The sequence below is a fragment of the Arvicanthis niloticus genome, chromosome 14 (genome assembly GCF_011762505.2).
Source record: "Arvicanthis niloticus isolate mArvNil1 chromosome 14, mArvNil1.pat.X, whole genome shotgun sequence".
Lineage (NCBI taxonomy): Eukaryota > Metazoa > Chordata > Mammalia > Rodentia > Muridae > Arvicanthis > Arvicanthis niloticus.
The window spans coordinates 43980224-44052312 of NC_047671.1; the positions used below are offsets into that span (position 1 = coordinate 43980224).

General features: G+C 38.2%; 2 protein-coding genes and 1 long non-coding RNA gene across 5 annotated transcripts; 2 read left to right on the forward strand and 1 right to left on the reverse strand.

Annotated features, from left to right (window-relative positions):
* The first annotated feature begins 4849 nt into the window (after window positions 1-4849).
* On the forward strand, window positions 4850-13400 carry LOC143434320 (serine protease inhibitor Kazal-type 1-like). The gene is made up of 4 exons (XM_076912717.1): window positions 4850-5004; window positions 6715-6746; window positions 8282-8388; window positions 13277-13400. The coding sequence occupies exons 1-4, from the start codon at window positions 4950-4952 to the stop codon at window positions 13320-13322; spliced, it is 240 nt and encodes a 79-aa protein (XP_076768832.1). The 5' UTR covers window positions 4850-4949; the 3' UTR covers window positions 13323-13400.
* A 25873-nt stretch (window positions 13401-39273) lies between these two features.
* Window positions 39274-46320, reverse strand: LOC143434321 (uncharacterized). Of its 3 annotated transcripts, none has more exons than XR_013103734.1 (5): window positions 46254-46320; window positions 45710-45782; window positions 43992-44152; window positions 42889-43024; window positions 39274-40330 (listed from the first exon to the last, which is right to left on the reverse strand). It is a non-coding gene; the product is annotated as an uncharacterized LOC143434321 (long non-coding RNA). The 3 variants fall into 3 exon arrangements; XR_013103733.1 differs by having other exon boundaries at window positions 43987-44152; XR_013103735.1 differs by having other exon boundaries at window positions 43987-44152; window positions 46031-46302.
* A 130-nt stretch (window positions 46321-46450) lies between these two features.
* LOC143434319 (serine protease inhibitor Kazal-type 1-like) lies at window positions 46451-55002 on the forward strand. Its single transcript, XM_076912716.1, has 4 exons — window positions 46451-46591; window positions 48300-48331; window positions 49885-49991; window positions 54878-55002. Exons 1-4 carry the CDS (start codon window positions 46537-46539, stop codon window positions 54921-54923), a joined length of 240 nt encoding a protein of 79 aa, XP_076768831.1. The 5' UTR covers window positions 46451-46536; the 3' UTR covers window positions 54924-55002.
* The last annotated feature ends 17087 nt before the right edge of the window (window positions 55003-72089 follow it).

Genomic DNA, 72089 nt, shown 5'->3' on the forward strand with positions numbered 1-72089 from the left:
TTAATTTTAAACTATGTACTCTTCCACTCCCTGGGGCCAAAATAATGTGCACATATGTGTCTTGTGGTAATCATTTAGTGAAAGCAAGCAGCAGGTTTAAAACAAATGTGTGATAAATATCAGAACAATCTGTACATAATCACTCTCCCTCATTGTCTATCAAAAGCAAAAAAAAAAAAAAAAAAAAAAAAAAAAAAAGAGGTGGTGGTTATGGGGATTCAACTCCAGTGAAATGCTTAGAAAAGTTCAACTTCTATAAGGGATAGGTTGGTGTGTATTTCAGATAAGCTTTAGCAGCAGACTCAAAAACATACCAGCAATAGCAAAAAAACAAACAAAAAAACCAACAAACACAAAACAAAAAAGAGAGAAAGACATGATAGAAGAAAGAATAACTTCCACCTGATGTGCATGATATTAACAAAGGTGGAGCATTTCTGAGGAACAAAATGTTGAGAGAAGGGCCAGCAGGGCCAGCAGGCATTATATAAAAATCAAATCCCAGGAACATAGTAGACCCACCTGGTATCGTCATGAGGGAATAAGGGTTCATTAACAGCTTTTTAGATATGTAGAACAAGAACATTTAAAACACCCTCAGAAGGAAAGATGATGATAATTTTATCGAAGACTGAGGGAACTGTGGTTCTTGGCAGCTTCCAGGAGGAAGGGAAAATGGTGAACGGAAGGGGGGTTCTACAAATCAGCAGGCTAGCAATAGATATCCTCAAGCAACTGTTGGGTCAAGTTATCCAGGAGACAGAATACCTGGAGGAATAGGGCAAACAGACTTAGATATTCAGCCAGTATTGGGTGAAAAGAGATGGAAACAAGAGAAAGAAAGAAAAAAAGATTGCAAATTGAATAGAACACAAGTAAAAGGACATTTGCCCCGACAAGCTGGTAACAGAGACTCAGGTATTCAAAGTATTTTTTTTCTGTTTTTTGTTTGTTTGTTTTTGTTTTTGTTTTTAAGTGAAAGGAAAATTATACTCCTCCATGGATGACATGGGCCTTGGGTATGAAAATAGTATCCCACCATTTGGGACCAACCAAGGAGGATATATTTAGCTTATGTTCTGTGATCTTCTAGTTTAGTTAGCTTTAAGTCAAGAATGAATAATTAACAACATCTATTCCTGTTAAGTTTCCTTTTGGCTTGTTTAACATTGGCCTAGTTTTATGTTAGGGGCCGCAGTGAGCATGACAACATTCGCCATTACAAGATGGCGCGGGCATCCTGTGCTCCCACAAGTAAACAACTAACTGCGCAGGTGCAAAAGGCAAAAGCGCACCAAAGTCACTGCCCATCCCCGGGGCATAATATGGGGTGATGAGTGAACAGCCAATCAGAAGTGAACACGCCACTCTAGGGTACATATAGCAGTGCCTTTCCCAGGCTTTGGGTCATTCCGCTTCTGCTGATACAAGAATAAAGCCTCGTTGTAGTAACCACCCGAACACTGCCTCACATGTCTCTTTCGTGAGCAAAGGGGACTCAAAAAAGGGGCGCAAAACAGTTTTAAACTCTTACTATTGAGTCACCTATAACTTTACAATTAGTTACAGTGGCTATGGTTCCTTATAACTTTCTGTCTGGTGTTGATTTATTTCCAACTGAATTTATTCACAACAGAAGACCATCAACTTAGAAGACAGTTACCACCAGCTTAGAGATCCTCCCTTTGAAAATCTGTCTCCCTTGCAAGGACTTTCATTTCCTATATACCAGGATGTTACTGGCCCCTGATGACAACATCTGAGTCAGAGGAAGTTGGCATAGTGATGATTATGTTTTCTAGCATGGCTGTCTTCTAAGACGTTCCACCCAGAAGTCGAACCCTGACAGATGCAGACACCCACAGCCAAATGGTGGATGGAGCTTGGAGACTCTTATGCAAGAATAGGAGGAAGGAATGAGGGCCCAATGGAACTCCACAGGAAGACCAACAGAGTCAACTAACCTGGACCCCTGGGTCTCTCAGAGACTGAGCCACAAGAAAAGAACATACAGGGCTGGACCTAGGCCTCCTGGCACAAATGTAGCAGATGTGCAGGTGGTCTTCATTTGGGAACTATCCCAAAATCTGTTGCCTGTACATGGGATATGTTCTTCTACCTGGGCTGCCTTGCATCTCCTCAGTGGGAGAGGATTCATTTAGCCTCACAATCTTGATATACCAGTGTGGAAGAATACCCAGGGTGGGGCAGCTCATTCACTTAGAGATTAAGGGGATAGGGAGAAGGATTATGGGAGGGGGGTTAGTGAGCATAACTAACTGAAACTGAAATAAACTGAAGAATTCAAAAACAACTCTATATACACTTTTATAAAAGTGGGGTGTGACTACACATGCTTATTAGAGCCAGCACTGGTGTGGGGAGGTAGAGACAGGATGATTGCTGGGGTGTACTGTCCAGTCAGCCTAGATGTAAACAGTGGTGCTGCAGGCAAAGTGATAGAGCGAGGCACCTAAGTGTCTCCTTTAACTTTGCATGTGTATGCATGGGCGTTTATGCATTAGTGCACATATAGTATGAGAGAGAGGGAGAGAGAGAGAGAGAGAGAGAGAGAGAGAGAGAGAGAGAGAGAGAGGTTTGTTATTGTTGTCTATTTGTTTAATCATTCTCTCTGGCAGCCAAAGTGCAGCATCTGCAGTTTGGAAATATATGCAAACAGAACCTCTTCCCCAGATAAGCACTGGATCTGGCCCATTCCAGGTTCCAGTTAATGGGTCTTTCCAGAGGACTGTTGCAAAATTCTTTTTGGTATTAGGATGCCAGAATCTAACTGCAGCGGATTTTCCTTCAGAATTCAAAGGTAAAACATTTAAAATAAAAAGTGCACGATGAAGAGTATTTCAGGGGAATCCCTTGGTAGGATACCATTCCCCATTTTTTAATTTTTCAAATTGACATTTAATGGTTTGATGTGCCCTTTCTACCATACCTTGGCACTGTGGATTATATGGAATAACTATTTTATGTAGTATTCCTAATTTCTCACAAAATTGGTGGAAACTGGAGCTTGTATAACCTGGGCCATTGTCAGTTTTTATCTGTTTAGGCACACCCAATACAGCAATTGTAGCAAGCATATGAGCGATCACATGCTTGCTTGCTTCTCCAGTTTGTAATGTTGCATAAATGAAACTACTGTATGTATCTACACATACATGTATATATTTCTGTTTTCCAAATTGATTGTAATGAGTAACATTCATTTGCCAGATACTGTTTGGTATCAGTCCCTTTGGATTTACACCCAAATGAGAAACTGATAAAAGTTTATCACATGATTGACATTGTTTGACAATTTGTCTAGCTTGTTCTCTGGTAATTTTAAACATAACTCTTAAGGTTTTAGAATTAAGGTGATGGAACTCATGAGCCTTTATGGCCTGATCCAAATTAGATGGTAGACCAGATAAAGTCACTTCAGTGGGGAAGGCCTGAGGTCCCATTTCTGGGGTAAATACTCTGTGGGTAGCAGAACTGGGTCCAGTCCTGTGCTTCCTGGTGTTGCTTGACTGACTTCAGAAAGCGATTGGTATTTGCTGGTATGACACTGACTGCTCCATAAGCCTGTTTTGGCTTGCATCGGTTTGGGGCCTGGAGCTGGCCTCTGTTCCCATTTGTCATCTGAATATTTTTATAGTCTTTAAGTGTCATCTATTTTCTGTCTCCTCAAATAAAATGCATGCAAGCTTCATTAAACACAGACTTCCATGTTATTTATATCTACTGATACAAGTCATGACTAATATTTAACAGTTTTGAGACTTGGAAAAGATCTGAGAATTTACCTTACTTGTTAGCTAAAACTTTAGACAGCCACCATTTGGGGATATCAACAGAAGCCAGGCCCCAAATTCTGGCAAATGATTTGATTATCTTGTAACAATGGCTAACCTGTCAATATTTGTATCAAATGGCAGTTTCCCAAATATGATATAGGAAGAACCATATGACTTCTAAACACAAATTGTCTTGTGCTGTTAGAAGAGAACATCAAACTTTTTTTTATGTCCCTAGATGTTTTAGAAGACCAGTAACCCCACCTGAGTGTTGCTGGGAAATATGTGTCTTTATTGTTCTAGACAGAAAAACAAAACAACTTACCCTTTGTGCCTAATTGAGAAGTTGCTTCATTTGTCAAGACTATTTGTTATACAAACACCCTGGAAAAGATTGTCTGAAACAAAGTGACAGAATTTTTCTACAGATAAGACAGGCAGAAGCATGAAAGAAAACAGATACAGCGCTTGGTAGATACTCAGTACATATTGGTTATTAAACAAACAATGCTTTAAATTGTTGATTACCATTATTTTAATTTTCCAATTCATAAATTCAGGCAATGGGAAAGTGAACAATTTATCTAGAGACATGCAGCTAATTTGGATGTACACACAGCCCCAGGACACTGGAGACAGAACTGACCTCTCCTTATCTTTTACCCCAGCCTGGTACCAGTCTATCAGGACTTAAGGAATACACAGTGGATAAAAGAGAGAAATGGGTAAAAACAAAACCAGGAATGGAAGAATGGAAGAAAGGGAAGAATAGAAAGCATGTTTAAGATCTACATGTCTGCTCATCCATTCAGAAATACAGAAAAGACAAACAAGACCTTTGACTTAGCAGAAAGATAAGAAAACCACCCCTCAGAAAGGGAGGAGGCTTTCCCAAAACCCGAGAGGATATCAGGAATCCAACTAATTTGTTTTTCCTGACAGAATTTCAGTCCAATCTTTTCTGCCCCTTATCTACCTAGGTACATCCTCCCCAGCCTGGAGGCCACATGAGTCAATCAATAACCAAAGATACTTATTATAGGGTACAGTGGGTGGAGCCTGTACTACCATCAACCTATATGACCACTCTTCATTTTCTGAAGAGAAGCACCCTACATAGTTCTTCTGACCTTTGCATCCAGATCTGCAATCATGAAGGTGGCAATTATCTTTCTTCTCAGTGCCTTGGCCCTGCTCAATTTAGCAGGTAGATGTTTTGAATATTCTTTAAATATTAGTAAAATCATTTGACTTGTTAATCTATATGTCTTGTAAATGAAGATAGTCTAGCTAACTGATGCCAATGAGTTGAATAACAGAAATGTTTCTAGTGCAAATTATGGGAAAGAGAGGAGGTTATTGCTAATACAATCGAGGAAAGCTCCAGTAACGTGTATACATAGATAGTCATGGCCTGCTCTTAAGACAATGCTGCTACTTTATTAGGAATTTGTTGGCTAATAAAGGGTTTAATCTAAAATACCCTTTTAACTGTAGAAAGGCCTGTTAGACTATGTAAATCCAATGCCAACTTACAAAACTTAAATTCTTATAAACTTGCATAAAGTAAATAATAATGACCACCACTTAGTTTGCAGAAAAGTCATATTTTTAGTCATTAAATAGTTTATATTTGATCTCTAAAATACATCTTGTTTGAGCATAGGAAGGAATCCCTAAACTTGTGAGAATGACAGGATATGCTTCTGATTCTGAGGTCAGTTGGGTTTTTATAACTGGCATTAATTAATATTTTCACTTCTGTCACTTATTGCAGAGATTGTGACAAAAGCCAAAGCTGTGCTTCATTAATAAGTGGAAGACCACTGCTAAACATTTCAGATAAATATTTATGGAAGCAAGAACCCCTTTGTCCCACCTCATGCTCTATAATTAATACAAGTAAATACCTTTAGTGAGCTCCTGCTCATCAATTTTTTAGCCTCATTTACATTCTGGATCCAAGGGACCCCAAAAGCTGCATCTTTTTGATGAGTCCCAGATATTTTTTCCCTGAGAGATCACTGACTGAAAATTAAGTTTTGGAAACATTTCTACTTTAGGGGCTCTCAGACTGGTTTTCTTTCCCTTACAAACTCATTCACATTCACAGTTAGCATCTGTCTACTTTAAAAAAAAAAAAACAACTACATTTTACATTATAATATAATTACATCACTTTTTCTTAAAATTCTCTGCCAAATCCTCCCATGTACTTCCTTGCTCTCTTTCTAGTTCTGTTTTTTAACTTTTGTTACATATGTGTATATGTATCATACGCTTTGATGTCTGCCACACATGTTTCTGAAGAAGGAATTGACTCTTTTCTGAACTGTGTAAATACATGAAATACAAGTTTAAAATATGGTTATTTGGTGTAATGCACTTGTGGGAAAAATTCTCTTTGAGAACTGGTGGTGAGTTGTCAGAAAAGTCTTATTTTTAACATTGTTTACAGAAGGGACTTAATTACATCAGAAGACCTGATGGCTATTTCCCATACTGCCACCAATATCCTGAGGAACAGATATTTATAATTCACCAACTGTGAGATGAAAATTCTGTTGGGTACAGAAAGATCATTGAAGGACATGTCAAAGGAATCTGAATTGTTACTAGTACCTACACATTTCAAATTTTGAGTAGATAATTTCTAATCTCAAGAAAGTAGATCAAATTTCCTAAAATGCCAAATCGAACTACTCAGTAATGATCAACATTTTACTTAATTCCTTTCAAAATCTTAGCAGGCAGAGAGGGAAGAAAACTCATTTGGTATTCTTGAAGGTCAAATGTAAATAAAAGATTTGGGAAGTGCAAGCAAAGACATCATATGAAAACTATATTTTTGACACTTAAAAATAGATCTGACTTCTTTATTTGAGATCCAGGTTAATGTTTAATTTATGTTTTCTAGGTAATACTACAGCTCAGGAGTGTATAAGGAAGGTAAAGAGAATTTTACAATTTATTATAATTTATAACCTCATTGGGAAGGGTTGACAGATGATTTCTCTGTGTAGTGCTTCTTCTCCAAGAACTCACTCAGTAGACAAGGCTGCCCTCAATTTCCAAGAGATCTGTCTGCCTCTGTCTCCCAAATAATGGGATTAAAGACACACACCACTGCCAGGCATCTACTTTTATAATTTCTTAATTCTCTAATTTCCTATGCAGACTTGAAATTGCTTGATCCTGTAAAAGTACCGCTAGGATCTGAGCATGCGTGATTTTGCCAATTTGCAATCCAAAGTACTTGGGGCCTGGTTTATGAACCATGTTTGAGGTCAGGTTGGACTACACAGTTAAGACCTTGACATAAAGAGGGTTGGGGAATATATACCCTAGCAGTTACATTTTTGGTAATTCAAGTCAGGATTGGGAGATCAACTGATAGGGAACCTTGGCTGCTAAATGCAGGATTCATAGTACTTTCCCAATCTACATGGTGCTGTGTTCAAAGACGGGCCCACTGATACCCCTGTAACTGTCTACATCCTGTTGTAAAGGAGATTTTTATACAAACACTAAGGTTGGCTGGTGGGACATGTAGTTTAAGTGGAAGCTCTTGTGTTCATTCCAAGTAGCCCTTACTTCTGACTTGATCATGTTGGCTTTTCTTGCTCCTAATTCCCAAAGTAAACTCATTACATAGGAATACCTAGGAGAAAACCAGTGATGAACCTAAAGCTTATAGTGTATAAATTATTACACTTTTGGTAAGAATTACAGAACAAATCTGGCATAATTAAAGCCTAAATCTAGTTCTCCAAGTACTGATATATGAAGAGTAAAGGTTAACAAAACAGGGATGATGTCCTGTAATGAAGAGGTGTTGTGGTAATGCCCAGGAACTGAGAACCAGGATCTAAGTATCACTAGATATGTGACTTTAAGTCAGTTTGTCACTTCATGAATCTTCCCTTGAAGAAGAGTGTAATGATAACTTTACAAGGTCTTTTAAGGCTAGCTCAATAAATAGATAACTGGCACTTTTGATTAAAGGGTGAAACTTTTCCAATAGAATAATACATAAAATATAGGACAGAGACTTATAAGAAGTGTTTAATGAGAATCAGATTTTGCTGAAAAACACAAAGCAAGAACTGGAAGCACAGATGCCATCTAGGATGACTATCCTGTCAGCAGCTGTGTTATCTTGCTCCTCTCATCCCAGATTTCCACAGCATCATGCCTTAGTTGGGGAAAAGATAATTTTTTCTAACTTGCAGATGAATTGACTGAAATCAAGGAAGAAACCTGTGGACATGTGATGTCATATAACTAGGAAAGAACCATAATTTGGCTTTAACTCAGCTTTTTAAATTTCAGGGCCGATTTATTTCTATTGTGGTTGTTGTTTTCCTGTACAATAGTCAGTGTCATTATCTTAATTGCAAACAAACTTAAAACAGTCTTAATATTTTATTATAAAACCAAACATTGAAAAATGATAGAAAATAACTCTTTAATTCTGTGTTTAGCCTAATTGTGTTGGTATAACTACTCATTGTCCCATGAGATATGAACCTGTGTGTGGGAGTAATGGAATTACTTATCCCATTGAATGTGCTGTGTGCTTTGCAAACAGGTGAGGATAAAGTTTAATTTTGATTTATTTATGACTCGAATTTCACATATGTAATTAACTTAAAGGCTAGTCAATAAATGGAACTGTCTTTTCATAAACTTGGTATGATAATATGATTTAAAATTGCTTGGATGATAAAAAAACCCATTTTTTAAGGAATACATTGATATTTTAGATTTTAAAAATTCTATGTATACAAAATGTCTTAAATATTTAAAAAAAACAGATCAGTTCTTAATAATGGCAGAAATTGCATTTTCTAATGCACCCCCAAATTAGCAAGTATGATTTATATAGTATTTAGTGAACAAACATGTATTATAACATTAGTATTCATGGCTTACGAGAGTTAGCCTCAATAAACTTTAATTTTCTGAAATATTTAATGTTGGGGAACAGGAATCTGACTCAGAACACTGGGACAAACAGATATGTCACGGTAATTTTCCTCTTACAATATGACTGACTTGTTGCTATATGCCTGTCATTATGCTAAGCCTTCCTTGTTTCCCATGTGGCTGTTACAAAAGTGCAAACAAATAAACAAACAAAACACTCATGAGCACATGTAATCACTTCTGATAAGTTGTTGTGATTGTCAAAAGAGTGTAAAGTGTTACATGACCAAAACAAAAATGGTAATATCCTTGAACTGAAAGGGCCAAGAAAAGCTTATTGAAAGGAATGCCATTTAAACAAGGCTCCCAATTTCAAACAAACAACAGAGACACCAAAAGTGACAAAAAAAAAACCAAAACCAAAAAACAAAAACAAAAACAAAAACAAAAAACAACTTAGGTTTTCTAGAATTGACTCTATGCTAACAACTTCAGCTCAGGCTCAAATGACTATAAATTGTCTTTATTCCTCTGCATAAATCTCTCTTCTATGATGCAAACTCTCTTCAAAAATAGGTCTAAATAATTTCAGAAAAGTCTCTCAGTTTATCCAGGATTGTAGACATTGTAGACTCCAAACAGTAGGCATTTGGCTTTATAATGAGGGTGTGTCCAGTGTGTAAAAGTTGCCAGGCATGATAGCACAAGCCTGTTTCTCCCACACTGCAGGCTCAGGCAGAAGAAACCTGAATTCCAAGCTAGTCTGTTCAGTCACCTGTCCATCTGGGCCAATGGTTTAGGCCCTGGCTCAGGGGTTTGGGAGGAGCAGGTGAACATTTTGGAAAATGTACACTTGCAACAACTTTTTAACTTTCTCATGACCCATGTTGTTGACATTAAGGTCACGTGTCATTCTTTCCATCCACAGGGAGCAGGAGGGCACCGCGACACCCTGGGGATTTATGAAATGTCCAAGTGTGAGGTCTAAAGTTCAAAGGCCTTTGAAGTGAAGCATTCAGAAAATAATAGCAAAATGCTGAACGCTCATTCATCTGACCTATGAACCTATTGGTTATAGTTCACTCTTTGCATTCTTTCAAATATGTGTAGATATAAAGGCACATTCAACTGTCTGAGCATGCAGCATTGAACTCTTTGTTCTGTAATAATACTTAGGTCTAGAGATAAGTTTGGCTTTCTCAAACATAAGAGATATTCTAAGATTTGTATAGTTCTTTGTTTCTATTGCTCATTAAAAGTCAGAGAGAGATCCCATCCCTGATACTACCAGGAGGCCCAAGACCCAGAGGCTAGATAGTTCAGAGACCTAGGATAGAATCAAACATGATTGGGATGAAAAGTCAATAAAATGATTCCTAATGATATTCTGCTATACTTGCAAACAGAAACCTAGCATAAATGTTATCAGAGAAGCTAACACAGACCCACAACCAAATATTAGGCAGAGCTTGGGAAAAGGGATGTAGAAAGAATTGTAGGAGCCAGAAGGTTCAATGATACCACACAAAACCCCACAGAATCAACTAACCTGTGCTGGTAGGGGCTCACAGAGACTGAACCACCAACCAAGGGAGCCTGTATAGGACTGAGCTAGGCCATCTGCATATGTTACAGCTGTGTAGTTTGATCTTTTTGTAAAAGTGCTAATGGTGGGAGCAGGGGTTATCTTTGACTCTGTTTCTGGCTTCTGGGATGCTATCTCTCATACAGAGTTGCTTTGTGGAACCTCAATACTAGAAAGGTGCTTATACCTACTGCGATTTGCTATATCCCCTGTTTGTTTGGCTATTCATGGGAGGAAAGGCCTTTTTTTTCTCTTTTTTTAAAAATTAATTTAATTTAAGATCTTTACTTACTCATTTTACTTCCTGTTCACTGTTCTTCTTCCAGTCACCCCTCTCCTATAATCCTTCCCCCATTCGCTTCCTCTTCTCCTCCTAGGAAGGGGGCCTGCCTGTGGTATCCCCTGACCCTAACATTTCAAGTCTCCTTGAGGCTATGTGTGTTTTCTCCATTGAGGCAATACAAGGCAGCCCAGCTAGAAGAACATATCCCACCCACAGGGAGCAAACAGCTTTTGGGATTGCTTCTGCTTTGGTTGGTTGAGACCCACATGAAGACCAAGCTGCACATCTGCTACACATTTTCGGGGAGGCCTATGTCTAGCCCATGAAAGATTTTTGGTTGGTGGTTCAGACACAGAGCCCCAAAGATCCCTGTTAGTTGACTCTGTTGAACTTCCTGTGCTGTTCCTAACCCTTTCAGGAAGTAATCCTTCCTACTATTTTTCCATAAGAGTCCCCAAGCTCCATCCACTCTTTGGCTGTGGGTGTCTATATCTGTCTAAGTCAGCTGCTGGGTGGAGCCTCTCAGAGGACAACTTACTTCTGTCTGCAAGCATAACAGAGTATCATTAACAGTGAGAGGGATTAGTGCTTGCCAATGGGATAGGTCTCAAATTGGGCTAGTTATTGGTTGTGTATTCCCTCAGTCTCTGCTCTCTCCTTCATGCCTGTATTACTGTAGATAGGATAAATTTGGGTTGAATGTTTTGAGAGTGAATTGTTGTCTTCTCTATCACTCCACTAGGGTTCTTGACTGGCCTCTTCAGTTTCCATATCCCCAATGTAGTGAGTCACACCTACAGTCACCCCCACTGATTTTTGAGCACATCCGAGGTCACTGACTTGTCCTGGAGATGTGCCCCCACCTCCTTACCCCCATCAATTGCAGATATCCATTCATTTTTCATGTGCAGCTAGCAATCTCTCCTGTCCTTCAACACACATGATCCCAAATAACCCATTCCTCTCTCTTTCCAGTCTCTCCCAGTTCCCTCCCTCCATCTGCCTTTGATGGCTATTTTATTCCCCCTTCTAAGTACAGTTTATGCTTCTTCTCTTGGGCTGTTTTTGTTTAGCTTCTTGGGCTGTGGAGTATAACATTGTACCTGTATATTATGCCTAATGTCCACTTCTTAATAGAAATGGAAGAGTAGATAGGTCCAGAGAAGAGTATGTTGGAGGAGAGAAAGGAAGGGAAACTGCAGACAGTCTGAATCTAAAATTAATAATATTTTTTAAAGTTGCCCATACAAACATCAAAACTGGACCCAACAGGTTGTATTTATATATTTATACACTCACACATAACAATAGTAAAAAAAAAAAAAAGAAAAGAAAAGGAAGCTATCAATTTGAAAGTGAATGGGGGATGAAGAGATAGAGGGAACTTGGAGGGTGTGGAGAAAGAAAAGAGAGAAGTGGTGTGACTATATTTTAATTATAATGCAAATTTTTCTAAGTTTCACAAAAAAAAAAAATGAATTTTGTTGTCACTGTTACAAGAGTCAGAATTGGACCCTATCTATTGGGGGTTGTGATGCTCTGAAAACACCAAACAGTGCTTTCTTATGATGGGCCTTGTAATTATGAGGGTAGCCAAGTTTGTTAAATTAGGACATTATATGCCTTCTGTGCTTTGTTAGAGAAAGTGTCAATAACTCTTTTTTACAGAAAAAAAACTACTGACAGAACATTCATTGGTGCTAGAAATGTTGTCTGTTTGTTGTTATGGGCTAATACATGACTAATAGTCATTGGCTCTTAAACACAGATGTAACAGACAGTGTACTATCTATTAGATAGTACACTGAGTTACTGATGTTTAAATATTGTTAAGTTTTTAAGACAAAACAACTAAGTGTGGCTAATGCACAGAGTGTAGCAAAGTGAACAGCAGAGCTGTGGATAACAGGCTTATGTACATGACATTGAACTGGGCACTACCATAGGTTAACATTAATGAAGAAATAATGGATGCAAAAATGTATCTGTGAAAATAGATGAGTATTGCATTTTCTTCAACAATAAATAAAATAGAAAATTTGTTGCATGTCAGTATGGTCAAGATAACAATGAATAAAGAGAGAATTGTAGAAGCAGTCATGTAACTAAGGAACAATTTCAGAATTGGAAGAACATTTGGGTTTTGTGAGAGAAACTGGTTTGCTCAAGGTAACATGGGAACAGCAAAAACAGTTTTAAGTAAAGAAGTAGACCTTGGTACTGGTCGCTGTTAGGGGGAATCAAGATTGGCTGGCAAAATCAAGCTCCTGTCTTCTAAGCTGAAATGTTTAACATCTAGAAAGCCCTGCGATAGCCTGGACAACAGACCTGGTCACTAAGCACAAAGCATCAGCAGTAAAAAAGCAGAGATGAATTTGAGATTCACTTCAAGTGTTGCCAGTATCACTCCATTAGGCTTATAAAGAACAATGACCCATAGTTTTTCTACTCTGTTGTATACCTTGTGGACATAAAAAAAAAAAAGCAACAGATACTTAATGAATACATTGACTGAATAAATGGATTAGAAAAAAAGAAAAAAAATCAATAAATCATAAGCTTGTTCTTTAAAGAAAGGAAGAATTATTTTTAAGTTTCCTTGTTATTCTCACATAGTCATTGATTTGTGCCACTAAACTTCAAGCCAATTCTTAATTTATTTTCCTTAAATCTCTTCTACAGGAATCGTGACGTGCCTATCCTCATTGAAAAGGATGGGGTTTGCTAAAATTGAAGATTTTGAGTTCTGTTAAGGCTACCATAATGTTTAGCAAGTGATTTTGTTAAATAAATTCATTTGAACAAACCTTGTTCTTCTCAAAGCTTCCTGTTCAAAGGCATGGGTGAATATATTGAGGACATGGAACTGGGCAAAGACCCAGACTAGACTAAGCTTCACCAGTTAGTTCTTCATGCTGGTAATATCACACACTGCAGATGACAACAACACACAGCTGAGCATGAACATGTGTGATGAGTAGAGTTCGGATTAGGATGCAGAAGGTAGCCCATGCCATGCCCAAGATGTAGCCAGACAAAGAGAAAAGGGGGTGTTCACACGAGGAAATGAGTGTGAGTGCTTTGTGTACCTCACATTGTTTCACTTGTGAGCCACCACAACTCTGCAGAGTTACTCTTGTCCTATGAGTAAACATAGAAAAATAAACTGGATTGACTAACAGTCTAGCAGACAAGCTGCCAGAGTGCTCTTTTAGATCTGGTGACCTTCCTTTAACCACAGCAAGCACTCCTTTTAAACACAATCACCTCTTGTGGATTATGCCTTGACTTTCTTCAATGGGAATTCTAGATAATAGTCACCTACTCTAAGATTTCCCCATGTCTATATTCAATAATAGAATAAAGATGTGATATAATAGAACATAATCAAATAAATTAGAAATGAGGAAGTGTTCTCAAGGAGAAAATATCTATAATTACTTAAAAATAAAAAGGGGGAAGCATCTTGAGATTCCGAGTTTCTAAAAAAATGTAGTCTAAGATGGAAAAATGGTAGAGAGGTAACACAAGTGAGACTGTGTTAGGATCTGTAATACAGTGGAGAATGGGTCAGCCACTGAGCCAGAAATAACAAGGAAATCAGAAATACATTAGGAAAGCATACTTGCCCAGTTACCCACTTCTGGTGATATTCCAATATTCCTGCCTTGAAAAATGAACTCCTACCACTAGAGGGTGGTGTAATCTAGCAACTGACTCAGCTCAAACAGCCTGAAAGCTCTCACCAAATACCTTGCTATCTCAAGTTATCAATGCAAGATGGCTCCCAGTGTCTGATCTGTGATGCTAGAGGATACTTGAAGGGCACCAAACCTTAAGGAATTCCCTACTGGTCAAATTATTTTAATCACTGAATGTTGTAAGTTGCCCTGTCTTGTTGGACCAGTCTGCAAGTACACACACACACACACACATACACACACACACACACACACACACAGAAAGAGAGAGAGACTGAAACAGAGACAGAGAGAGACAGAGAGAGATGAGACAGAGATAGAAAGACAGACACACACAAACAGAGAGAGACAGACAGACAGGCAGACAGAGACAGAGAGACAGACCAAGACAGAGAGAGTGAAAGAGAGACAGAGATGGAGAGATAGAATGAGAAGAGACAAGGAGACAGAGATAGAAAGACACACACACAGAGTTTGGTTTTTTTAATAATAAGAAGATATATGGCCTAATCTCAAATCTACCTTTAGTGACACTGCTCCTAGCCCATCAGAACGCAGGCATGTAGAGTCCGTCTCTCCATGTGGTACTTATGTTTCAAAAGGAGTATCTAATAAACCAGACATGCTGAAAAAAGTGAAATTATCAACACTGATAAGAATATAAGCTTCAAGCTATGAAGTGTGATTCAAAGAAGGAAAATTGACTAAAAAAGAAAATCCTTCTGAACTGGGAGCGTCTTTTAAAAAGAACTTCTAGGATTAACAATATTGATATTAGCAATTCAGCTCTAAATATAGTTTCTGTATCACCTGGATTCCTTCTCTCAAACTCATTCTGAGTCCCTCTTCCCAAAGTTTCCCCTTCCTAACATAATATATTCTTTTAACAGCTTATAGAGTCCAGTTACTGCTGCTCACACAATCAGGAGTGTATCATCATCCACTGTTATTGTCAATATATGAAAGACCACATTCCTAATAAAAATTGACTCCCTCCCCAGAAACCATCAATTGTCAAGAGCTCCTCCTTAGGGGTTGGTACTTCTGTGGCCCTCCCATATTTATGCTGAAATGTTGGATGTCTTCATCTTATATAGGCAAAGTATCTTCCCATTATCTGCTGGGGGAGGGCGGTCTGTTTTCCTCAGTGAAGAGATTCTGAGTGTGTTAATCACAATCCCAGGAGAGGTCCCATGCTCAGAAGCAGTTAGCTAACACAAATAGAGCTCCATGATTTCTAGTTGTTTTTTTTTTTTTTCTTGTGATTCTTGGTTTGTTTTTTTTTTTTTTTTTTTTTTTTCAAGACAGAGGAAAAACCATGAAGATGGGTGGATAAGAGTAGGGGCACAGGATCTGGGAGGAGTTGGAGAATAGGAAAAATATAATAAAATATATTTTATGAAATTCTGAGAATAAATAAATATTTTAAAAAACCTTTTATGTTTTCTGAGCCTGGGAGAAAGAGATGTGATATTTATGCCCCAGTTATAGCAGAGAACTCCACACAAGCTTGTTCTCTGTATTTGGTTGGGAGTCTCTATATTAACTCAACAAAAATGTTTCTTTTATAGTACTGAAAAGTGCACTAATTATGAATAGAGATATGTGTTTTTAGAAAGCAATATTATACTATGTCCAGTAAATTTACTCCTAGTTCCCCGAGTATGGCTTTTTGGACAGATTTAGCATACCATGGATAAGTTTCCTCCTGTGAAACAGGCTTCAAATTTAGTCAAAAAGTAATTGATTACATCATTAACCTTCATGAGGCTATCAGCTCTCAGTGTTCAGAGCTGAGCAAGATGTTGCCTTTGATTCACAGCACTTACATAACACTTTCTGGTCCTCTGTAAGCTGGCCAATATGAAGGAAGCTTCTAGGTCAGTTTCATCTTGATTTCTCTGTGATTAAAATATTTGGTGTTTTCCTCTATAGAATCTTACCACCTAGTTATGGTGGGCAGCCAAGAACAATGGCAACAATCTGGATTATTTGGAAGATTTCTTGGATTCCCCAGACCAACAATTTTTTTAGTTTAGCAACTTTTGACTTCTGGAGAAACATTACTTCCAATGTATGGTAACTAAATTTAAACAATATATTAAGTTTATGAAGTAGTGGGTTTGTTTATGTCTTTTCAAACATCCTCAGCTGCCAAAAGCTATGCTGTAACCTCTGGGAACAGCTCATGGGTGTTTTGCAAATGGAGCTCCTTGGGCAAGGCTCTTTGGAGATTGCCCTGGCCAGGACCTGTGCAGAAGATGCTGCAGACTCCTGCTCTGATTCTAGAGAAGGACATGAGCTTCAAGCCTTTCTAGCTCATATCCTTTCTTCTTCGCTTATTCTCATGGCAATTTTTAGCTTTGTCAGTAGTGATGGCAGCTGAGGTTCCTGGGAACAAAAGCTCACTACGGTAAATGACTATTGCTTACTTAACTGTTCTAAAAGAGAGATAACTATATTCCAAGATCTTAGTAGATAATTTCTTAAAAGATGACATTAAAAACCTACAGACCTCACAAGAAAGAAATAAAAGGCATAAAAGGTCATATTTCCCTCCAATGCCAGAAAAATCAAAAAAGGAATCTAAATCTTCCAGTCTTTTTGGAGGTAAAATACAAGTAGATACTGCCAGGAAGAATAGAAACTCGGCCCCAGAAGTTAAGATTTAGATATTAATCATTATCATTGTGAGGATGTATGAAGAAGATGACCAAAAATACACAAAAGTCACATGTAGGCTATAGAAATTAGACCTATACGTGAAAAATATTATTCTAGATAGGGTATCATTCCCTCTGCTGGTTTCAAAATAAAAGCAACATACTGTTAAAGTCTAACCACACAGCTTGAATCTTTCATTTCTGAAATGGCATGTTTGCTGCTGGCCTGGGCACAGTACGGATAGGAGGTGCCTGGCTAGATATAATCACTTGGCTAACAATCCAAAATTTATGCTTAGATATGAAGTAAAGGTTATTCAATGCTTAGATACTGTAAAGGTCAATTAATGAAGACAATGGAGTAGGGAGGAGAAAAAAACTGAAATGGATAAATGTTGATGATTCTTGAAACATGATGAAAGAGAAATGAATTGAAACTGCTCATGCTTGAATGCTTTTGAGTTTGTCTAAATAAAGAGTGTTCGAGCTACTAGGGCCATCTGATTGAGAGACAACTGCTGGTAAGACTTCTCATTTTTGTGGACTCTATACATCTGTCCTGTGGTCTGGAACCTCACTGGAGCCACACTCCAGTACTCAGCAGGGGTTACTTCTCCCTCAACTTCTTTCTTTTCATTACCTTCTCATTTCTCTATCCATCTGGATGTTCATATTGGTTCTGTTTCTCTCTTCCTAACACCTGTGTTCTACTCTGTCTTCTTCCTGAACATCTTTTTTTTTTTTTTCCACTCCCACTACCTATGGCCCATTTCTGGTTTTCTGGCTTCTACAGGCCCTCTAATATAAATGCACAAACCTATAGTGTCATTCAACCATTCAATGCTAGAAGGCCAAATGCCAAATATTCTCTGTCATATGAAGTCTTAAACTTCACTTAGCTTCACTTCATCTTAGATTCCAGGGACAGTAAGTCTTACGAACAGATTGCTCTGAAACTCACCCTGACTGCAACCCATCCCCACACCCAGTGCAGGAGCCATTATCTAATATTGAAAACTGAGACTGCCTTGGAGCAACAGTGATTTATCTCTTGACGCAAATAGTTCACTAAATAAATGACAATTGTGACTATTTCTTTGAAGCTGTCCAGGATGTAAGGTTGAGTCACTGTCTTACACTACTATAACTAGCCAGGAAGACTGGATGCTCCAGTGTGGGAAATTCAAGGATGGGGAATGGGGAGTGTGTGGATGGGTAGGGGCACTCCCTCAGGATAAGGTGTTTATGGGGTGGATGGGGAAAGTGGATAACATATAAAATGTAAATAAATATAATATCCAATTAATAGCCTTCAAAGGAAAGCTCTCTAAATCATTATAATTTTAGTTTTGTAAACTTTATTATTAAACACTTGCAAATAAAATAAGTGTTATACATCAAAATTAACCAGACCTAAAGACTATACATTTAAGTCAATTTCTATATAGTTAGAATAGGCAATCTGAAACTGTAGAGATTCACAAAAGATTCACACTTTCACTATTGAGTCTATCTTGACTACTTACCTGTCACCAAAATCAAAAATTCCTTGACACAATTAGAACTAGAAAAATCAATTAGCTCTAGACTCCATTTCATATGTGTGTCTATTTTCTGCACATAGTCCTTCCTCATATTTAGCCTTTCTTGTTCTCTGCTTACATGCTATACTGTACCCATGTATCTGTTTGATTACATATGTCCATATAATCACTCTGTAGTTTCTATATATGAGGGAGAATATGTGTTTTTAATCTTTCTGAAATTGTTTGACATCACTTAATAGTGTATATCCTAAGCCTATCTATTTTTCTCCAAGTTTTATAACTTCATTTTACTTTAAAGCTTAATATTATTAATACATTATTCATATATATACATATATGTTTATATTATATTAAATTATTCATTCACCTGTGTTGGTGTGCAACTAGGCTAATATTAATTCTTTGCTATAGAGAATAAAGAAACAATAAATATAGAGTGCAAATATCTCTATGATATGATGTGGAGTTCTTAGTGTTTATGCCTAAGAATGAAGTAGCTGTGTCACATAGTAGTATCTTAAGGTTTCTATTGCTATGATGAAACACCATGATCAAAAATGTAAGTTGGAGAGGAAAAGGTTTATTTGGATTATACATCCATATCACTCAAGTTCATCATCACAGTTAGTCAGGGCAAGAATTCAAGCAGGGCAGGACCCTGGAGGCAGTAGATGATACAGAGGTTACTGAGAGGTACTGCTTACTGGATTGTTTCACATGACTTGCTCAGTCTGCTTATTTATAGAACAATAACCACCACCCCAAGTACGGCACCACCCACAATGGTTTGGACCCATTGTTGGTAATTAAGAAAGTGCTCTTCAGGCATGCCTACCACTAGATATTATGGAAGAATTTTGTTAATTGAGGTTCCCACCTCACAAATAATTTTAACTGATGTTGAGTTGACATAAAACTTTCCAACAGAGATGCATCTGTTTTTAATTTTTGAGAAATCTCCAAAATGATTTTCATGAAGGCTATATTAATTTGAATCCCCACCAACACTTTTCACTCACAGATTAATCCACTCAAACCACCTACTGGGTGCCAAATGCTAGTCACTGTTCTAATCAATGGGATTTAGTATCCATCAAGTCACAGTGGGATCTCAACTCTTTTAGAGCTCATATTTAAATGAAAGAGAGGCATTCACTATCAAGAGAAAGTAAATGCAGGGACAGATTCAGGCAATATTAAGGTCTACAGCAGAAAGAAATGTGGTGATGCAATACAAGTGATGGCAGAGCACAGAAAAGGAGCCATGGGTAGAGTAAACATAGACAAGATGCATCAGCCAGTCCATTCTTGCAAAGCCTGATTAGACAGTTTCATTGAGTCATGAGTAAATGATCAAGGATACATGACAACACATTACTGAAATTTAAACAAATCTTATAGCTTTAACTCGGCTTGTCAGGAGGTATATGAAAGGAGTTCATGTTTGAAAAAAAATATTAGCCATGCCAGTCTTACAGAGATTCATGAAACAAGTTTCAAGGCAAAGAAAAATAAATTCCTAAGACTAGAGGAAATACAAGACATGCTACAGAAACAGGAACATTATGAATGAAGCAAAAATGAGGACAAGAAAAATCAACATTGGGATAGAAGATGAGGTGGAAGAGTGAGGGAGGCTTCTCATGTAGACCTTGGTATATTCTGGTCTTTGATTTCATTCTCCACAAAACAAAAAGCTCATGGGAGATTCTACAAGTTTATAATAAAAAAATTTACAAATACATATTAGCTTGAAGTACAGGTTACACAAAAGATAAGTAAGACCAGTTAAAAGGCAGTTAGGTTATTCTAAACTACAAACAGAATATAGTGAATGTTCAGGGTGCTGACTCTGGAAATGAAAAAAAATATATTAAGAATGTATTTTGGATATAAAAGCTATAGGCATTACTGATGATCTGAATGCACTGAGTGCCTGAGGAAGGAAAGAAAATTATAATGAAAGAGGTTAGATTTGTGCCAAAATCAAATGGATGAGTCACAGAAAAATACATTGAGAGTAGGAAAGAGGCAAAAGATTACACTTTGATGTTTGATTATTTGGTATGGAGATGCAGAGGGAGTAATTGTCTATCTGACAGGATACAAGGTAGAATACATGAAATACAAGGATACATGGGAAAGTGAGTTTGGAATTCTTTAGCATGTTAATGTTATGTAAAGCCATGTATGACCATAATTATACTGACTGTGTATAAATAAAGTCCTGATCACATAGCTATGATGTAAGAGTCACCTGTTAAATTCATAGAATATAAAAACAGTATGAAGTCATAAAAAATATGCTACAGAACATCAGGTTTTAAAAAGACTGAATCTCCAGTGAAGTCTAATGATACTAAGATGTTGATAATGGGATGGAAGGAGGTCTGGTAGACATTGTTATAGAGAAAAGTCACTAGAGACAAATTCAAGAGCAATTTCAGAGAAATAATGATCAAACTAGAAGGGTACCATGGAAGGAACTGAATAATGAATGAGAAAGGAAAAGTAGAGTAAAGGTACCTATTTGAATAAATGTTGTTGATAAGAAAGAGAGAACTGGGGATGTATGTGGAGTAAAATGAACTCAATAGAGGATCAGAGGTAGTTTCAAATCTTGTCTGAGCCTAACATACTTGCTGTGGTACCCCAGCATTGATATCTTGTGCAAACAGTCAATAAAAGAAATGGAATCTTCCATTCCATGTTGGACATTGGTAATATTTTTATTTAATATATTCTTACCTGTTGATTCCTGACATGAATCAGCTCTAGGCTAGACTTCTGGCTGATGGACCTTCTGAGATCTTCCCCACTTGTGCAAAAGGTTTCATGTAATACAAATGATACTAACCTTGGACTGATTCACTGAGTTATATGAGCAACTAAAAAATATGACAGTGTTCCTTAAGAGTGAGAAATGAGAACTCATCCCCACATAGTACAAGGGTCAGGCACATCTTGAAAATTTTGGGGTAACTCAGAGAAGACTTATAATAAAGTGAACAGGCAAAATCTTCCATCAGCCTGTGCCTGTAAAAGTCTAAACAATAGATAGAGCTTGAATAAAGATACTTTACATTAATGGAAAATATACTCCTTCATAGGCGCAATGACATAAAATTAATAAAGCAAAATGACAGTACCAAGTATAGGCTACCTGTCTAGGAATTATTGGCTATAGAGGCCCTTCATCTACATCCCCCTCATACACACCAATAATAAAGATAGTTATCACTGCTTTTGGTTGCCTATCAGAACTAACTGTTAAATGCTACTGTTGAGAAACACTACATAGATCATGGAGAAATTAAGTTGAGACCAAATTTCGGTTTTCTCACTGCTTTCCAGATTACATAGTGTCAGAAGTTAATCTGATAGATGCTGGGGAAGGGGAAGCTACCAACAGTCTTACTTTCTTATGAACTGCTTTTGCTACACTGCTATTATGCTGAGCAAGATGTTCCCACTCTTGGAATGATGCAGCCAATTGCTTTCTCATTTTTTTCAATTTAAAGCCCATTTATTAAAGTGAACAAGCTTATATCTGGTACTGTAAGATGCTTAGACTCCAATGAAACTCATAGTACACTGACACAAAAATGCATACCCATTTGAGAAGATGTTTTGAGTAATAGTATAAACAAAACATATTGTTTTGATATCAAAAATCTCTTTTCCATGAAATTCTGGAGATTATCCAATGAGATAAAGTTTAAAACACCCACAACAAATAAAGAAGAAAGTTATGAACTGCTTCAAATAACATTGTTTGCCAGGCCTGATGTGGCTCTCGCCATCAATGAGTATTTCACATACAGTGCCAAAAGTGATGTATTGTGACAGCATCATACTTGATGGACCTGATTTGCTTCAACCTCTGCCATATTGGAAAGGTGAGAAAGAATCCTACTGGAAAGTGCTGTTAACATTCATGTATGCAGGAGCTTCCTGTGGTACATTAGGAACACCTAGTTTGGTGTAATAATATTCAAGATAATGCAGTTACTGTGTTAGTTTGCAGTTGTTACTATTGAAAATTCTACATGTTTAAAAGACATATCAACAGCATAAAATGAATTTCCTTAAAATTCTAGGAATGGAAAACACTAAATTGGTTTCAATTTATTGAAGTTGAAGTAGTCAAAATATCTTCAATGATGGCTTCTCTGGAGAGTCTGGGGAGAGAATTTATTCTCTATCCGGTTTCTGTTTCTGCTTTGTTTTGTTCTGTTTTTGTTCCACCTCTTTTTTTTTAGCTTGACCATCTTTCATCTCCCTTTTTTAAGAACACTCATGATTACATCACCGAGTTACCTAAAGCATCCAAGATTCACTCCCCATCTCAGGAACTTTCACTTTCTTGAGCCCATATGAAATTTCTTTCTTCACACCATATATTTAGATGCTCAGAGATTAGGAGTAGATATGTTAGGACATTATTATTTGAGCTCTTGCAACTACTGATCAATAATTTACTCCACAGAAACTAAAACATGGCAGTGACCATACACATATAAAATTTACTTGTCATCTCATAACACAGAAGCTCTCATGCCTGTGAATAAAATAATATGAACAATATGAAATATGTTGTTCTTTCTTTCCTCACTAGGATCCACACATATAAGGATCGAAAGACAGAAGCATATGCAAAAACTATGCTGGACAATTACTTTTTTCTGTCCTTCAGAATTCAAGTGTATATTTTTCAAGTTCTGAATTTTGAATAGAAAATATTTCTACCACATGGCCTGGTAGTTCTAGTGATCTTAGGGCCACTACTGTTATTCAGACATTTTGAAAGTCTCTCTGTCACCAAGGCAACTATCAATGCAAAGACAAAGTGAGGTAATTGATCACTGTTATTTGGGAAAAATAGAATGCTGGGAGACATTGAGACAGGCTAAAGTATGTTTAAAACTCAGGTAGCCCTGAGAAGTTATCAGACTATTTTTATATTCAGTAATAACTGGTGAAAAACCACAGGTACTGAACAAATATCTATATCTATATCTATATCTATATCTATATCTATACTAAGAATGTAAGATTTGAATAATTCTAACAGGTACAAAATGTCAACTAGAAGAGGTTGTACATAAGGTCAAAGGGAGTATGGAATTAGTTGCAGAAGAAGGAATTATAACTATCACCATACCATCAGGATTTATTACCAATTATTATAGAAATGTTCATTGTAGCCATGGCACTTGATTTTTCTTGCCTTTTATATTACATTTGTTTGTGTTAATCAACCATTTATTTATTTATTTTCTTTCTTTCTAGTCTATATTGTGCCAGAAATGGGACTGTAGGCAATTTTACAATTTAATATTTAAGCTGTAGAATATTTATTACTGGAACATTTTGGCTTATAGGCAAAGTTATTTACATATAAAGCATGACATCATTGTTATTGAATGAACTTTAAATAAGGATAAAAAGGAGCTGACTGAGCATTGTATCACCAAAGGATGAGCTTTGTTGATTATCTGTCAGTCCTACTAGATTCCTTCATTAATGAGGTTGGGGTCTTTTTGTTTGGTTAATCTTGCTTCTCTGTGAAGTTGGTAGGAATAGGAACCAGCAAACTGTATTTCCCAGGTTCCCTTAACAGTGGATATTAAAATGACATAGGATGCAAAGAAGAAGAATGCCATTATAGTATCAGTGGTCTGTGGTAAACCAAAACATGACAGCAGCACCAGGAGAAGTATGCCCAGTTGAAGTATTGCATATCTCATTGTAGAGAAAAATTCTCCAAATCAGCAGGAGAATTACATGCTCCTGTATCCCTGCTCAAATGCAAGGATTCAGTCTCAGTATCTACATCAGACAGTTGCCAAGAGCAGCTAGGATTCAGTCCAGGTTCAATAGGAGCTTCTAGTTCTAAGACCCAGCCTTCCCTCTTTTGTTCTTTCTGAATTCATTGTAACTGATTCTCTGCACTAAATCCTTTTTTCTTGAAGTACCAAAAATGCCCTATGAGTTTTGGTATTGACACCACCTAACAAACATATGAACATTAGTTTTACAAAATACATAAAAAAAAAACAATTTTCTGAAACTTTGAACTTTTTCTTGCATTTCTTCTCTGAGACTTGACCTGTTACTTGGGAAAGTAGGCTTCCCACCTCATCTAGGGAGAGTAGAGCATGGAAGAAAAACAATATGTGATCTTACACAAGTTAAATTATTTTTCAGAGTGAGACTTCCTATAAATTAAATTAAAAACGTAGGTTTGATGAAAGAATAAATGCAATTCTTATAACTGTAGTACACAAATAAACTGTAATACATAAAAAACTGTAATACACAAATTAATGAGATTTTTAGAACTGTAATACACAAATTATTTGGTTCTCTAAAACAGTAAATGATTTAAGCTAAGGTTAAATCAATATGACATTTGAAATTATCTGACTGTTATAAATGTTTAGAAGTTTCTCTCTGTTCTATACCTTATTCTCTAGCCTCCTTTTCCCTTTTTCCATTTCTATCTCTGTCTCTACAGCTATATTATTTATTATTTAAAAATTAGCATGAAATTACAGGTTTTATTATGACAGCTGCATATCATGTGGTTTGCTCATTCACCCTCTAATACTGACTGTTGTTCTTTCTTCTTCTATTGTATCCTTTCTCCTGCAAAATAGCATTCATCTGGAGCATGCACACACACACGTACACACACACACACACACACACACACACACACACACCATATGTTTTAAACCCTTCAGGACTGGAATTCAAATGCTACTTCATTATCTGGATTACCAGGATTGATAGTTGACAGATCAGGGGACTTTTCAAGAACATGACTAAGCAAAACCTTCTTCTGGCTAAAGATAAAGGGTCTCATATGAAGAAGAAGTTCATATAGTGATGGGCCTGAAAACAGGTAAAAGCTATTGTTCCCTCTGTTGGACCAGAATTCTTTTAAGTAATCCTGAAAGGGATGAAAATAAAAGAATATGGTGGATCTGTGAGATAGTACAGGGAGAGGAATGCAAGCCTAGGAAAGAAGAAAAATGCATATTGTACCTTCCAACTATGCAGAAAGTTCCCATTTTCACAGTCCTATGGCATATGTGTTATGTATGATAAAGATTCCGCATATGAGAGCAAACATGCAAACTTTATTTTTCTGAATCTGAAACAGGTATCCAGCCCCTTCAGTCTCTTCTAGGACAGTTACTGATAACAGCAACCAAGTAAAATAATTCAAGCACCTGCTTGAGACTGATTCTTTAAAGGGTTGAATTCTGAATTAAAAGAAAAAAAACACCACCTAGTGTTGGGCCTTGGATAAGGTAACTCCATTTAACCTGTCACCTTCAGTCACATAACACACAGGTAGAGGGCGTGATTAACAAGTCTCCACCTCCAGAGATTTAAATATTAATGAATTATTTAAAGGCCAGGGGTGTAGCAAATTAAGTTATTCCCTCCCTCTCTTCCCCCTCCCTATAAAAGGCCAGGTGAGCCTGGCTTTCAGAGGAAGCGCATACCATCTATGTCCACTCAACATGTCATGAACAATAAAGCTTTGGAAAACCGGACTCCACTTGTTGCCTGGTCTCACAGCCAGATTCCCAGCTTTTGGAATCTTGGAACCTTGTCAATGCAGCAGCTGGCCCGCCCACTCACAGCTTCTTGAATGTGGGACTCTCCATGGGGTGTGGGAAGCCTGCCAAATAGACCCCTCTGCCGGACTCCCTCCCCCCACCCCCCCATATTTTTTTCCCCACAACCTAGGGTAGTAGGTGGGGTCACAGTAATCAAGAGGAAAATGTGAAGAAATGGGCACTGGAGAGTTTTGTTGCTTTCTCCTACCAGCATAAGATGGTAACATCAACAGAGTTTTTGGAAAGTGAATTTAAAATGCTAAACCCGAAGAAGCCCAGCAAAGCAGGAGGGCAAGTTATAAAAAAAAAAAAAAAGAAAAAGAAAAAAAAAAAGACTAACTTTGTACTATTAGGATTGGTGAACTACATCTCACATATTCACTTTTCTCTGATCTTGCTTTTACCACTCTACCCTACATTTGCTTAGGTAGGGTTCTACAGCAAAAGAGTTAAGCATGTCTCTATCAACTGTATTTCTACAAATCTAATATGGCTATTCTGCATCTCTGACTAGAAAAAATATACTCATTGAGTCATGGTTTTGGAAAACTATTTAGACTTTTTTTTAGGCTTCAAACATCAGAAATTATTTAGCTTTTATAAAATTTTTATCTTTTTCTTGTTCTGTAAATGATTTACTGGAATGAAGTTATTGCACATAAACATCAGAGCATACACAACTATTTTGTTGCTTTTCTCATTGTCACTATAGGCATTATAGCCAACATAAAAGTACCCTAAAGATTAATAAATAAAAATACTGAGACAGTTATACTTTCATGATTCCTTCTCACAATTTACATGTAAGTATTGCTATAATACATCATATCATGTTCCTAAAATGTATAATATTATTTAACCTACTATTTTTTATCTTGTATACCTCACCAAAATAGCATTTTTTTAGTTGCATTGAAGTTAAAATTCCATTTAACAGTCGATCTGATGAGATATTCCCACTGGTACAACAGTGTCACAAATGTAATGGCAGTAACCAACCACTTTCTGGTTGGCTACACTTCATGAGATGGAACCATGACTGGCACTATTGATAGGACTAAGAAACTATGATTAGATAAGTCACAGGTCCTAGTGAAATAACCCAGTATTATTTTGCTAAATGGACATGTTATCAAAACAACTCCTGAACTATTATTATTATACTACAAATAAGTAAACCTTCAATAAGTAAACTTCATTTTGCAGTGAATGGCAATTAACAGAGACCCTACCAGGTCAATGTGCTGAGAATAAAGACTGTATAATGTTTAGCTCTAAATGAGATATGTAAGACATCTGCCTGGTCTGCTCCTGTGTGGACACCAGATCCGGAAACATCCTAGAGGGACCGCTGAACCCAGAGCAGCAGGTAAGAACACTCACACACTGCCCTATGCCTGTCCTAGACCCATAACTGGGTGAAGGCAGCTCAAGTTCCGCAGATACCCAAACCCCACCCCTGTGGAATACCACTCCCCTCCCTCTCTTTGCTTGGGCCTGCTACCTGAAGCAGACACCTGCCTGGTCTGCCCACATTTGGATACCAGATCCCGAGACATCCTAGACAGACCACTGAACCCAGAGTGGCAGACACCCACCTGGTCTATTCCTGTATGGACACCAGATATAGAGACATCCTAGAGGAGACCCAGAAAAGTGGACACCTAGCTGGTCTGCCACCGTGGAGACAGCATATCCTGAGACATCCTAGAGGATCCACTATACTCAGAGCAACTGGATCTCAGGATTAAAAGATCAGAGACATCTGGACCCTAAGGAGTTTAGACACAAGCAAGATAACTGGAAAGTCAGGCTCCAGTCAGAGACAGTGAGTGCAGGCAGCACTAGAGTTAACCAGATGGTGAAAGGCAAGCACAAGAACATAAGCAAAAGAATCCAAAGTTACATGGCATCATCAGAACCCAGTTCTCACATCATAGTAAACCCTGAACACCCCATCACAGCAGAAAAGCAAGATTCAGAATTAAAATCCCTTCTCATGATGATGATAGAGGACTTTAAGAAGGACATAAATAACACTCTCAAAGAATTTAAGGAGAACACAGGTAGACAGGTAGAAGCCCTTAAAGAGGAAACACAAAAATCCCTTAAAGAATTGCAAGAAAACACAACCAAACAGGTGAAGAAATTAAACAAAACCATCCAGTATCTAAAAATGGAAGTAAAAACAATAAAGAAATCCCAAAGGGAGACTACCCTGGAGATAGAAAACCTAGGAAAAAGATCAGGAGTCATAGACACAAGTATCACCAACAGAATACAAGAGATTGAAGAGAGAATCTCATGTGCAGAAGATACCATGGAAAATATTGACACCACTGTCAAAGAAAATGCAAAATGCAGAAATCTACTAACCCAAAACATCCAGGAAATCCAGGACACAATGAGAAGGCCAAACCTGAGGATAATAGGTATAGATGAGGGTGAAGACTCCCAACTTAAAGAACCAGTAAATTTCTTCAACAAAAGTATAGAGGAAAAGTTTCCTAACCTACAGAAAGAGATGTCCATAAATATATAAGAAGCCTACAGAACTCCAAATAACCTAGACCAGAGAGGAAATACCTCCTGCCATATAATAGTCAAAACATCAATTGTACAAAACAAAGAAAAAATACTAAAAGGGAAAAAGGTAAAGTAACCTATAAAGGACGACTTGTAAGAATTACACCAGACTTCTCACCAGAGACTATAAAAGCCAGAAGATCCAGGACTGATATTACACAGACCCTAAGAGAACATTAATGCCAGCCCAGATTACTATACCCAGTAAAACTCGCAATCAATATTGATGGAGAAACCAAGATATTCCATGACAAAACCAAATTTACACAATATCTTACCACTAATCCAGCACTACAAAGGATAATTGGCAGAAAACTTCAACACAAAGAGGGATACTATAACCCAGAAAAATGAAGACAGTAATCTTCCAACAACCCCAAAGAAGATAACTATACAAACATAATTTTATCTCCAATAACAAAAATAACAGGAAGCAACATTCATTTTTCCTTAATATCTCTTAATATCAATGGACTCATCTCACCCATAAAAAGACAGACTATCAGACTGGATACATAAACATGACCCAGCACTTTGCTGCATACATGAAACGCACCTCTGTGAAAATGACAGAAACTACTTCAGAGTAAAAGGATGGAAAACAAATCTTCCAAGCAAATGGTCCCAAGAAACAAGCTGGAATAGCGATTCTAATACCAAATAAAATTGATTTTCAACCAAAAGTAATAAAAAAAGATTCCTTTCATATTCATCAAAGGAAAAATGTACCAAGATGAACTCTCAATTCTGAACATCTATGCCCCAAAGGCAAGAGCACCCACATACATAAAAGAAACTTTACTAAAGCTTGAAGCATACATTGCACCTCACACAATAATAGTGGGAGATTTCAACACCTCACTCTCAGCAATGGACAGATCATGGAAACAAAATTAAACTGAGACACAATGAAATTAAGAGAAGTTATGAACCAATTGGACTTAACTGATATCTATAGAACATTTCATCCTAAAACAAAAGAATATACCTTTTCTCAGCACCCCATGGTACCTTCTCCAAAATAGACCATATAATTTGTCACAAAACAGGCCTCAACATATACAAAAAGATTGAAATAATTCCTTGTACCTTATCAGACCACCATGAACTAAGGCTGGTCTTTAGTAATGACAAAAACAATGGAAAGCCCACATACACATAGAAACTGAACAATGCTGTACTCAATGATAACTTGGTCAAGGAAGAAATAAAGAAAGAAATTAAAGACTTTTTAGAATTTAATGATAATGGGGACACATCATACCAAAACTTGTGGGACTCCATGAAAGCAATACTAAGAGGAAAACTCATAGCTCTTCTAAGTGCCTATGTAAGGACCCATGAAGGGAGGACCTCACCCAAGCCTGAGGAATTTGCAGCCACCCAATAACTTACAAGACACCAAACTTGATGCAATCAGCAAGAGGTATATTTCGATCAACATGTTGAGGTCAAGACCCATGACCCACACAGGAGCAGTGGGGTTTGACCCTGGGTCTTTGGAGACAGAGAGAATTTAAAGCCAGAAACCACAACTCAAGGGAGTTGGGGGGAAACCACATCACAGTGGGAGTAAAGGAGTGTTATTGGAGAGTACCTGTGGAAAGTCCCAGCCCATTATTTAGTTTGTGATAGGGTCTAAGGAATAGTCATGGGGAACATTTTGTATAGGCTATTTCCTAAGAGCCTATTTGTTATCAACCATCTATCTTGTGGTCAGCCAAGTTCCTGAAACACAAAGCTCATGATCAAGCTGACCTGGACTCTTGGTTCTGCTCAGCCTGTTAGGAGATTTTGAAAATTTTTAACCCTTTCATTTCCCTACTTCTTCTGATGTAAGAGTTTTAATCATAAAACTTGGTGTAACATCAAAATCTGAACAGCACTTATTTTTTTCTAACAAATGAAAGTAATCTAATTAGAGATGTCTTTGACTTTTATCACTGTGGGAGAGGTCAGGAGCACGAGGTATGGTCTTTTTTAGTGAGGTTCAGGTTCTTGACCCGGTTGTGGCAGATGAGAACATCTCCAACCTGGAACTGATGAGGCACACTCAGGTCTCCAGTCTCATAAGCTTCTTTTAACTGCTCCCAGACCTCATGGCAGACCACCTCAAGTGTTTTCATGTCGACAAACAGGGGTTTAGAAAGAACAGCATCATAATCATATACTTTATCTATTTCAGTAAGTGGTGGAGACCCCCACACACATAAAATCTTATAAGGTGTTAACTTAAATCATACCCCAAAACAAGGCAAAAGGAAGGTGGGCTGTCCAGTCATCCCCTGTCAGTCTCTAAGGCTACTTTAGTTAAGATCTCTTAAATAGTTCTATTTATCATTTCTACCTGTCTTGAGCTCTGGGGTCTGTAAGCACAATGTAATTTCTAATTAATCTTTAGCTAGGTGGCAAGTCCTTGACTTACCTGGGCAACAAAGGCAGGTCTATTGTCAGATGCAATTATCTTGGGTATTTCAAACCTGGGGAAGTTCTCTTCTAAGATCTTCTTAGCCACCATGATGGCAGTCTCAGTCTTTGTAGGAAAGGCTTTTTATCCAGCCTGAAAAAGTATCTATAAAAACTAGCAAATTATTGTTATCACATTTAGCAGATTTGACTTCTGTGAAGTCCACTTTTCAGTAGGCCCAAGTTCTGTCTCTTTGAAGTTTTCTTCCTGGGGGACATCTTGAATACCCAGGGTTACTCAGGGCACAGGCCTCACAGATTTTTACTACTGTTTCAGCTACATCAGATAAGTTCACCACATAAAATTGAGAGGACTTTACCAAGTTTGTCAGGTGTTTAGCTCTTAGGTGAGCTAAACAATGTAAATTTGTCACATGTCTTCATCCTTCTCTCTGTGGAAGGACTATTTTTAACATGGACATCAAGATAGTTTTTAGGACTTACCACAGTCAGGATCATAGCTCTTTGTGCAGCCTTTTTAGTACTCAAATCTGCCATCTGATTTCTTTTAGCAACACCATCTTGAGTTTTCTGATGTCCAGGACAATGAATTATGGCCACTTTTTTAGGCAAATGGATAGCCTCGAGGAGGCTCAGTAGTATTATTGTTCTTAATGTCTTTTCCTGTAGAAGTCAAGTCAGAAGTCCCTCTGTCTGTAAATTGTCCTGTGAATATGGGCAGTGGCAAAAGCATACCTGCTATCAGTGTTCTTTCTGGCAGGCTGCTGGCCTATCTATCACTGCTGTTCCCACCATCCACTTACCTTCCATCACAAAGCTGCTCCCATCCATATATACAGTGAGGGAGGGGGGAAGAATCATCAGTCTCAGGCATTAAGGTGGAAGGGTTCAGAATGGCCGGAGAGGCAAATATCACCCTTCCATGTGGACATTAGTCATCTATCAGTCAGGGGGCTTCTAAATAATGTTCTCAAGGGAGTGGGGTGCCACAACAGTTATCTGCTGTCCCAGAGTCAATTTCCATGGCAACTGGCAAGGAATAAGAATGTCCTGTTATAACAGTCTGTGAATGTGAGGTCTAATTCTTTCTCTGGCTTCACAACTCATTGGATACTGCTGCACTCCAATAGCGGAAGCACTGGTTTTAGTCCAAGCTTTTGGAAACTCTGTTAATCCATTTACTAATGTCGGGCTTCTTGCTGTTCTTGAAGCTTATGAAGCAAGTACTCATCTTCTAATTTTAAGGCCAAAATCATAGAGGTGTGTGGGGTTTTCAAGACACCCTCAGTACTGCCTGAGTTAACTTTAACTTTGTTTCTCCCCAACAAAGGCATAAGACATTCAGGAATAACCAGAATGAGACACTTGTCCTTTCCCCAGATCAACAGTTTGTGAAGTAGTCCAAGAATATTGTTTTTGCCCAGTTGCCCCTATGACTATGGTCTTTTTTTGTTCCAGTATCTACCAGAAAGTCCATAGGGGTCCCCTCTACTCTCAGGGTCCCCTCTAGTCATCTTCTTTGAGAGCTAGGACCTTAGAGGTCCTTCCCTTCTTCTTTGGGCAATCTAGAGTCCATTGTCTTTTTTCTTTACAGTAGGCACTCTAATCGTTTTCTAACAGATGTCTTTGCATCTCTCTGTTCCCATTTGGTCTTGGTCTTCTGTTGCCCAGGTTCCCTGTCTGTCTAGGCCCTGCCCTTTCTTTTTCTCTATCTCTTACAACTGCAGCCAATATTCTAGTCTTCAGTATGTCTTTTGCTATATACTTTTTCTGTCTCTTTAACTAAATCCTGTATGGTATAATCCTGTAGTCTCTCTATATGCTGCAACTTTTTACCAGTCACCAGAGCCCAGTGGGATAAACTGTCAGCTGCTCTTTACCTGTAGCCATGTCCCAGTCTGGTTGGTTAAGGGGGCTTCTAATAGAATCCTTTCTCATTCTTCTATGGTAAAGAGAACCTGTAAAAGATGCTGGCAATCATCTCAGGTAGGCTGGTGGAAAAACATTAAAGACTCTTTCAGTCTGGTCAGACTGGCAAGTTATCTGAAAAGAAAGGGTGATTAATTTTCCAGTTTGGTCTGTACCTTGTTCCACAGAGGGCCAGAGCTCAGGAGCCTGGCTTCCTCTTTCTCACCCATGGTGGTGGATCTTGGACCAGGTCCTGCCACAGAGTAATTTATGGCTGTTGATTGGGATGTGATCCCAGTCCTTCCTGAAAAATAATAGCTTTAACTTTAAAAATAATAGTTAAGTCAAAAATCTCTTCTGGCGGCCGGTCAACATAAAATGTCAGCCACTCTGAGGCACAAAAAGTCTGTCACAGTCTTTTCTTGATCTTAACTGATAAGTTATGTGCTCTTGTTTTAACTTCAGTTTAATGGTCTAGGATTAAACTTTAGTCATAGTCTGTCCCATCGTCACAAATAAAATAAAACCCAGACAAAACATATACACAGAAAGACTAACAAAAACCTGTCTCAATCGTGAGTACCAGCCAGGAAGGATTCTACATCTTCCTTGGGCTACAGCTAGTGATTTCTCTAGCATGTCTGCCAATCACTCCATTTGCCTCCTCTCTAGTCATAAACAGCTGAAAATAGCTGCAAAGAACCAAAAGTACTTTCACAAAACCAGCTTACTGAGACAGTGCAGAGAAGAGAATGGGCCCAAAACACAGAAACCACAGAAACAGGAATCTTTCACTGAGACAATATAGACAACAAATTGGCCAAAACCACAGAAATCATAACTCCAAGTGGGTTCTTAGAGCTTAGGGTGGTTGCAGTTTCCCAGTCAGGGAACCAAAAATGTAAGGCCCCCATGAAGGGAGGACCTCACCCAAGCCTCAGGAATTCTCGGCCACCCAGTAACTCACAAGACACCAAGCTTGATGCAATCAGCAAGAGGTATATTTCGATCAACATGTTAAGGTCAAGACTCATGACCCACTCAAGAGCGAGGGGGGGGGGGTTTGACCCCAGAATGTTGGAGACAGAGAGAATTTAAAGCCAAAAACCACAACTCAGGTGGGAAAACACAACCCAGAAGGAGTAAAGGAGGATTATTGGAGAGTACCTGTGGAAAGTCCCAGCCCATTATTCAGTTTGTGACAGGGTCTAAGGAATAGTCATGGGGAACATTTTGTATAGGCTATTTTCTAAGAGCCTATTCGTAATCAACCATCTATCTTGTGGTCAGCCAAGTTCCTGAAACACAGAGCTCATGATCAAGCTGACCTGGACTCTTGGTTCTGTGCAGCCTGTTAGGAGTTTTTGAAAATTTTTAACCCTTTCTCCTACAAAAACAAACTGGAAAGAGCATACACTAACAACTTGACAGCACACCTGAAAGCATTAGAACAAAAAGAAGCTAATATACACAAGAGGAATAGACAGCAGGAAATAATCAAACTCAGAGGTGAAATCAACTAAGTAGAAACAGAAAGAACTACACAAAATGTCAACAAAACCAGGAGCTGGTTCTTTGAGAAAATCCAGAAGATAGATAAACCCTTAGCCAGACTAACCAAAGGGCACAGAGACAGTATTCAAATTAATAAAATCAGAACTGAACAGGGAGACATAACAACAGAAACTGAGGAAATTTTTTAAAAATCATCATATTCTACTACAAAGGCCTATACTCAACAAAATTGGAAAATCTGGATGAAATGGGCAATTTCCTAGAAAGATACCAAGTATCAAAAATAAATCAGGAGCAGATAAACCATCTAAACAATCCCATAACTCATAAAGAAATAGAAGCAGTCATTAAAAGTCTCCCCACCAAAAAAAGTCAAGGACTAAATGGTTTTAGTGCAGAATTCTATCAGCCCTTCCAGGAAGACCTAATACCCATTCTCTGCAAACTATTCCACAGAATAGAAACAGAAGGAACAATACCCAATTCATTCTATGAAGCTACAACTATGCTCATACATAAACCTCACAAAGACCCAACAAAGAAAGAGAACTACAGACCAATCTTTCTTATCAATATTGATAAAAAATACTCAATAAAATTCTTGCAAACCAAATCCAAGGACACATCAAAACATTCATCCATCATGATCAAATGGGCTTTATCCCAGGAATGCAGGTATGGTTCAATATTTGGAAATCCATCAATGTAATCCACTACATAAATAAACTCAAAGAAAGTAACCACATGATCATCTCACTAGATGCTGAGAAAGCATTTGACAAAATTCAACACCCCTTCATGTTAAAAGTCCTGGAAAGATCAGGAATTCAAGGACCATACCTGAACATAGTAAAAGTAAACATAGTAAACATAAAAAAACAATATACAGCAAACAAGTAGCCAACATCAAACTAAATGGAGAGATACTTGAAGCAATCCCACTAAGATCAGGGACTAGAGAAGGCTGCCCACTCTCACCCTACCTATTCAATATAGTACTGGAAGTCCTAGCCAGAGCAATTAGACAACAAAATGAAGTCAAAGAGATACAAATAGGAAAGAAAGAAGTCAAAATTTCAGTATCTGCCGATAATATGATAGTATACTTAAGTGACCCTAAAACTTCCATCAGAGAACTCCTAAACATGATAAACAACTTCAGCAAATTGGCTGGATATAAAATCAACTCAAACAAATCAGTAGCCTTCCTCTACTCAAAGGATAAACAAGCTGAAAAAAATTTGGGGAAATGACACCCTTTACAATAGTCACAAATAATATAAAGTATCTTGGAGTGAATCTAACCAAGGAAGTGAAAGATCTGTATGACAAGAACTTCAAATCTCTGAAGAAAGAAATCAAAGAAGATCTCAGAAGATGGAAAGATCTCCCATACTCCTGGATTGGCAGGATTAATTTAGTAAAAATTGCCATCTTGGCAAAATCAATCTAGATTCAATGCAATCCCCATCAAAATTCCAAATCAATTATTCATAGAGATAGAAAGAGCAATTTGCAAATTCATTTGGAATAACAAAAAACCCATGATAGTGAGATCTATTCTCAACAATAAAAGAACTTCTGTGGAAATCACCATCCCTGACCTCAAACTGTACTACAGAGCAGTAGTGATAAAAACTGCATGGAATTGGTACAGAGACAGGCAGGAAGATCAATGGAATAGAATTGAAGATCCAGAAATGAACCCACACATGTATGGTCACTTGACCTTTGACAAAGGAGCTAAAACCATCCAGTGGAAAAAGGACAACATTTTCAACAAATGGTGCTGGCTCAACTGGAAGTCAGCATGCAGAAGAATACAAATTAATCCATTCTTATCCCCTTGTACAAAGCTCAACTCCAAGTGGATAAAGGATCTTCACATAAAACCAGATACACTGAAAGAAATAGAAGAGAAGTTGGGGAAGACTCTCGAATACCTAGGCACAGGGGAAAAGTTCCTGAACAGAACATCAATGGCTTATGCACTAAGATCAAGAATTGACAAATGGGACCTCATCAAATTGCAAAGCTTCTGTAAGGTAAAGGACATTGTCAATAGAACAAAATGGCAACCAACAGTTTGGGAAAAGATCTTTACCAAACCTATATCCAATAGAGGGATAATATCCAATATATACAAAGAACTCAAGAAATTTTTCTCCAGACAACCAAATAACTCTATTAAAAATGGGGTACAAAGCTAAACAAAGAATTCTCAACTGAAGAAACTTGAATCGCCGAGAAGCACCTTAAGAAATGTTCAACATCCATAGTCATCAGAAAATGCAAATCAAAACAACCCTGAGATACCACCTCACATCACTCAGAATGGCTAAGATCAAAAACTCAGGTGATAGTAGCTGCTGGCAAGGATGTGGAGAAAGAAGAACACTTCTCCATTGTTGGTGGGAATGCAAGCTGGTACAACCATTCTGGAAATCAGTCTGGTGGTTCCTCAGAATATTGGACGAAGCATTACCTGAGGATCCAGCTATACCATTCCTGGGCATATACCCAGAAGATGCTCAAACATATGACAAGGACATATGCTCCACTATGTTCATAGCAGCCTTATTTATAATAGCCAGAAGCTTTAAAGAACCAAGATGTCCTTCAACAGAGGAATGGATAAAAAAATAATGTGGTACACTTACACAATGGAGTATTATTTAGCTATTAAAAATAATGAATTCAAGAAATTCTTAGGTAAATGAATGGAACTAGAAAATATCATCCTGAGTGAGTTAACCCAATCACTAAAGAACACACATGGTATTTACTCATTGATAAGTGGATGTTAGCCCAAAAGCTTGGAATATAGAAGACTCAACTCACAGACAACATGAAGCTCATAAAGTAGAAAGGCCAAGTGTGGATGCCTCAGGCCTACTTAGAAGGAGTAACAAAAATACTCAATGGAGCAAATATAGAAACAAACTCTTGGACAAAAACTGAAAGAGGAGCCCTCTGGAGACCATTCCACCTGTGTCTCCATCCCAGGTACAGTCAACAAAGGTAGACATGGATGTGGATGGCAGGGAGTGCATGCTGACAAGAGCCTGATATAGCTGTTTCCTTAGAGGTCTGCCAAAGGCTGACACATTCAGAGGCCAATGCTCACAGCTAACCACTGATCTGATCAAGGGTTTCCCAATGGAGAAGTTAGAGAGAAGACTGAAGGAGCAGAAAGGGTTTGTGGTCCCATGAGGAGAGCAACAATACCAACCAAACAGAGCTCCCCAAGGTCTAAAGCACCAGCCTAGAAGCACATAGGGAGGGACCCATGACTCCATCTGTACATGAAAAGGAGGATGGCCTTGTCTGACATAGGTGGGAAGGAGATTCTTGGTCAACAAACAAACAAACAAACAAACAAAATCAAAAACCCCAAATACCAGAAAGTCAAACTATCCAGTCAATACGCAGTTAGTGAAATAAATACTTTGCAGAAGATGAACTATAAAAGGTCAGAAATTTTACTTATAAAGGTTCATCTTTAGCTATTAAGAAAAAGTGAACTAAAACCACAATGAGATAGGTAGAGAGGGCAAGTAGTTGGTGATAAAGAGAATATAGTGAAAATATATTATATACATGGTAAACTTATATTTATGAAATGTTATACTACATACAATGAAACTATGACAATGAATAATTGTAATTCCAGAACAAGTATCTCTGTGCAAGATTTATGTACTCCTTCTAAGTTTATTCTCTTACCAAATACATTTTCTATTGTTTTTATTTTTATTGTTTATTGGATTATTTTCTTTATTTTCATTTCAAATGTTATCCCCTTTCCCATGCACACCCAGAAGCCCCCTATTGCATCCCCTTTCCCCTGCTTCTATGAGGGTGTTCTACCACCCACCCAACCCATTCCTGCCTCCCTGCCCTGGCATTCCCTTACACTGAGTCATCAATCCTTCACAGGACCAACTGCCTCCCTTCTCACTGCCTCCCTTCTCACTGATGCCCAACAAGGCCATCCTCTGCTACATATGCAGCTAGTGGCATGCAACCCTTTGTACTCTTTGGTTGGTGGTTTAGTCCCTGGGAGCTCTGGGGGTTCTGGTTGGTTGATATTGTTATTCTTCCTATAGGGTTGCAACCTCTTCAGCTCCTTCAATCCTTTCTCTAACTCTTCCATTGGGGATACCATGCTCAGTCCAGTGGTTGGCTGTGAGCATCTGCCTCTATATTTGTCAGGCTCTGGCAGAGCCTCTCAGGAGACAGCTATATCAAACTTCCATCAATATGCACTTCTTGGCATCCACAATAATGTCTGGGTTTGGTGACTGTATATGGGATGGAACCCCAGGTGGGGCAGCTTCTGGATGGCCTTTCTATCAGTCTCTGCTCCATACTTTGTCTCCATGTTTCCTCCCTTGAGTATCTTGTTCCCCCTTCTAAGAAGAACTGAAGCACCCACACTTTGGTCTTCCATCTTCTTCAGCTTCCTGTGCTCTGTGAATTGTATCATGGGTATTGCGAGCGTTTGTGCTAGTATCTGTTGAGGGCCACACTCTGCCTGCCTTGGCAGCTACTGTGTTGCAGACTATTCTACCCCATGCATTGGGGCCAAAATGTCCCGAACTGCTCTGCTGCTCTGGTCAGGGTCTAGCAAGAGAGAGAGTTGGGGAAGAAGGGGGAGAGACTAGAAGAATAGAGACAAGCCAGAATGTGTGATCAGGTCTCATTTACTCCTTTATTTCCCCTATTATCTCATATTGACCTTTCCTATTGACTTCAACTATTGACACTAATACAAGAAAACCCTGGGTATTTATAAGCACAAGCAGGGGAACACAGGTGAAAACATGTTACCACATGTACCATGCAGCTGGGGTCACTAAACAGCGAAACAAGCAATGTGGGATAAACAAGATATTTGTCAGAGTGTGCTCAGCTGTTGTATGCTGTTGAAAAACAAGTCTCTATCAGGGTATATGGTTCCATATGGCTGCTAAGTTGATATCCGCTTTCTGCTTAAAGTCAGCTCCCACAGGTCCCCCTTTTTAAATTATTTTCAAAAGGGTAGCCGGGGAAAACTTATGGAAACCTTGACTGTCCTAGGTTGGAACAAAGGACCCCAGCCTCCCTTTCCCGACCTTGGATACTCAACAGCCAATGGTTGAGCTCCTGTCTTAGGATGGTGAGGCCTCCCTTCTTTTAGGAGCATGAGTCTCTGTATGCTCTCTTAACCTTCATTGACTATCCAGTTTAGCATGTAAGTTAGGGGTTAATCCTAGTCAGTCTTGATGGCAGAGGTTTCAGAGTTTCCCACACCCAGCCTGTAATAATGGACCTGTATGGGTTTCATTTGAATAGCATCTGTCTGTTGCCTTACAAAACCCATCAGTCAGCTGAACAGCATCAACCCGAGAGATGAGAGACTTAGTAATGCCTGAATAGTCAGTGTAAAAACAACACTCTTTTTTAAGGGTAACACACAGAAATACAGAACTAATCATAGCTTTGATCTTAACAAAACAAGTAAGGAAATCCCTGTCCATGCTCAATCAATCTCAAACCCAAAAAACAACTATAATAACTGTGGTAGTGGGTTAAACAATATACCCTACTAAATCATAAGTCGGGGAATCAAGAGTCCAATAGAGCCACCCTGGAGATTCAGGTGGTGATGTCTCCTTCAGCATTGACAACTTCTCAGGTCAGGTTTGCTTGTTGATCTATTCCAGTTTGAAGGCAATTGTGAAGCATCTTCAGGTTTTCTTCATATTTCCTGCAAAGAAAAATTACACTTCTTAGGGAGTTTTTCCTCCCTGGATTTGTTATTGTTGTCTGTTTGTTTAATCAATCTCTCTGGCAGCCAAAGTGCAGCATCTGCAGTTTGGAAATATATACAAACAGAACCTCTTCCCCAGATAAGCACTGGATCTGGCCCATTCCAGGTTCCAGTTGATGGGTCTTTCCAGAGGACTGTTGCAAAATTCTTTTTGGTATTAGGATGCCAGAATCTATCTGCAGCAGATTTTCCTTCAGAATCCAAAGGTAAAAAATTTAAAATAAAAAGTGCATGATGAAGGATATTTTGGGGGAAACCTTGGTAGGATACCCTTCCCCATTTTTTATTTTTTCAAATTGATATTTAATGGTTTGATGTGCTCTTTCTACCAAACCTTGGCCCTGTGGATTATATGGAATACCCTTTTTATGTAGTATTCCCAATCTTTCACAAAATTGGTGGAAACTAGAGCTTGTATAACCTGGGCCATTGTCATTTTTTTATCTGTTTAAGCACACCCAATACAGCCATTGTAGCAAGCGTATGAGCAATCACATGCTTGCTTGCTTCCCCAGTTTGTAATGTTGCATAAATGAAACCATTGTATGTATCTACATATACATGTATATATTTCTGTTTTCCAAATTCATTATAATGAGTAACATCCATTTGCCAGATACTGTTTGGTATCAGTCCCTTTGGATTTACACCCAAATGAGAAACTGGGAAAAGTTTATCACAGGATTGACATTTTTTGACAATTTGTCTAGCTTGTTCTCTGGTAATTTTAAACATAACTCTTAAGGTTTTAGAATTAAGGTGATGTAACTCATGAGCCTTTATGGCCTGATCCAAATTAGATGGCAGATCTGATGAAGTCACTTCAGTGGGTAAGGCCTGAGGTCCCATTTCTGGGGTTAATACTCTGTGGGTGTCAGAACTGGGTCCAGTCCTGCACTTCCTGGTGTTGCTCGACTGAGTTCAGAAAGGGATTGGTATTTGCTGGTATGACACTGACTGCTCCAGAAGCCTGTTTTGGCTTGCATCGGTTTGGGGCCTGGAGCTGGCCCCTGTTCCCATTTCCCTGATTATGGGAAAGGGTCTTACCCTGTGCATCTTGTTTAGACCTACAACCACTAGCCCAATACCTTCCAGGTTTGCAACATGGGCAGAGCCCAGGATATTTTCTGGGCTGTCTCTGGATTAACTCATTTTCTCCCCTGCAATCTCTTGCAAAGTGTCCAGGCTTACCACATTTAAAACATGCCTTTCTGTCTCTATTTACCAAAAAATGTCTTACAGATTGTCCTTCCATAGCAGCTGCCATAGCTAAGCCCTGTTGATAAGAGCAACCTATGTCAGAACAGAGTCTGATATACCCCGTAAGGTCTGTCTTTTCCCTACAAGGTCTAATGGCTGCTTGGCAGGCAGGATTACCATTTTCATATGCAAGTTGTTTCACATAATCTACACCTGCCTCTGCATTACCAAAAATCCTCCCTGCTGTTGTCATTAATTGATGAACAAAGCCAGAAAATTGTTCATCAGGCCCTTGCCTGACTGCTGTTAAGGATGCACCAGGGTCTCCCTTTGCTGGGAGTTTACGCCAAGCCTTCATAGCTGCATTTTGAATTTGAGCATATAAACCTGGATCATATTGCATCTGGTTATCACTAGAAGCAAATTGCCCTTCTCCTACTACAGAATCAAAGGACCAACCTTTGCCTGCCTGAATGTTTCTACTAGCTGTCTCTTTACAATTCTCATGATACTCTGAGTTCCAAATAAGATAGTCTCCACCACTAAGAACTGCTCTCACTAACATATTCCAATAACCAGGAATCAGACAGTCCTCTGCAAGAGACTCTAAAATTGCGAGAGTAAAGGGAGCAGTGGCACCAATGTTGAGATACTGCATTTTTTTTTGATTCTTTAATAATTTGAAAATTAAACCCTGTATGATGTCTCCAAGCAACCCCTTGAGGGTCTCTGGTCTCTGATACAGGGAAAGCCTCAGCATCTCCTTCCTCTGGCGGATCTGTAGCTGAACTAAGGCTAGAGGATAGGGACTGCCTTTGGACACAGGGTTGAGAAACATGAAAATCTGGGGGATTTTTGCAGTTGGCCTCTCGAGACCACTTCCCTGTCCTTAATTTCTGTAACTGATTACTTAAGTCCTGATACTCTTTTTCTAACTCTATCAGTTGTTTAAGTGTAGAAATTTTGTCCTGTAACTCCTTTTTGGGATCTACAACCATTGTCTCCATTGGAAGAGCACTTGGAGGTGGAGGCCCATAGGGAGAGGGCATTTCATCACCATAAAATTTGACTTCCTCTTCCTCTTGGTCAGCATAATCTGGCTCTGACAAATTGTCATCAACCTTTGGTTGTATTTTGGATTCTACCTTACGCTTCTTTTTATTTTGAACAACAACAACAAAAAAGACAGCATTCAAGAACAAGAGCAGAAAATTAACACATGTGAGCAGCCAACAATAAAACCAAAACAGAGAGTTGAATTCAGACTGACGAATTTCTTGTCCCATTTTCCTTACCTTTCTTGAAGTGGCAGATTCATGATCACCTTCTGATTTTTTCAGTTGACCCTTCTTCCAGTAATGTCTCTTGTTCTTGCTGCCTCTCATTGAGCGCCAAACTGTTGCAGCCCAATTCTGTTCCACAGGTCGGGGTCTAGCAAGAGAAAGAGAGTGGGGGAAGAAGGGGGAGAGACACAAAAATTAGAGACAAGCCAGAGTGTGTGGTCAGGTCTCATTTACTCCTTTATTTCCCCTATTACCTCATACTGACCTCTCCTACTGACTTCTCCTATAGATACTATTACAAGAAAACCCTGGGTACTTATAAGCACAAGCAGGGGAACACAGGTGAAAACATTTTAGCAAGTGCACCATGCAGCTGGGGTCACTAAACAGCAAAACAAGCTATGTGGGATAAACAAGATATTTGTCAGAGTGTGCTCAGCTGTTGTATGCTGTTGAAAAACAAGTCTCTATCAGGGTATATGGTTCCAGATGGCTGCAAAGTTGATAGCTGCTTTCTGCTTAAAGTCAGCTCCCATGGGTCTCCCTTTTTAAATTTTTTTCAAAAGGGAAGCCTGAGAAAACTTAGGGAAACCATACCTGTCCTAGGTTGGAACAAAGGACCCCAGCCTCCCTTTCCCATCCTTGGTTACTCAACAGCCATTGGTTGAGCTCCTGTCTTAGGATGGTGAGGCCTCCCTTCTTTTAGGGGCAAGGGTCTTGGTATGCTCTCTTAACCTTCATTGAGTATCCAGCTTAGCATGTAAGTTAGGGGTTAATCCTAGTCAGTCTTGATGACAGAGGTTTCAGAGTCCTCTACTTTTAGCCTGTAATAATGGACCTGTATGGGTTTCATTTGAATAGCATCTGTTTGTTGCCTTACAAAACCCATCAGTCAGCTGAACAGCATCAACATGAGAGATGAGAGACTTAGCAATGCCTGAATAGTCAGTGTAAAAACAACAGTCTTTTTTAAGGGTAACACACAGAAATACAGAACTAATCATAGCTTTGATCTTAACAAAAAAAGCAAGGAAATCCCTGTCCCTGCTCAATCAATCTCAAACCCAAAAAACAACTATAATAACTGTGGTAGTGGGTTAAACAATATACCCTACTAAATCATAAGTCGGGGAATCAAGAGTCCAATAGAGCCACCCTGGAGATTCAGGTGGTGATGTCTCCTTCAGCACTGATAACTTCTCAGGTCAGGTTTGCTTGTTGATCTATTCCAGTTTGAAGGCAATTGTGAAGCATCTTCAGGTTTCCTTCATATTTCCTGCAAAGAAAAATTACACTTCTTAGGGAGTTTTTCCTCCCTGGATTGTTATTGTTGTCTGTTTGTTTAATCAATCTCTCTGGCAGCCAAAGTGCAGCATCTGCAGTTTGGAAATATATGCAAACAGAACCTCTTCCCCAGATAAGCACTGGATCTGGCCCATTCCAGGTTCCAGTTAATGGGTCTTTCCAGAGGACTGTTGCAAAATTCTTTTTGGTATTAGGATGCCAGAATCTATCTGCAGCAGATTTTCCTTCAGAATCCAAAGGTAAAAAGTTTAAAATAAAAAGTGCATGATGAAGGATATTTTGGGGGATCCCTTGGTAGGATACCCTTCCCCATTTTTTATTTTTTCAAATTGACATTTAATGGTTTGATGTGCCCTTTCTACCATACCTTGGCCCTGTGGATTATATGGAATACCCTTTTTATGTAGTATTCCCAATCTTTCACAAAATTGGTGGAAACTGGAGGTTGTATAACCTGGGCCATTGTCATTTTTTTATCTGTTTAAGCACGCCCAATACAGCCATTGTAGCAAGCGTATGAGCAATCACATGCTTGCTTGCTTCCCCAGTTTGTAATGTTGCATAAATGAAACCATTGTATGTATCTACACATACATGTATATATTTCTGTTTTCCAAATTCATTATAATGAGTAACATCCATTTGCCAGATACTGTTTGGTATCAGTCCCTTTGGATTTACACCCAAATGAGAAACTGGGAAAAGTTTATCACAGGATTGACATTGTTTGACAATTTGTCTAGCTTGTTCTCTGGTAATTTTAAACATAACTCTTAAGGCTTTAGAATTAAGGTGATGTAACTCATGAGCCTTTATGGCCTGATCCAAATTAGATGGCAGATCTGATAAAGTCACTTTAGTGGTTAAGGCCTGAGGTCCCATTTCTGGGGTTAATACTCTGTGGGTGGCAGAACTGAGTCCAGTTCTGCACTTCCTGGTGTTGCTCGACTGAGTACAGAAAGGGATTGGTATTTGCTGGTATGACACTGACTGCTCCATAAGCCTGTTTTGGCTTGCATCGGTTTGGGACCTGGAGCTGGGCCCTGTTCCCATTTGTCATCTGAATATTTTTATAGTCTTTAATATCGTCTATTGTCTGTCTCCTCAAGTAAAATGCATGTGAGCTTCATTAAACACAGACTTCCATGTTATTTATATCTACTGATACAAGTCATGACTAATGTTTAACAGTTTTGAGAATTGGAAAAGGTCTGAGAATTTTAGCTAAAACTTTAGCCAGCCAGCATTTGGGGATATCAACAAAAGCCATGCCCCAAGTTCTGGAAAATGATTTGATTATCTTGTCACAATGGCTAACCTGTCAATATTTGTATCAAAAGGGAATTCCCCAGAGATGATATAGGAAGAACCATTTGACTTCTAAACAGAAATTGTCTTGTGCTATTAGAAAAGATCATCAAACTTTTTTTTATGTCCCTAGATGTTTTAGGAGACCAGTAACCCCACCTGAGTGTTGCTGGGAAATATGTGTCTTTATTGTTCTAGACAGAAAAACAAAACAACTTACCCTTTGTGCCTAATTGAGAAGTTGCTTCATTTGTCAAGACTATTTGTTATACAAACACCCTGGAAAAGATTGTCTGAAACAAAGTGACAGAATTTTTCTACAGACAAGACAGGCAAAAGCATGAAAGAAAACAGATACAGCGCTTGGTAGATACTCAGTACATATTGGTTATTAAACAAACAATGCTTTAAATTGTTGATTACCATTGTTTTAATCTTCCAATTCATAAATTCAGGCAATGGGAAAGTGAACAATTTATCTAGAAGCATGCAGCTAATTTGGATGTACACACAGCCCCAGGACACTGGAGACAGAACTGACCTCTCCTTATCTTTTACCCCAGCCTGGCACCAGTCTATTAGGAGTTTAGAAATACACAGGGGATAAAGGAGAGAAATGGGTAAAAACAAAACCAGGAATGGAAGAATGGAAGAAAGGGAAGAATAGAAAGCATGCTTGAGATCTACATGTCTGCTCATCCATTCAGAAATACAGAGGAGACAAACAAGACCTTTGACTTAGCAGAAAGATAAGAAAACCACACCTCAGAAAGGGAGGAGGCTTTCCCAAAACCCAAGAGGATATCACGAATCCAACTATTTTGCTTTTCCTGGCCAAATTTGGGTCCAATCTTTTCTGCCCCTTATCTACCTAGGTACATCCTCCCCAGCCTGGAGGCCACATGAGTCAATCAATAACCAAAGATACCTATTATAGGGTACAGTGGGTGGAGCCTGTACTACCATCCACATATATGACCACTCTTCATTTTCAGAAGAGAAGCACCCTACATAATTCTTCTGACCTTTGCATCCAGACCTGCAATCATGAAGGTGGCAATTGTCTTTCTTCTCAGTGCCTTGGCCTTGCTCAATTTAGCAGGTGGGTGTTTTTGAATATTCTTTAAATATTAGTAAAAACATTTGACTTGTTAATTTATACGTCTTGTAAATGAAGATAGTCTAGCTAACTGATGCCAATGAGTTGAATAACAGAAATGTTTCTAGTGCAAATTATGGGAGAGAGAGGAAGTTATTGCTAATACAATGGAGGAAAGCTCCAGTAACGTGTCTACATAGATAGTCATGGCTTGCTCTAAAGACAAGGCTGTTACTTTAGTAGTGATTTGGTGGCTAATAAAGGGTTTGATCTAAAATACCCTTTTAACTGTAAAAGGGCTGTTAGACTATGTAAATCAACTTACAAAAGTGAAATTATTATAAACTTGCATAAAGTAAATAATAATGACCACCACTTAGTTTGCAGAAAGTCATATTTTTAGTCATTAAATAGTTTATATTTGATCTGTAAAATACATCTTGTTTGAACATAGGAAGGAATCCCTAAACTTGTGAGAATGACAGGATATGCTTCTGATTCTGAGGTCAGTTGGGTTTTTATAACTGGCATTAATTAATATTTTCACTTTTGTCACTTATTGCAGAGATTGTGACAAAAGCCAAAGCTGTCCTTCATTAAGAAGCGGAAGACCATTGCTAAACATTTCAGATAAATATTTATGGAAGCAAGAACCCCTTTGTCCCACCTCATGCCCTATAATTAATACAAGTAAATAAATACCTTTAGTGAGCTCCTGCTCATTAATTTTTTGGCCTCATTTACATTCTGGATCCAAGGGGACCCCAAAAGCTGCATCTTTTTGATAAGTCCCAGATATTTTTTTTCCCTTAGAGATCACTGACTGAAAATTAAGTTTTAGAAACATTTCTACTTTAGGAGCTCTCAGACTGGTTTTCTTTCCCTTACAAACTCACTCACATTCACAGTTAGCATCTATCTACTTTTTAAAAAAACAACTACATTTTACATTATAATATAATTACATCACTTTTTCTTACAATTCTCTGCCAAATCCTTCCATGTACTTCCTTGCTCTCTTTCTAGTTCAGTTTTTTAAATTGTTGTTACATATGTGTATATGTATCATATGCTTTGATGTCTGCCACACATGTTTTCTGAAGAAGGAATTGACTCTTTTCTGAACTATGTAAATACATGAAATACAAGTTTAAAATATGGTTATTTGGTGTAATGCACTGGTGGGAAAAATTCTCTTTGAGAACTGGTGGTGAGTTGTCAGAAAAGTCTTATTTTTAACATTGTTTACAGAAGAGACTTAATTACATCAGAAGACCTGATGGCTATTTCCCATACTGCCACCAATACCCTGAGGTACAGATATTTATAATTCACCAACTGTGAGATGAAAATTCTGTTGGGTACAGAAAGATCATTGAAGGACATGTCAAAGGAATCTGAATTGTTACTAGTACCTACACATTTCAAATTCTGAGTAGAATGTTTCTAATCTCAAGAAAGTAGATCAAATTTCCTAAAATGCCAAATCGACCTACTCAGTAATGATCAACATTTTACTTAATTCCTTTCAAAATCTTAGTGGGCAGAGAGGGAAGAAAACTCATTTGGTATTCTTGAAGGTCAAATGTAAATAAAAGATTTGGGAAGTGCAAGCAAAGACATCATATGAAACCTATATTCTTTGACACCTAAAAATAGATCTGACTTCATTATTTGAGATCCAGATTAATGTTTAATTTATGTTTTCTAGGTAATACTACAGCTCAGGAGTGTATAAGAAAGGTAAAGAGAATTTTATAATTTATTATAATTTATAACCTCATTGGGAGGGGTTGACAGATGATTTCTCTGTGTAGTCCTTCTTCTCCAGGAACTCACTCAGTAGACAAGGCTGCCCTCAATTTCCAAGAGATCTGTCTGCCTCTGTTTCCCAAATAATGGGATTAAAGACACACACCACTGCCACACATCTACTTTTATAATTTCTTAATTCTCTAATTTCCTATGCAGACTGAAATTGCTTTATCCTGTAAAAGTACAGCTAGGATCTGAGCATGCGTGATTTTGCCAATTTGCAATCCAAAGTATTTGGGAGCCTGGTTTATGAACCACGTTTGAGGTCAGGTTGGACTACACAGTCTAGACCTTGACATAAAGAGTGTTGGGGAATATATACCCTAGCAGTTACATTTTTGGTAATTCAAGTCAGGATTGGGGGATCAACTGATAGGGAACCTTGGCTGCTAAATGCAGGATTCATAGTACTTTCCTAATCTGCATGGTGCTTTGTTCAAAGACGAGCCCACTGATGCCCCTGTAACTGTCTACATCCTGTTGTAAAGGAGATTTTTATACAAACACTAAGGTTGGCTGGTGGGATATGTAGTTTAACTGGAAGCTCTTGTGTTCATTCCAAGTAGCCCTTACTTCTGACTCGATCAGGTTGGCTTTTCTTGCTCCTAATTCCCAAAGTAGACTAGAGGAAATGCCCCTCATCTCATTACATCGGAATACCTAGGAGAAAACCAGTGATGAACCTGAAGCTTATAGTGAATAAATTATTACACTTTTGGTAAGAATTACAGAACAAATCTGGCATAATTAAAGCCTAAATCTAGTTCTCCAAGTACTGATGTATGAAGAATAAAGGTTAACAAAACAGGGATGATGTCCTGTAATCAAGAGGTGTTGTGGTAATGCCCAGGAACTGAGAACCAGGATCTAAGTATCACTAGATATGTGACTTTAAGTCAGTTTGTCACTTCATGAATCTTCCCTTGAAGAAGAGTGTAATGATAACTTTACAAGGTCTTTTAAGGCTAGCTCAATAAATAGATAACTGACACTTTTGATTAAAGGGTGAAAGTTTTTCAATAGAATAATACATAATATCTAGGACAGGGACCTATAAGAAGTGTTTAATGAGAATCAGATTTTGCTGAAAAACACAAAGCAAGAACTGGAAACACAGATGCCATCTAGAATGACTATCCTGTCAGCAGCTGTGTTATCTTGCTCCTCTCATCCCACATCTCCGCAGTATCATGCCTTAATTGGGGAAAAGATTTTTTTTTCTAACTTGCAGATGAATTGACTGAAATCAAGGAAGAAACCTGTGGACATGTGATGTCATATAACTGGAAAAGACCATAATTTGGCTTTAACACAGCTTTTTAAATTTCAGGGCCGATTTATTTCTATTGTGGTTGTTGTTTTCCTGTGCAATAGTCAGTGTCATTATCTTAACTGCAACAAACTTAAAACAGTCTTAATATTTTATTATAAAACCAAACATTGAAAAATGATAGAGAATAACTCTTTAATTTTGTGTTTAGCCTAATTGTGTTGGTATAACTACTCGTTGTCCCCGGAGATATGAACCTGTGTGTGGGACTAATGGAATTACTTATCCCCTTGAATGTTCTGTGTGCCTTGCAAACAGGTGAGGATAAAGTTTAATTTTAATTTATTTATGACTCGAATTTCACATATGTAATCAACTTAAAGGCTAGTCAATAAATGGAACTGTCTTTTCATAAACTTGGTATGATAATATGATATAAAATTGCTTGGATGATAAAAACCCCATTTTTTAAGCAATACATTGCTATTTTAGATTTTATAAATTCTATATATACAAAATGTCTTAAATCTTTTAAAAAAACAGATCAGTTCTTAATAATAGCAGAAATTGCATTTTCTAATGCACCCCCAAATTAGCAAGTATGATTTATATAGTATTTAGTGAACAAACATGTATTATAACATTAGTATTCATGGCTTAAGAGAGTTAGCCTCAATAAACTTTAATTTTCTGAAATATTTAATTTTGGGGAACAGGAATCAGACTCAGAACACTGGGACAAACAGATATGTCATGATAATTTTCCTCTTACAATATGACTGACTTGTTGCTATATGCCTTCCTTGTTTCCCATGTGGCTGTTACAAAAGTATAAACAAACAAACAAAACACTCATGAGCACATGTAATCACTTCTTATAAGTTGTTGTGATTGTCAAAAGAGTGTAAAGTGTTACATGACCAAAACAAAAATGGTAATATCCTTGAACTGAAAGGGCCAAGAAAAGCTTAATGAAAGGAATGCCATTTAAAAAACGCTCCGAATTTCAAACAGACAACAGAGACACCAAAAGTGACAAAAAAAAAAAAAAAAAAAAAAAAACCAACAACAAAACAAAACAAAAAAAAACAAAAACAAAAAACAACTTAGGTTTTCTAGAACTGACTCTATGCTAACAACTTCAGCTCAGGCTCAAGTGACTATAAATTGTCTTTATTCCTCTGCATAAATCTCTCTTCTATGATGCAAACTCTCTTCAAAAATAGGTCTAAATGATTTCAGAAAAGTCTCTCAGTTTATCCAGGATTGTAGACATTGTAGACTCCAAACAGTATTTGGCTTTATAATGAGGGTGTGTCCAGTGTGTAAAAGTTGCCAGGCATGATAGCACAAGCCTGTTTCTCCCACACTGCAGGCTCAGGCAGAAGAAACCTGAATTCCAAGCTAGTCTGTTCAGTAACCTGTCCATCTGGGCCAATGGTTTAGGCCCTGGCTCAGGGGTTTGGGAGGAGCAGGTGAACATTTTGGAAAATGTACACTTGCAACAACTTCTTAATTTTCTCATGACCCATGCTGTTGACATTAAGGTCACGTGTCATTCTTTCCATCCACAGGGAGCAGGAGGGCACCGCGACACCCTGGGGATTTATGAAATGTCCAAGTGTGAGGTCTAAAGTTCAAAGGCCTTTGAAGTGAAGCATTCAGAAAATAATAGCAAAATGCTGAACGCTCATTCATCTGACCTATGAACCTACTGGTTATAGTTCACTCTTTGCATTCTTTCAAATATGTGTAGATGTAAAGGCACATTCAACTGTCTGAGCATGCAGCATTTCACTCTGCATTCTGTAATAACACTTAGGTCTAGAGATAAGTTTGGCTTTCTCAAACATAAGAGATATTCTAAGGTTTGTATAGTCCTTTGTTTCTATTGCTCATTAAAAGTCAGAGAGAGATCCCATCCCTGAAACTACCAGGAGGCCCAAGACCCAGAGGCTAGATAGTTCAGAGACCTAGGATAGAATCAAACATGATTGGGGGAAAAGACAATAAAATGATTCCTAATGATATTCTGCTATACTTGCAAACAGAAACCTAGCATAAATGTTATCAGAGATGCTAACACAGACCCACAACCAAATATTAGGTAGAACTTGGGGAAAGGGATGTAGAAAGAATTGTAGGAGCCAGAAGGGTAATGATACCACACAAAACCCCACAGAATCAACTGACCTATGCTGGTAGGGGCTCACAGAGACTGAACCACCAACCAAGGGAGCCTGTATAGGACTAACCTAGGCCATCTGCATATGTTACAGCTGTGTAGTTTGATCTTTTTGTAAAAGTGCTAATGGTGGGAGCAGGGGTTATCTTTGACTCTGTTTCTGGCTTCTGGGATGCTTTCTCTCATACTGAGTTGCTTTGTGGAACCTCAATACTAGAAAGGTGCTTATACCTACTGCGATGTGATATATCCCGTGTTTGTTTGGCTATTCATGGGAGGCAAGGCCTTTTTTTTCTCTTTTTTTAAAAATTAATTTAATTTAAGATCTTTACTTACTCATTTTACTTCCTGTTCACTGTTCCCCTTCCAGTCACCCCTCTCCTATAATCCTTCCCCCATTCCCTTCCTCTTCTCCTCCTAGTAAGGGGGCCTGCATGTGGTATCCCCTGACCCTAACATTTCAAGTCTCCTTGAGGCTATGTGTGTTTTCTCCCATTGAGGCAATACAAGGCAGCCCAGCTAGAAGAACATATCCCACCTACAGGGAGCAAACAGCTTTTGGGATTGCTTCTGCTCTGGTTGTTTGGGACCCACATGAAGACCAAGCTGCACATCTGCTACACATTTTCGGGGAGGCCTATGTCTAGCCCATGAAAGGTTTTTGGTTGGTGGTTCAGACGCAGAGCCCCAAAAGTCCCTGTTAGTTGACTCTGTAGAACTTCCTGTGCTGTTCCTAACCCTTTCAGGAAGTAATCCTTCCTACTATTTTTCCATAAGAGTCCCCAAGCTCCATCCACTCTTTGGCTGTGGGTGTCTATATCTGTCTAAGTCAGCTGCTGGGTGGAGCCTCTCAGAGGACAACTTACTTCTGTCTGCAAGCATGACAGAGTATCATTAACAGTGAAAGGGATTAGTGCTTGCCAATGGGATAGGTCTCAAATTGGGCTAGTTATTGGTTGTGTATTCCCTCAGTCTCTGCTCTCTCCTTCATGCCTGCATTACTGTAGATAGGATAAATTTGGGTTGAATGTTTTGAGAGTGAGTTGTTGTCTCTATCACTCCACTAGGGTTCTTGACTGGCTACAGGAGGTGGCCTCTTCAGTTTCCATATCCCCAATGTAGTGAGTCACACTTACAGTCACCCCCACTAATTTTGGGGCACATCCTAGGTCTCTGACTTATCCTGGAGATACGCCTCCCACCTCCTCACCCACATCAATTGCAGATATCCATTCATTTTCATGGGCAGCTAGCAATCTCTCCTGTCCTTCAACCCACATTATCCCAAATCCCCCATTCCTCTCTCTTTCCAGTCTCTCCCAGTTCCCTCCCTCCATCTGCCTTTGATGACTATTTTATTCCCCCTTCTAAGTACAGTTCATGCTTCTTCTCTTGGGCTCTTTTTGTTTAGCTTCTTGGGCTGTGGAGTATAACTTTGTACCTGTATATTATGCCTAATGTCCACTTCTTAATAGAAATGGAAGAGTAGATAGGTCTAGAGAAGAGTATGTTGGAGAAGAGAAAGGAAGGGAAACTGCAGACAGTCTGAATCTAAAATTAATAATATTTTTTAAAGTTGCCCATACAAACAGCAAAACTGGACCCAACAGGTTGTATTTATATATTTATACACTCACACATAACAATAGTAAAAAAAAAAAAAAGAAAGAAAGAAAAGGTAGCTATCAATTTGAAAGTGAATGGGGGATGAAGAGATAGAGGGAACTTGGAGGGTGTGGAGAAAGAAAAGAGAGAAGTGGTGTGACTATATTTTATTTATAATGTAAATTTTTGTAAGTTTCACAAAAAATGAACTATGTTGTCACTATTACCAGAGCCAGAATCGGACTCTATCTATTGGGGGTTGTGATGCTCTGAAAACACCAAACAGTGCTTTCTTATGATGGGCCTTGTAATTATGAGGGTAGCCAGGTTTGTTAAATTAGGACATTATATGCCTTCTGTGCTTTGTTAGAGAAAGTGTCAATAACTCTTTTTTACAGAAAAACAACTACTGACAGAACATTCATTGGTGCTAGAAATGTTGTCTGTCTGTTGTTATGGGTTAATACATGACTAATAGTCATTGGCTCTTAAAAACAGATGGTACAGACAGTGTACTATCTATTAGATAGTACACTGAGTTACTGATGTTTAAATATTGTTAAATTTTTAAGACAAAACAACTACGTGTGGCTAATGCACAGAGTGTAGCAAAGTGAACAGCAGAGCTGTGGATAACAGGCTTATGTACATGACATTGAACTGGGCACTACCATAGGTTAACATTAATGAAGAAATAATGGATGCAAAAATGTATCTGTGAAAATAGATGAGTATTGCATCTTCTTCAACAATAAATAAAATAGAAAATTTGTTGCATGCCAGTGTAGTCAAGATAACAATGCATAAAGAGAGAATTGTAGAAGCAGTCATATAACTAAGGAACAATTTCAGAATAGGAAGGACATTTGGGTTTTGTGAGAGAAACTGGTTTGCTCAAGGTAACATGGGAACAGCAAAAACAGTTTTAAGGAAAGAAGTAGACCTTGGTAGTGGTTGTTGTTATGGGAATCAAGATTGGCTGGCAGAATCGGGCTCCTGTCTTCTAAGCTGAAATGTTTAACATCTAGAAAGCCCTGCGATAGCCTGGACAACAGACCTGGTCACTAAGCACAAAGCATCAGCAGTAAAAAAGCAGAGATGAATTTGAGATTCACTTCAAGTGTTGCCAGTATCACTCCATTAGGCTTATAAAGAACAATGACCCATAGTTTTTCTACTCTGTTGTATACCTTGTGGACATAATAAAAAAAAAAAAAAGCAGCAGATACTTAATGAATACATTGACTGAATAAATGGATTAGAAAAAAGAAAAAAATCAATAAATCATAAGCTTGTTCTTTAAAGAAAGGCAGAATTATTTTTAAGTTTCATTGTTATTCTCACATAGTCATTGATTTGTGCCACTAAACTTCAAGCCAACTCTTAATTTATTTTCCTTAAATCTCTTCTACAGGAATCGTGACGTGCCTATCCTCATTGAATATGATGGGGTTTGCTAAAATTGAAGATTTTGAATTCTGTTTAAGGCTACCATTATTTTTAGCAACTGAGTTTGTTGAATAAATGCATTTGAACAAACCTTGTTCTTCTCAAAGCTTCCTGTTCAAAGGCATGGGTGAATATATTGAGGACAGGGAACTGGGCAAAGACCCAGACTAGACTAAGCTTCACCAGTTAGTTCTTCATGCTGGTAATATCACACACTGCAGATGACAACAACACACAGCTGAGCATGAACATGTGTGATGAGTAGAGTTTGATTAGGATGCAGAAGGTAGCCCATGCCATGCCCAAGATGTAGCCTGACAAAGAGAGAAGGGGGTGTTCACACAAGGAAATGAGTGTGAGTGCTTTGTGTACCTCACATTGTTTCACTTGTGAGCCACCACAACTCTGCAGAGTTATTCTTGTCCTGTGAGTAAACATAGAAAAATAAACTCGATTGACTAACAGTCTAGCAGACAAGCTGCCAGAGTGCACTTTTAGATCTGGTGACCTTCCTTTAACCACAGCAAGCACTCCTTTTAAACACAATCACCTCTTGTGGATTATGCCTTCACTTTCTTCAATGGGAATTCTAGATAATAGTCACCTACTCTAAGATTCCCCCATGTCTATATTCAATAATAGAATAAAGATGTAATATAATAGAACATAATCAAATAAATTAGAAATGAGGAAGTGTTCTCATGGAGGAAAATATCTATAATTACTTAAAAATAAAAAGGGGGAAGCTTCTTGAGATTCCGAGTTTCTAAAAAAATGTAGTCTAAGATGGAAAAACGGTAGAGAGGTAACACAAGTGAGACTGTGTTAGGATCTGTAATACAGTGGAGAATGGGTCAGCCACTGAGCCAGAAATAACAAGGAAATCAGAAATACATTAGGAAAGCATACTTGCCCAGTTACCCACTTCTGGTGATATTCCAATATTCCTGCCTTGAAAAATGAACTCCTACCACTAGAGGGTGGTGTAATCTAGAAACTGACTCAGCTCAAACAGCCTGAAAGCTCTCACCAAATACCTTGCTATCTCAAGTTATCAATGCAAGATGGCTCCCAGTGTCTTATCTGTGATGCTAGAGGACACTTGAAGGGCACCAAACCTTAAGGAATTCCCTAATGGTCAAATTATTTTAATCACTGAATGTTGTTTGTTGCCCTGTCTTATTGGACCAGTCTGCAAGTACACACAGAAAGAGAGAGAGAGAGAGAGAGAGAGAGAGAGAGAGAGAGAGAGAGAGAGGAGAGAAACAGAGACAGAGAGAGATGAGACAGAGATAGAAAAACAAACACACACAAACAGAGAGAGACAGACAGAGAGACAGACAGAGAGACAGACTGAGACAGAGAGAGTGAAAGAGAGACAGAGATGGAGAGAGAGAATGAGAGGAGACAGGGAGACAGAGGTAGAAAGACACACACACAGAGTTTGTTTTTTTAATAATAAGAAAATATAAGGCCTAATCTCAAATCTACCGTTAGTGACACTGCTCCTAGGCCCATCAGAAGGCAAGCATGTGGAGTCTGTCTCAGCATGTGGTACTTATGTTTCAAAAGGAGTATCTAATAAACCAGACATGCTGAAAAAAGTGAAATTATCAACACTGATAAGAATATAAGCTTCAAGCTATGAAGTGTGATTCAAAGAAGGAAAATTGACTAAAAAAAAATCCTTCTGAACTGGGAGCGTCTTTTAAGAAGAACTTCTAGGATTAACAATATTGATATTAGCAATTCAGCTCTAAATATAGTTTCTATATCACCTGGATTCCTTCTCTCAAACTCATTCTGAGTCCCTCTTCCCAAAGTTTCCCCTTCCTAACATAATATATTCTTTTAATAACAGCTTATAGAGTCCAGTTACTGCTGCTCACACAATCATGAGTGTATCATCATCCACTGTTATTGTCAATATATGAAAGACCACATTCCTAATAAAAATTGACTCCCTCCCCAGAAACCACCAATTGTCAATAGCTCCTCATTAGGAGTTGGTACTTATGTGGCCCTCCCATATTTATGCTGAAATGTTGGATGTCTTCATCTTGTATAGGCAAAATATCTTCCCATTATCTGCTGGGGGGTGGAGGGTCTGGTTTCCTCAGTGAAGAGATTCTGAGTGTGTTAATCACAATCCTTGGAGAGGCCCCATGCTCAGAAGCAGTTAGCTAAAACAAATAGAGCTTCATGATTTCTAGTTGTTTTTTTTTTCCTTTGGATTTTTTTATTTTCAAGACAGAGGAAAAACCATGAAGATGGGTGGATAGGAGTAGGGGGACAGGATCTGGGAGGAGTTGGGGAATAGGAAAAAAAATATAATAAAATATATTTTATGAAATTCTTGAGAATAAATAAATACTTTAAAAAACCTTTCCACTCCCCTTTTTATGTTTTCTGAGCCTGGGAGAAAGAGATGTGATATTTATGCCCCAGTTATAGCAGAGAACTCCACACAAGCTTGTTCTCTGTATTTGGTTGGGAGTCTCTATATCAATTCAACAAAAATGCTTCTTTTATAATTACTGAAAAGTGCACTAATTATGAATAGAGATATGTGTTTTTAGAAAGCAATATTATACTATGTCCAGTAAATTTACCCCTAGTTCCCCGAGTATGGCTTTTTGGACAGATTTATCATACCATGGATAAGTTTCCTCTTGTGAAACAGGCTTCAAATTTAGTCAAAAAGTAATTGATTACATCATTAGCCTTCATGATGCTATCAGCTCTCAGCCCTCAGAGCTGAGCAAGATGTTGCCTTGATTCACAGCACTTACATAACACTTTCTGGTCCACTGTAAGCTGGCCAGTATGAAGGAAGCTTCTAGGTCAGTTTCATCTTGATTTCTCTGTGATTAAAATATTTGGTGATTTCCTCTGTAGAATCTTACCACCTAGTTATGGTGGGCAGCCAAGAACACTGGCAACAATCTAGATTATTTGGAAGATTTCTTGGATTCCCCAGACCAACAATTTTTTTAGTTTAGCAACTTTTGGCTTCTGGAGAAACATTACTTCCAATGTATGGTAACAAAATTTAAACAATATATTAAGTTTATGAAGTAGTGGTTTTGTCTATGGCTTTTCAAACATCCTCAGCTGCCAGAAGCTATGCTGTAACCTATGGTAACAGCTCATGGGTGTTTTGCAAATGGAGCTCCTTGGGCAAGGCTCTTTGGAGATTGCTCTGGCCAGGACCTGTGCAGAAGATGCTGCAGACCCCTGCTCTGATTCTAGAAAAGGACATGAGCTTCAAGCCTTTCTAGCTCATATCCTTTCTTCTTCACTTATTTTCATGGCAATTCTTAGTTAGCTTTGTCAGTAGTGATGGCAGCTGAGGTTCCTGGGAAAAAAAGCTCACTAAGGTTCGTGACTATTGCTTATTTAACTGTTCTAAAAGAGAGATAACTATATTCCAAGATCTTAGTAGATAATTTCTTAAAAGATGACATTAAAAACCTACAGACCTCATAAGAAAGAAATAAAGGGCATAAAAGGTCATATTTCCCTCCAATGCCAGAAAATCAAAAAAGGAATCTAAATCTTCCAGTCTTTTTGGAGGTAAAATACAAGTAGATACTGCCAGGAAGAATAGAAACTCGGCCCCAGAAGTTAAGATTTAGATATTAATCATTATCATTGTGAGGATGTATGAAGAAGATGACCAAAAATACACAAAAGTCACATGTAGGCCATAGAAATTAGACCTATACCTGAAAAATATTATTCTAGATAGGGTATCATTCTCTCTGCTGGTTTCAAAATAAAAGCAACATACTGTTAAAGTCTAACCACACAGCTTGAATCTTTCATTTCTGAAATGGCATATTTGCTGCTGGCCTGAGCACAGTACGGATAGGATAGGAGGTGCCTGGCTAGATATAATCACTTGGCTAACAATACAAAATTCATGCTTAGATATGAAGTAAAGGTTATTTAATGCTTAGATATTGTAAAGGTCAATTAATGACAACAATGGAGTAGGGAGGAGATAAAGAAACTGAAATGGATAAATGTTGATGATTCTTAAAACATGATGAAAGAGAAATGAATTGAAACTGCTCATGCTTGAATGCTTTTGAGTTTGTCTAAATAAAGAGTGTTCGAGCTACTAGGGCCATCTGATTGAGAGACAACTGCTGGTAAGACTTCTCATTTTTGTGGACTCTATACATCTGTCCTGTGGTCTGGAACCTCATTGGAGCCACACTCCAGCACTCAGCAGGGGTTACTTCTCCCTCAACTTCTTTCTTTTCATTACCTTCTCATTTCTCTATCCATCTTGATGTTCCTATTGGTTCTGTTTCTCTCTTCCTAACACCTGTGTTCTACTCTGTCTCCTTCCTGAACATCTTTTTTTTCCACTCCCACTACCTATGGCCTCTTTCTGGTTTTCTGTCTTCTACAGGCCCTCTAATATAAAAGCACAAACCTATAGTGTCATTCAACCATTCAATGCTAGAAGGCCAAATGCCAAATATTCTCTGTCATATGAGGTCGTAAACATCACTTAGCTTCACTTCATCTTAGATTCCAGAGACAGTAACCCTGACTGCAACCCATCCCCACACCCAGTGGCAGGAACCATTATCTAATATGTGGTGATGCAATACAAGTGATGGCAGAGCACAGAAAAGGAGCCATGAGTAGAGTAAACATAGACAAAGATTATTGTAGCAACTTCCATCAAGAGGCAGAGCTTATTTCTTACCCTACATCTTTGCTAGCTTTGTGATAGAGTTTTTCCAAAAGAAAAGTAGCTGAGGTGACAGATATTCAGTTTCAGAACCTCAAGGGATGTAGTTTCTGTTCTCACCTTCTTCAAAACTGATCTGGCCTATTGATGAAGTAGTACTATGGGCAAAACTTAGCCTTTTCAACAGATTTGCTCTGAAAACTCACAAATTGGTGAGTTAGGACATTTAAATGCAACCTTATAGTGACTTTCCAACTGACCACAGGCATCAACAAGATACATCAACCAGGCCATTCTTGCAAAGCCTGATTAGACAGTTTCATTGAGTCATGAGTAAATGATCAAGGATACATGAGAACACATTACTGAAATTTAGACAAATCTTATAGCTTTAACTGGGCTTGTCAGGGGGTATATGCAAGAAGTTCATGTTTGAAAAAAAATATTAGCCATGCAAGTCTTACAGAGATTCATGAAACAAGTTTCAAGGCAAAGGAAAATAAATTCCTAAGACTAGAAGAAATACAAGACATGCTACAGAAACAGGAACATTATGAATGAAGCAAAAATGAGGACAAGGAAAATCAACATTGGGATAGAAGATGAGGTGAAAGAGTGAGGGAGGCTTATTATGTAGACCTTGGTATATTCTGGTCTCACCTTTGATTTCATTCTCCACAAAACAAAAAGCTCATGGGAGATTCTACGAGTTTATAATAAAAAAATTACAAATACATATTAGCTTGAAATACAGGTTACACAAAATATAAATAAGACCAGTTAAAATGCAATTATGTTATTCTAAACTACAAACAGAATATAATGACTGTGCAGGGTGCTGACTCTGGAAATGAAAAAAAAATATTAAGAATGTATTTTGGATATAAAAGCTATAGGCATTACTGATGATCTGAATGCAATGAGTGCCTGAGAAGGAAAGAGAATTATAATGAAAGAGGTTAGATTTGTGCCAAAATCAAATGGATGAGTCACAGAGAAATACATTGAGAGTAGGAAAGAGGCAAAAGATTACATTTTTGATGTTTGATTATTTGGTATGGAGATGCAGAGGGAGTAATTGTCTATCTGACAGGATACAAGGTAGAATACATGAAATACAAGGATACATGGGAAAGTGAGTTTGGAATTCTTTAGCATGTTAATGGTATGTAAAGCCATGTATGACCATAATTATACTGACTGTGTATAAATAAAGTCCTGATCACATAGCTATGATGTAGGAGTCACCTCTTAAATTCATAGAAAATAAAAACAGTATGAAGTCATAAAAAATACGCTACAGAACATCAGGTTTTAAGAAGACTGAATCTCCATTGAGGTCTAATGATACTGAAATGTTAATAATGGGATGGAGGGAGGTCTGGTTGACATTGTTATAGAGAAAAGTCACTAGGGACAAATTCAAGAGAAATTTCAGAGAAATAATGATCAAACTAGAAGGCTACTATGGAAGGAACTGAATAATGAATGAGAAAGGAAAAGTGGAGCAAAGGTATCTATTTGAATAAATGTTGATAAGAAAGAGAGAACTGGGGACGTATGTAGAATAAAATGAATTCAATAGAGGATCAGAGGTAGTTTCAAATCTTGTCTGAGCCTAACATACCTGCTGCGGTACCCCAGCAATTATATCTTGTGCAAACAGTCAATAAAAGAAATGGAATCTTCCATTCCATGTTGGACATTGGTAATATTTTTATTTAATATATTCTTACCTGTTGATTCCTGACATGAATCAGCTCTAGGCTAGACTTCTGGCTGATGGACCTTCTGAGATCTTCCCCACTTGTGCAAAAGGTTTCATGTAATACAAGTGATACTAACCTTGGAATGATTCACTGAGTTATATGAGCAAACTAAAAAATATGACAGTGTTCCTCAAGAGTAAGAATGGAGAACTCATACCTATATAGTACAAGGATCAGGCACATCTTGAAAATTTTGGGGTAACTCAGAGAAGACTTATAATAAAGTGAACGGGTAAAATCTTCCATCAGCCTGTGCCTGTAAAAGTCTAAACAATAGATAGAGCTTGAATGAAGATACTTTACATTAATGGAAAATATACTCCTTCATAGGGGCGATGACAAAATTAATAAAGCAAAATGACAGTACCAGGAATAGGCTACCTGTCTAGGAATTATTGGCTATAGAGGCCCTTCATCTACACCCCCCTCATACACACCAATAATAAAGATAGTTATCACTGCTTTTGGTTGCCTATCAGAACTAACTGCTAAATGCTACTGTTGAGAAACACTACATAGATCATGGAGAAATTAAGTTGAGACCAAATTTCAGTTTTCTCACTGCTTTCCAGATTACATAGTGTCAGAAGTTAGTCTGATAGATGCTGGGGAAGCGGAAGCTACCAACAGTCTTACTTTCTTATGAACTGCTTTTGCTACACTGCTATTATGCTGAGCAAGATGTTCCCACTCTTGGAATGGTGCAGCCAATTGCTTTCTCATTTTTTTTTCAATTTAAAGCCCATTTATTAAAGTGAACAAGCTTATATCTGATATTGTAAGATACTTAGGCTCCAATGAAACTCATAGTACACTGACACAAAAATGCATACCCATTGGAGAAGATATTTTGAGTAATAGTATAAACAAAACATGTTGTTTTGATATCAAAAATCTCTTTTCCATGAAATTCTGGAGATTATCCAATGAGATAAAGTTTAAAACACCCACAACAAATAAAGAAGAAAGTTATGAACTGCTTCAAATAACATTGTTTGCCAGGCCTGATGTGGCTCTCGCCATCAATGAGTATTTCACATACAGTGCCAAAAGTGATGTATTGTGACAGCATCATACTTGATGGACCTGATTTGCTTCAACCTCTGCCATATTGGAAAGGTGAGAAAGAATCCTACTGGAAAGTGCTGTTAACATTCATGTATGCAGGAGCTTCCTGTGGTACATTAGGAACACCTAGTTTGGTGTAATAATATTCAAGATAATGCAGTTACTGTGTTAGTTTGCAGTTGTTACTATTGAAAATTCTACATGCTTAAAAGACATATCAACAGCATAAAATGAATTTCCTTAAAATTCTAGGGATGGAAAAAACTAAATTGATTTCAATTTATTGAGGTTGAAGTAGTCAAAATATCTTCAATGCTGGCTTCTCTGGAGAGTCTGGGGAGAGAATTTATTCTCTATCTGGTTTCTGTTTCTGCTTTGTTTTGTTCTCTTTTAAGAACACTCGTGATTACATCACTGAATTACCTAAAGCATCCAAGATTCACTCCCCATCTCAGGAACTTTCACTTTCTTGAGCCCATATGAAATTTCTTTCTTCACACCATATATTTAGATGCTCAAAGATTAGGAGTAGATATGTTAGGACATTATTATTTGAGCTCTTGCAACTACTGATCAATAATTTACTCCCCAGAAACTAAAACATGGCAGTGACCATACACATATAAAATTTACTTGTCATCTCATAACACAGAAGCTCTCATGCCTGTGAATAAAATAATATGAACAATATGAAATATGTTGCTCTTTCTTTCCTCACTAGGATCCGCACATATAAGGATCGAAAGACAGAAGCATATGCAAAAACTATGCTGGACAATTACTTTTTTCTGTCCTTCAGAATTCAAGTCTATTTTTTCAAGTTCTCAATTTTGAAGAGAAAATATTTCTACCACATGGCCTGGTAGTTCTAGTGATCTTAGAGCCAGTACTGTTATTCAGACATTTTGAAAGTCTCTCTGTCACCAAGGCAACAATCAATGCAAAGACAAAGTGAGGTAATTGATCACTGTTATTTGGGAAAAATAGAATGCTGGGAGACAATGAGACAGGCTAAAGTATGTTTAAAACTCAGGTAGCCCTGAGAAATTATCAGACTATTTTTATATTCAGTAATAACTGGTGGAAAACCACAGGTACTGAACAAATATATATATTTGTACATAAGGTTGTACATAAGGTCAAAGGGAGCATGGAATTAGTTGCAGAAGAAGGAATTATAACTATCACCATACCATCAGGATTTATTAGCAATTATTATAGAAATGTTAATTGTAGCCATGGCACTTGATTTTTCTTGCCATTTATATTACATTTGTTTGTGTTAATCAACCATTTATCTATTTATTTTCTTTGTAGTCTATATTGTGCCAGAAATAGGAGTGTAGGCAATTTTACAATTTAATATTTAAGCTGTAGAATATTTATAACTAGAATATTTTGGCTTATAGGCAAAGTTATTTACAAATAAAAGCATGACATCATTGTTATTGAATGAACTTTAAATAAGGATAAAAAGGAGCTGACTGAGCATTGTATTACCAAAGGATGAGCTTTGTTGATTATTTAACAGTTGTCAGTCCTACTAGATTCTTTCATTAATGAGGTTGGGGTCTTTTTGTTTGGTTAATTTTGCTTCTCTGTGAAGTTGGTAGGAATAGGAACCAGCAAACTGTATTTCCCAGGTTCCCTTAACAGTGGATATTAAAATGACATAGGATGCAAAGAAGAAGAATGCCATTTTAGTATCAGTGGTCTGTGGTAAACCAAAACATGACAGCAGCACCAGGAGGAGTATGCCCCGTTGAAGTATTGCATATCCCATTGTAGAGAAAGATTCTCCAAATCAGCAGGAGAATTACATGCTCCTGAATCCCTGCTCAAATGCAAGGATTCAGTCTCAGTATCTACATCAGATAGTTGCCAAGAGCAGCTAGGATTCAGTCCAGATTCAATAGGAGCTTCTAGTTCTAAGCCCCAGCCTTCCCTCTTTTGTTCTTTCTGAGTTCATTGTAACTGATTCTCTGCACTAAATCCTTTTTTCTTGAAGTACCAAAAATGCCCTATGAGTTTTGGTATTGACATTACCTAACAAAGATATGAACATTAGTTTTACAAAACACATTTTAAAAAAACCCAGGTTTCAGAAACTGGGAACTTTTTCTGGCATTTCCTCTCTGAGACTTGACCTGTTACTTGGGAAAGTAGGCTTCCCACCTCATCTAGGGCGAGTAGAGCATGGAAGAAAAACAATATGTGATCTTACACAAGTTAAATTATTTTTCAGAGTGAGACTTCTTATAAATAAAATTAAAAACATGGGTTTGATGAAAGAATAAATGCAATTCTTATAACTGTAGTACACAAATAAACTGTAATACATAAAAAACTGTAATACACAAATTAATGAGATTTTTAGAACTGTAATACACAAATTATTTGGTTCTCTAAAACAGTAAATGATGTAAGCTAAGGTTAAATCAATATGACATTTGAAATTTTCTGACTGCTATAAATGTTTAGAAGTTTCTCTCTGTTCTATACCTTATTCTTAAGCTTCCTTTTCCCTTTTTCCATTTCTATCTCTGTCTCTACAGCTATATTATTTATTATTTAAAAATTAGATGAAATTACAGGTTTTATTATGACAGCTGCATATCATGTGGTTTGCTCATTCACCCTATAATACTGACTGTTGTTCTTTCTTCTTCTATTGTATCCTTTCTCCTGCAAAATAGCATTCATCTGGAGCATGCACACACACATGTACACACACACACACACACACACACACACACACACACACACACCATATGTTTTAAACCCTTCAGAACTGGAATTCAAAAGCTACTTCATTATCTTGATTACCAGGATTGATAGTTGACAGATCTGGGGACTTTTCAAGAACATGACTAAGCAAAACCTTCTTCTGGTTAAAGATAAAGGGTCTCATATGAAGATGAAGTTCATATAGTGATGGGCCTGAAAACAGGTAAAAGCTATTGTTCCCTCTGTTGGACCAGAATTCTTTTAAGTAATCCTGAAAGGGATGAAAATAAAAGAATATGGTGGATCTGTGAGATAGTACAGGGAGAGGAATGCAAGCCTAGGAAAGAAGAAAAATGCATATTGTACCTTCCAACTATGCAGAAAGTTCCCATTTTCACAGTCCTATGGCATATGTGTTATGTATGATAAAGATTCCGCATATGAGAGCAAACATGGAAACTTTGTTTTTCTGAATCTGAAACAGGTATTCAGCCCCTTCAGTCTCTTCTAGGACAGTTACTGATAACAGCAACCAAGTAAAATAATTCAAGCACCTGCTTGAGACTGATTCTTTAAAGGGTTGAATTCTGAATTAAAAGAAAAAAAACATCACCTAGTGTTGGGCCTTGGATGAGGTAACTCCATTTAACCTGCCACCTTCAGTCACATAACACATAGGTAGAAGGCGTGATTAACAAGTCTCCACCTCCAGAGATTTAAATATTAATGAATTATCTAAAGGCCAGGGGTGTAGCAAATTAAGTTATTCCCTCCCTCTCTTCCCCCTCCCTATAAAAGGCCAGGTGAGCCTGGCTTTCAGGGGAAGCGCATACCATCTATGTCCACTCAACATGTCATGAACAATAAAGCTTTGGAAAACTGGACTCCACGTGTTGCCTGGTCTCACAGCCAGATTCCCAGCTTTTGGAATCTTGGAACCTTGTCAATGCAGCAGCTGGCCTGCCCACTGACAGCTGCGTGAATGTGGGACTCTCCATGGGGTGTGGGAAGCCTGCCAAATAGACCCCTCTGCTGGACTCCCTCCCCACCCCTTCCAGATTTTTTTCCCCACAACCTAGGGCAGTAGGTGGGGTCACAGTAATCAAGAGGAAATTGTGAAGAAATGGGCACTGGAGAGTTTTGTTGCTTTCTCCTACCAGCATAAGGTGGTAACATCAACAGAGCTTTTGGAAAGTGAAATTAAAATGTTAAACTTGAAGAAGCCCAGCAAAGCAGAAGGGCAAGTAAAAAAAAAAAAAAAAAAAGACTAACTTTGTACTATTGGAATTGGTGAACTACATCTCACATATTCACTCTTCTCTGATCTTGCTTTTACCTCTCTACCCTACATTTGCTTAGGTAGGGTTCTACAGCAAAAGAATTAAGCATGTCTCTATCAACTGTATCTCTACAAATCTAATATGGCTATTCTACATTTCTGACAAGAAAAAAATATACTCATTGAGTCATGGTTTTGAAAAACTATTTAGACTTTTCCTTAGGCTTCAAACATCAGAAATTATTTAGCTTTTATAAAATTTTATCTTTTTCTTGTTCTGTAAATGATTTACTGGAATGAAGTTATTACACATAACATCAGAGCATACACAACTATTTTGTTGCTTTTCTCATTGTCACTATAGGCATTATAGCCAATATAAAAGTACCCTAAAGATTAATAAATAAAAATACTGAGACAGTTATACTTTCATGATTCCTTCTCACAATTTACATGTAAGTATTGTTATAATACATCATATCATGTTCCTAAAATGTATAATATTATTTAACCTAATATTTTTTATGTTGTATACCTTCATCAAAATAGCATTTTTTTAGTTGCATTGAAGTTAAAATTCCATTTAACAGTCAATCTGATGAGATATTCCACTGGTACAACAGTGTCACAAATGTAATGGCAGTAACCAACCACTTTCTGGTTGGCTACACTTCATGAGATGGAACCATGACTGGCACTATTGATAGGACTAAGAAACTATGATTAGATAAGTCACAGGTCCTAGTGAAATAACCCAGTATTATTTTGCTAAATGGACATATTATCAAAACAACTCCTGAACTATTATTATTATACTACAAATAAGTAAACCTTCAATAAGTAAACTTTATTTTGCAGTGAATGGCAATTAACAGAGACCCTACCAGGTCAATGTGCTGAGAATAAAGACTGTATAATGTTTAGCTCTAAATGAGATATGTAAGACACCTGCCTGGTCTGCTCCTGTGTGGACACCAGATCTGGAGACATCCTAGAGGGACCACTGAACCCAGAGCAGCAGGTAAGAACACTCACACACTGCCCTATGCATATCCTAGACACATAACTGAGTGCAGGCAGCTCAGGTTCCAGCAGACACCCAAACCCAACCCCTGCGGAATACCACTCTCCTTCCTCTCCTTGCTTGGGCCTGCTACCTGAAGCAGACACCCGCCTGGTCTGCCCATGTTTGGACACCAGATTCTGAGACATCCTAGACAGACCACTGAACCCAGAGTGGCAGACACCCACCTGGTCTATTCCTGTATGGACACCAGATACCGAGACATCCTAGAGGAGACACTGCACCCAGAGAAGCGGACACCTAGCTGGTCTGCCACCATGGAGACAGCATATCCTGAGACATCCTAGAGGAACCACTATACTCAGAGCAACTGGATCTCAGGATTAAAAGATCAGAGACATCTGGACCCTAAGGAGTTTAGACACAAGCAAGATAACTGGAAAGTCAGGCTTCAGTCAAAGACAGTGAGTGCAGGCAGCACTAGAGTTAACCAGATGGTGAAAGGCAAGCACAAGAACATAAGCAAAAGAATCCAAAGTTACATGGCATCATCAGAACCCAGTTCTCCCATCATAGCAAGCCCTGAATACCTCATCACACCAGAAAAGCAAGATTCAGAATTAAAATCCCTTCTCATGATGATGATAGAGGACTTTAAGAAGGACATAAATAACACTCTCAAAGAATTTAAGGAGAACACAGGTAGACAGGTAGAAGCTCTTAAAGAGGAAACACAAAAATCCCTTAAAGAATTGCAAGAAAACACAACCAAACAGGTGAAGAAATTAAACAAAACCATCCAGTATCTAAAAATGGAAGTAAAAACAATAAAGAAATCCCAAAGGGAGACTACCCTGGAGATAGAAAACCTAGGAAAAAGATCAGGAGTCATAGACACAAGTATCACCAACAGAATACAAGAGGTAAAAGAGAGAATCTCATGTGCAGAAGATACCATGAAAAACATTGACACAACTGTAAAAGAAAATGCAAAATGTAGAAATCTACTAACCCAAAACATCCAGGAAATCCAGGACACAATGAGAAGGCCAAACCTAAGGATAATAGGTATAGATGAGGGTGAAGACTCCCAACTTAAAGAACCAGTAAATTTCTTCAACAAAATTATAGAGGAAAAGTTTCCTTACCTACAGAAAGAGATGTCCATAAATATATAAGAAGCCTACAGAACTCCAAATAACCTAGACCAGAGAGGTAATACCTCCTGCCATATAACAGTCAAAACATCAAATGTACAAAACAAAGAAAAAATACTAAAAGCAGTAAGGGAAAAAGGTAAAGTAACCTATAAAGGACGACCTGTAAGAATTACACCAGACTTCTCACCAGAGACTATAAAAGCCAGAAGATCCAGGACTGATATCATACAGTGTAAGGAGCCGCATTCGCCATTATAAGATGGCGCCTGCTTCTGCTTCCTGGTTCTTCACGGAAGCTTTACTTGAGAATGCGCCTGCTCATGGCGCGAAAACCGAGTATGACAATTGGATGAAAGATTTGAGCCAATGAGGGATCTGCACGTCTCCCAAAGCTCTATTTAAGCATCGGGCTTTCTGAGCTAGGCGTCCTTCCCCTTTTCTCCATCTTGAAGAGCTGTTCAATAAATGCTGTCAGAAGAATCCTGAGTGTGGCGTTCTCCTTATCGGCGAGGTAGCGCTTCACAAGTGGAACCGAAACCCGGGATGAAGCCGAACATCTCGGGGTTTTGACCAGTCACGAAGGACCCTGTTGGCTCGCAGAGGATTCAGAACTGACGAGAGGATTCAGAACTGACACGGAGAGTCTAGACGCTTTTCTGCAAGCGGGATACAGTGGAAGACACCCTGCGCTGGAGAACCAGTGGACTGACAGAGACTCAATGTTTGAACTCCAGTAAGCGGGATACAGTGGAAGACACCCTGCGCTGGAGAACCAGTCGACTGACGGAGCTGGTTGAATTTGGAAGTGAAACAAAGGTGATTGCATAGTAACAAAAATGGGGCAAAAAATAAGCAGAAACAGATGAAAAAGGATTTAAAGATGCAAGGAGTAAATTGCAGGCTGCTCTGAGTCAAGAGAGCCAAACAGATAAATAAAGGTTATAGTAACGAAAATGGGGCAAGAAATAAGTGAGTAAAAACAGATGAAAAAGGCTTTAAAGACACAAGGAATAAATAGAAGGCTGCTCTAGACAGAGAGCTAAGCAGAATGATAATGTTAATTGATTTAACTTTCAAAGTGGATGTGATTCTGAGTTATATAATATTTTTCTGGATAAAAACTCAATGTAAAGGTTTTTCTGGTTACTGGCTTAAGGAAAGGCTGATTTGGGAAAAAAGGTTTTTCTATGTGTTTTCTGATGAGGTCATTAAGGTAGTAGTTATGTCTTCCAGAATTATATGGATCAGACATGACAGAGGTAGGCCTCCAGAACACTAGATTCCAGAGAATCAAAATAATTATCTTGATACTAAACCTTGTTTTGAGATTTGTATATTGCAGAATACACAGCTTTGGAGAATGAATCTTATCACCTGCATGTTCACTGATGCCCTGGACTTCCAGCTGGATGCAGTTAAGACAGACTTCAGATGCTTATCAATTTACCCTTCCCCTCATTCCTCTTCTAAAAGTCAACGCCCATGTTCAGCTTGAAGAAGTTAATGAAGAGTTGGCGCCTCAATTCCCTGGACTTGGGGACTGAGGTGGTTAATATTAGGCTGTCTTAATCTGTATAATTGTTACTAAGCTGATGCAAAATTCAAGGATTTCATTGGTATAAATTTGTGGGTACAAGGCTTAGACCTTTCACTTCTCCAGCAGGGGAAGTTGTGTGTTGCCTTAAAGAGTGTTGCTTTTATATCAACAGTTTAGTCAAAAGCCTATAACAGCTGAAGCACACTCTGATAAATATATTGTTTATCCCACATAGCTTGTTTTGCTGTTTAGTGAGCTCAGCTGTATGGTGCACGTGGTAAAGTGTTTTCACCTGTATTCTCCTGCTTGTGTATATAAATACCTCCATTCAATATGAAAATTTTACTCGGGCAGCTAACCTTTCAAGAATCTTATCTCAGCAGCTATTGCAGAATTGGACTGCTGATTTTGATGAGACCATGCGACGATTGCGGATTGCTATCATCCAGATCAATTCTACTCTCTTGGATTTCTCCTTGACCCAGGGACTCTCCTCATGGATCTCTTTGGTCTTTTCTTACTTTAAGGAATGGGTGGGGGTAGGGTTATTTGGCTGCATGATCTTTGGGGGAGTGCTGCTTACCCTCTGGTTGCTCTGCAAATTCAAACAACAACATCAAAAGGATAAAGTGGTGATCATGCAAGCATTGCTTGCCATGGAGCAGGGAACATCCCCTCAAGCCTGGTTGAATCTGCTTAAACAATGAGACACCATCACTTAACAGGATATCCTGAGGGCCCGTGTTCCCATTGCACCAGGTATCCTAGTGGTGGTCCTCCACACTTCCCAGGGCTCAGGTTCCCATTGCAAGGGATAAAAGGTGTGGAGGGTCTCGTACTGTTTAACTGCCTTGAACGCCTATCGGTAGAACGGTGGGCTAGATCGGCAACCTAACAGCCTCGATTGTTGTTGCAGTTTAATAAGGAAGGGGGAGATGTGAGGAGCCACATTCGCCATTATAAGATGGTGCCGGCTTCTGCTTCCTGGTTCTTCACGGAAGCTTTAATTGAGAATGCGCCTGCTCATGGTGCAAAAACCGAGTATGACAATTGGATGAAAGATTTGAGCCAATGAGGGATCTGCACGTCTCCCAAAGCTCTATTTAAGCAGCGGGCTTTCTGAGCTCGGCGTCCTTCCCCTTATCTCGATCTTGAAGAGCTGTTCAATAAATGCTGTCAGAAGAATCCTGAGTGTGGCATTCTCCTTATCGGCGAGGCTGTGCCCTACAATACAGACCCTAAGAGAACATAAATGCCAGCCCAGATTACTATACCCAGTAAAACTCTCAATCAATATTGATGGAGAAACCAAGATATTCCATGACAAAACCAAACTTATACAATATCTTACCACTAATCCAGCACTACAAAGGATAATTGGCGGAAAACTCCAATACAAAGAGGGATACTATAACCCAGAAAAATGAAGACAGTAATTTTCCAACAACCCCAAAAGAAGGTAACTATAGAAACATAATTGTACCTCCAATAACAAAAATAACAGGAAGCAACATTCATTTTTCCTTAATATCTCTTAATATCAATGGACTCATCTCATCAATAAAAAGACATAGACTATCAGACTGGATACATAAACATGACCCAGCACTTTGCTGCATACATGAAATGCAGTCTGTGAAAATGACAGAAACTACCTCAGAGTAAAAGGATGGAAAACAATCTTCCAAGCAAATGGTCCGAAGAAACAAGCTGGAATAGTGATTCTAATAACAAATAAAATTGATTTTCAACCAAAACTAATAAAAAAGATAAGGAAGTACACTTCATATTCATCAAAGGAAAAATGTACCAAGATGAACTCTCAATTCTGAACATCTATGCCCCAAAGGCAAGAGCACCCACATACATAAAAGAAACTTTACTAAAGCTTGAAGCATACAT

Coding starts and splice junctions, on each gene's coding strand:
- LOC143434319 (XM_076912716.1), top strand. CDS start 46,537: ATGAAGGTGGCAATTGTCTTTCTTCTCAGTGCCTTGGCCTTGCTCAAT. Junction 48,332..49,884: donor CTCAGGAGTGTATAAGAAAG/GTAAAGAGAATT, acceptor TTTTGTGTTTAG/CCTAATTGTGTTGGTATAAC. Junction 49,992..54,877: donor TCTGTGTGCCTTGCAAACAG/GTGAGGATAAAG, acceptor TCTCTTCTACAG/GAATCGTGACGTGCCTATCC.
- LOC143434320 (XM_076912717.1), top strand. CDS start 4,950: ATGAAGGTGGCAATTATCTTTCTTCTCAGTGCCTTGGCCCTGCTCAAT. Junction 5,005..6,714: donor GGCCCTGCTCAATTTAGCAG/GTAGATGTTTTG, acceptor TATGTTTTCTAG/GTAATACTACAGCTCAGGAG. Junction 6,747..8,281: donor CTCAGGAGTGTATAAGGAAG/GTAAAGAGAATT, acceptor TTCTGTGTTTAG/CCTAATTGTGTTGGTATAAC.